Source organism: Lepisma saccharinum, chromosome 20, assembly GCF_977018435.1.
Source record: "Lepisma saccharinum chromosome 20, izLepSacc3.1, whole genome shotgun sequence".
NCBI lineage: Eukaryota > Metazoa > Arthropoda > Insecta > Zygentoma > Lepismatidae > Lepisma > Lepisma saccharinum.
The window spans coordinates 34,748,836-34,820,924 of record NC_139248.1 but is presented as its reverse complement, the minus strand read 5'-3'; the positions used below and the strand labels follow the sequence as shown (position 1 = coordinate 34,820,924).

At 38.8% G+C, this 72,089-nt stretch overlaps 3 protein-coding genes across 6 annotated transcripts in view; 1 reads left to right on the top strand and 2 right to left on the bottom strand.

Moving 5' to 3' along the window:
- LOC146003224 (BTB/POZ domain-containing protein 2-like) overlaps positions 1-17,544 on the bottom strand; it is a 22,177-nt gene extending 4,633 nt beyond the window's left edge. Inside the window, exons 1-5 of one of the 4 annotated variants that reach the window (XM_083141389.1) lie at positions 17,456-17,544; positions 9,284-9,410; positions 4,982-5,115; positions 3,533-3,737; positions 1-1,804 (exon numbers count right to left, since the gene is read on the bottom strand). The exon at positions 1-1,804 is cut by the window's left edge and continues 4,633 nt beyond it. In XM_083141389.1, coding sequence (XP_082997515.1) covers positions 1,082-1,804; positions 3,533-3,737; positions 4,982-5,115; positions 9,284-9,403 — 1,182 coding nt within the window. In that variant the 5' untranslated portion in view covers positions 9,404-9,410; positions 17,456-17,544 and the 3' untranslated portion in view covers positions 1-1,081. Of the gene's footprint in view, positions 1,805-3,532; positions 3,738-4,977; positions 5,116-9,283; positions 9,411-14,292; positions 14,315-17,218; positions 17,250-17,455 lie in introns of those variants that run through there. The other 3 variants (XM_083141390.1, XM_083141391.1, XM_083141392.1) reach the window with 3 other exon arrangements.
- A 9,361-nt stretch (positions 17,545-26,905) lies between these two features.
- LOC146003418 (uncharacterized) lies at positions 26,906-38,442 on the top strand. Its single transcript, XM_083141702.1, has 3 exons — positions 26,906-26,993; positions 29,184-30,238; positions 38,425-38,442. Exons 1-3 carry the CDS (start codon positions 26,906-26,908, stop codon positions 38,440-38,442), a joined length of 1,161 nt encoding a protein of 386 aa, XP_082997828.1.
- A 6,556-nt stretch (positions 38,443-44,998) lies between these two features.
- Positions 44,999-70,046, bottom strand: LOC146003223 (BTB/POZ domain-containing protein 6-B-like). The gene is made up of 5 exons (XM_083141388.1): positions 69,863-70,046; positions 65,186-65,324; positions 58,845-58,984; positions 54,178-54,382; positions 44,999-48,488 (listed from the first exon to the last, which is right to left on the bottom strand). Exons 2-5 carry the CDS (start codon positions 65,306-65,308, stop codon positions 47,610-47,612), a joined length of 1,347 nt encoding a protein of 448 aa, XP_082997514.1. The 5' UTR covers positions 65,309-65,324; positions 69,863-70,046; the 3' UTR covers positions 44,999-47,609.
- Between the last annotated feature and the right edge of the window lie 2,043 nt (positions 70,047-72,089).

Genomic DNA, 72,089 nt, shown 5'->3' with positions numbered 1-72,089 from the left:
GACTTTTACCCAGATGCACTGCCAGTGGAACATCCCCTCCTCCTCCATCCACATTTTATTTTTTGTGTGATGGGCATTGACCCACGTTTCATCCAGATAAACAATGGATCGTCCACTGGTCCGTAAGTATCTCATTATTCTCAAAAATGCATTTCTTTTATTGACAACATCTTACCTTTCCATCAGTCCGAATTTCCAAATAAAACCCACACATTTTGCTTTACACGTTCACACATTTCTACAAGGCTTGGTATATTTTTTTCCTTGTACATTTCATATACAGTATGCTGAATGTCTTCTGTATTAAAATTATCTACAATGCTCATATCGTGCCTTTAATATGGTCATTTCTTGCCAGGTGTTCGTTCTTAATGGGGATCCATTTTCTTCAGTTTCTTGCTTCTTTTTCAAAATACTGCAAACACTCCTTTTGTTCACCACTGTGGCTTTCACAGTCCTATCCATTATGAGGCTCACACACGGGGACAGTTCACCAGAACAATGACATTCAAATTCTTCTTTAAAGAACCTGTAAACATTGGTAACTATATAACAGGCATCTGAATGCAACAATTTTAATTTCCTCACACTCTTGAACTAAAACCCCACACAGCACAAATGCAATCAACACAAAACAAAATTATTTCCATTGTGACAAGCATTGATCTCTCCACTACCAGAAAATCCACATCTATGACAATGTGGCAACACAGGACTCAAATTCGCCACATGGAGGAAGCAGCGACCCCTGATAGGCAGAAAACAAAGTACTGCTGTTTCCAAAGCTTCTGCCAATGGATGAAATCACCCACGTGATACCCGAAAAAGCTGGGCTAACAGTAGAAAATCTACGGTTTGGTGCCAACTGTGCCAGGTTAAACCTTCTAGCCTACAGCGAAGGATAAAAGGATAAAAGCTGTAATGTTGCTTTCTTTAAACTTCATTAATATACATATAGCAATCTCTCTCATATTTACACTATATACAATAACATTCCAACAATTTCTGCAACTAAAATCGACTAAAAAATAATATTGTCACAGCCTTAATGAGTATTACGTGTATAAAATATAAATCATACTTAAATATTACACCAGCGCATCAAAATTACAAGCAGTGCTAGAGAAATAACACACAGTGCAAGTAGAAATTGGTAGGTCTGGTTATAAAGACTTGAATACGACAAAGATTCTACTCCGTTATACTGAGGTATGAAGCTACCAAAAAATGTTTCTGGCTCTGCAGGCTTGGGGTATAAACTGTTAACAAATGAATCCCAAAAGAGATTAACATTATCCTGCATGTGCTCGTGGAAGTCATACGAACTTAAGATTAGCAAGGCAGGCAATATTATGAACAACCCAACCTCCCAGGGAAACCTTTTAAGGGGTAGACCGTGGGTACCACGGGGTCTCCTTATCCCCCGTGTCTGTGCATTGCTACTCAAGCTATTGGGGATTGGCCTGCTACCAGGAACAAACATATTATCGACAATCGCTAAAGTTTCTTCCGAAGTTAACAATCCAGCTTGCGCAGGAATTGACAGGAACTCCTCTGGTGTCATGGTCAAGAAACGAATTTTGCTCAGAGCAGGGCCGAGAATTGTTCGTTGGTTCTCTGGAGTTACTGTAAGGCCTTGCTTCATGCATTCCCTCGCAGCCCAGAGCTGAAGCAAATTGTAAAGCTCCATTTCTGATTGGATGCAGAGTTCATCTTGATCCAAAAGTACGGCAAGTATATTGGAAGACGATAGGCCATTGAAACTGAAATTTAATACTGCTTCTCTGATGTTTGATGCAAAAACCTGAAAAGAAAAATAGATTTTTTTAAAAAAATTTACATTGTATAACTGAACATCAAAATGTAAACAATGTTTGAATTTTCTAATCCAGTTGTGCAAGTCAAATTTGTTGCTCACTGCAACCTGAACCGACTTATTGTTTTGACTATTTCTTTGTACTAAAACATATGCTTTTGTGTTTTCAATTCATTTCACATTTTAAGCTTGGTAATGCATATTTGTACATTTAAATTTGGGTCCATACCGACATCTTTGTAGGTGGTATAGTGAAAGATGCATCCCTAGGTAGGGTGGTTTAAAGCCTTCAGTCATCATACAGCATTGGTCGTAAGAGCATCAAGTGTGTGTTGTGGAAAGGTTATTTATAAACAAGACTAGACGACATTTTGACATCAGAAGGAATGGAAAGGTTCCAACATGTCAAAAAATATTCAAATGGGTTACACAATTCAGGACTACTGAATCCATTGTCAGCAAGAGGCCTCCTTGTCTCCGATGACAAAATGCCACCGAAAAACACATTATGTTACAGTAGCAGAGTCATTGTTTCTAAAGAACATTTCGACAGCAAACGATCGATGCTCTTCTGATCAATGCTGGATGATGACTTAAGGCTTTAAAACCAGAGATTTGTTTTTCACCATGCCACCTACAAAGATGTTGGTATGGTGATAAATTTCAATCATCTAATTGTATCTGTGATACCCTGTAGTACCTATAAAAGTACTTATTTGCTGCTTGCACTACTTTTGGCTCTCTCCATAGTACAATGTAGAAGGACATCTTTTGTTTATGTTAAATTGAAAACTGATATTTACCAGATCAAAAGGGAACTTTGTTAATCATACCCCTTCTTTACTAATACCTAGCACAACAAACTGCACTTTTTTAAGCATGCATACAAGGAGAGCCATATACCGTGCGTCCATTTCGATCTGCAGCCGAGAGATTGGGAGAAGCGTGGCGGGCGGCGCTGCCGACATTTGCGGCCTGTAATGCTCGCTTATTTTTACGGACATATCCAGACATTTATATAAATATTGCAAAACGAGCACTAACCTGGGTTATAATTCATCATCTGTAATTCATCCAAGTTCTGCAATTATATACACAAAAAAATACGCTTTAGAAGTGACGATAAGAGTCACAGATAATCAAACATTTTAATCATAGTTTTGACCAGCAACGTCCTGCTTAAGTTTATATCCTTGAAAGAGTTTTGTGTCGATGGGGATCGTTTGGAGGTTTCGAATGTGCAACACTGTATCAAGATTACACTGCCGACGAAACCATTAAAAGTCAATGGTTTTCGTGAGCTTCCTCGATGAACTCGATGAAATTGGGGCAGCGTTAGAAAGTTATCCAAACAAACCTCTACGCCGTGTTTCACAGGAGATGGGAGTGTCAAAATCATCAGCACATACAGCCACTAAGCTACTAAAATTAAAACCATACTCTTATAACACAGGTTAGTGCTCGTTTTGCAATATTTATATAAATGTCTGCATATGTCCATAAAAATAAGCGGGCATTTCAGGCTGCAAATGTCGGCATCTCCGCCAGTGCCGCCCGCCACGCTTCTCCTGATCTCTCGGCTGCAGATCGAAATGGACGCACGGTATTTTTACACATGATTCAAGTAGAAAGTGGCATGTGGATCAAGTGATGAGTTAATTGTTCACGACTGATGAACAATTTATGTGCACTGTATTCATGTAATGAAACACACACCTGAAAACATTTTTCCTTCAATGTTGAGCCTTCAAACTTTTCTGCAAATTCACATATATAGAATACGTTGTCTGGATTTAATATGGTTATTAGGAAATTTTCACAGTTCTCTTTCAGATGAGGAATCATGTACTTGTTTGCTGCTGCCAGCACTTCACATGCCTTCTCAACATTTGTCAGCTGTAAGTTGTCAGTATAAACATACCTGTAAATAATGATAGTAATAATAATTCTCTATTCAGGTCACATATATTTACAAGCAACATATTGATTATAACAGGCAACATTTCACAAACTTCTCTTTTGCACATGTAACCCACAACGTAAGTTTTTCTTTACAACTTCACTAAGTCTGATGATACAACTGTTATAAACTAACCAGCACTGTTTGTAATAATAACAGGTCATTCTGTTGTCATGGGCGGGACACACGGACTACATTTTTGACATGAAATAAACTATTCTACTGACAATTAAGCAACGTTTTTCTTACAGTTTCTCTTGAATTAATTATGAATCTAAATTTTGTTGATTACACATAACTACCCTTAGAATACTTTCCCAGATTTATAGCTTACATGTCAACAATTTTTTTGTCACTAGTGGGAAGACAGATAAATTAAACTGAATTGATGTTTTAAGTCCACTTGATGCACAGATAGACTAATCGGGACTGAATCTACAGTTTAAAGTGGGATCCGAACCACTGTGCAATACCTCTGTCAGGTATTGAACCTGGAATCCCTGATTACAAGGTGATTACGTTAACACTACGCCATTCGGGAGACCCCTTGGGACAGATAAAACACCTCCTCTTACCTTCATATGAACTTTATTTTAATTTCTGTGAATTTTCAAATGATGAAAAATAAGTTACTTGAGACAAAGAGAGAAAGTAATTGGTTTTTGGTGTCATGGATGGAACACAATTCAAAACAAAAGGAAATCAAAACTCAAAATAAACAAACAAAATATCTAAAATACATTTACTATTATGTACAATACTTGTATTTTTATCCAAAAGACAATTTAAATTGTCGACTCACAATATAGAATAAAATTGCAGGATTGCATTTAATTCTAAAAATTGAGATTCATGGTCACTGTCATGGAATGCTCCTAATGTATTTTCCAGTACAAGGCATATGTCAGTTTCTTGTGCCAAATCTCTTATCACATTGAAAACAAGAAACATTTGATGAGTTTTCAGAATTAGAGTCTGTCCACTTTTTGCATGGATAGGCTAATTGCGGCTGGTCCTACAGTTTAAAGTAAGATCCAAATCACCATGTGAATAATGAATCTGGGACCCCTTGATTACAAAGCAATGGTGATAAAACTACAACATTGCCAAGGCTTAGTTTTAACAATTTGAACAAAGAAAACATGTTTCCCAGTACAATAAAATATTTTTGACAGCAATAAGAATCATATATCAGTGTTACCTACTCCAAAAGGATCCTAAAGGCATCTGGGTCCACGTCTGTCACATTGACTGTCCCTTCCTCCCGCATCCCTCCATAAAACATGGCTTTAAATACAGGACTGGACATGGCCAAAATGAGCCGGTGGACCTGAAACACCTAAAAAAAAAATAATTATATATGGGATTCACAATAATGGCATTCACATTAAACTAAAACCACAAAATATTAAACCATAGCTGTAATTCCCATGCTTAACACTCGGCTCGACCTTGATTGATGCTAGGGTAGCAGTTTTCAAATTTTCTTCCCCTTTCGTAATATTGCAATGATATTTCAAAATCTGAAAAAAAAAAAAAAAAAAATACACATATACTTGAAATTCCTTATAGGGCATTGTTTCTCAACCTATGGGTGCGACCCACTGCTGGGTCCTAAGGGGGCATCTGATTGGCTGCAAAGTCGGGCTTATTTACTGTGTGTTAAAAGCCTATTACATTTAAATTACTAAAATATATTGATTTAACAATTTAAATTCAACCCATTTTGTAGGTAGTCTAAACTCTACATTTCTGTTATTCACACTCTACCATTGCTTTTTACCAGCATCTCTCTGATATTTAACTAAAGGGAATCAGACATCTCTCATTTTCGGTCGGTTACAACGAGTTCTTAAGTATCTGTATGTCAAGGCACTTATATGTGTCGCTTGATATTTCCAACTGCCTGTGTGTGTGTGTGTGTGAGAGAGAGAGAGAGGTTGCCGAGAGGTGTCAAGTGTCACCATTTCACATTGCCCTCAAGACTGCTTGGATTACAAAGCTAACCACCTAGGAACAAATGGATTGCCGCAGTTTTAAGAGCACTGGAAATTACTGATTTTTCCTCATTTACAGCTTTGATATTCTATGTCAGTGCAACAACAGTCACACGAAGCCACAAAAACACACTTTCATCGCATGCACACCAGTCACAGTCTTTCTTAATTAACCAATGGAGCGAGATTGAAAATTACTGGATTTGGATGAACTCAAGACAGATTCTCGTATTTTGAAAGTTCAAACATGTTTGTGTTGGTGTTTTAAGTTCACTTTATGCACAATAAGGCTAATTGGGACTGGACCTACAGTTTAAAGTGGGATCCAAACCACTATATGCCTCCTTGAACGCAGGACCCCTCGATTAGAAGGTGACATTCAAACATGTTGTCAGTAAAACTAAGAGACTAACTGTGTGATATCAGCTGTGATTCTGGCATTAAAACTAAATTTTTAGATTCAGAGTTGACAAAGTTTTGGATGAGTTATTAAAATTGGTCATGTCGTTCTCAACCTCATATTTGTGTGAAAAGGGATTTTCTTCTTTGATTCAAGTGAAACGCAAATACAGAAAAAAACTTGAAATGCACTGAGATTTACAACTTAAGTTAACCACCATTGAACCAAACATACTACATGCGGAAAAGACAGCCCCAACTGTCACATTAGATTAGTTTGGTGAGTAAAAAAAAAAAAGTTTTCAATTTCAGCATGTGTGTTTAGTTAGATGCTAGACTAGAGTAAATTAATATTCCAAATTACATATTTTACTTTTCTACAATGAAGTATGTGTAATTTGTTACTCAATGTTAGCAAATATACGATTATAAACTGGGTGCACACTCCTACTAGTAATTCTGCTTAAGGGTCCCATGAAGTGTAACATCCTTCAAGGTGGATCCTGGACTGAAAAAGGTTCAGAACCACTGTTCTAGAGCAATCACAAGAATCTTCATGTGGTTTGCTTTCAATGTTGTCTAGGTATTATCAATACTTTAATAGACTTACATAGTCATGTAACTATTGAGACTATCTAGGCAACAGCGGCAGCAAACCACATGAAGATTTATGTAGACACTTATAACAAGCTAGAAAAAAATTAGGCGCAAAGACTTTTTGATTTGCCCTCGTACTCCACAAGGAGTTCTAAGCAAATGTAATTTTTTCAAATTTTGTAATATCACAGTTTCTCAAAAGGAGAGGAAACATCAAAAACAGCTGCCAATGCAAAGTAGTTCTTCATTAAATTAGGCACACACAGAGGACATGTACATCATCTATATGACATCTCTCTCAACGCTGGAAGGAAACAGGCAACGTCGACGTGTTTCAAGGCAACAGATCCCGTTGCGGCAGCACTCGCCGAGACGATTCCACACAGGTAAAACAGCACCAGAGAAAAATCAGGCAAGGACAGACTGGCTCGGTAGCTCAGTGGTAGAGCAATGGCACGGTATGCCAGAGACCTGGGTTTGAGTCCTGGTCGAGCCTGCGTTTTTCGCTTAAACTTCTACAAAGTAATTTTTGTTCCTAAAGTTATCAATTACTTGGTTAGAAAACCAGATAAGCACGTAGCCAGAGGGGGAGAGATGAGAATTAGAAGGTACCTGTCACATGTGAAAATTTTATATTATTGACCATTAAGTCAATAACTGACTACACAAGATGAATATCTAACCTTGTTGAATTATGAATAAAAGATGAGGCGTCCATTTAATGTGCATAATGTGTTCCATTTCGAGAATATTTTGACATGGAACATGAAATATTGCACTTGCATTCACAGATCTTTACGCATCGGGTCCTATGATTGGTGGAACATTACAACATTTGTCTCCCCCTTCCTCCAAAGAAATGTTTTATCTTTGAGACATCTTAGTTCAAGTGATATTGGTTCGTTGAATTTACAGTGTGCTAAACAAGCAAAGGAGAATAAATTCTATTATGATAAAGTACAAGGTAACCAAAGAAGTTCTTGCCGTTCTACAGCAGTGATAAACAAAGAGCAATACAGTGGACGGTACATACCCTTAGGTTTCAAAGTAATCTCCATCAGCATCCAACACCTTTTGCCAATGTTCCTGCAGCTGCACAATACCCTGGTGATAAAACTCGGTGGGCTTGGATGCAAAGAAGTCCGTGAGTGCGTTCCGCAGGTCTCCCTCATTTGCGAAGGATCTCCCACGGAGGTGGTTGTTGAGGGAATGAAACAGGTGGTAATCTGTTGGTGCATGCTGGCTCCTTCTGCCGCGGTGCACCCTTTGCAACTGCTGAGAGTAGCGGTCAGCAGTGATGGTCTAACCAGGTGGAAGGAGCTCGTAATGCTCCACTTGCTGACAATTCCACCATACAGAGAGCATAACCTTTCGTGGGTGCAGAGGTGGTCTTGAGGTATGAGGAACAGGGTCACATGGCGACAACCAATGTCTGGTATGCTTGGGAGTGTCATAGAGGACCCACTTTTCGTCACCAGTGAGCAAGCGATCAAATATGGGTGTGTTCAGGTGCCGAGTGAGCAAGGACAAACAGGCTGTCACTCGTTGTTCCTTGTTGGCTGCCGACAATGTGTGGGGTACCCACTTGCTTAACTTGTATGACTTCCCTATCCCATACAGGTGCAGTCTGACTGTTTCAGCGGAAACATGGAACCTTTCTGCAAGTCCATCACACGTTAGACCACTGTCCTCCTCGATGGCTGCTTTCACGGACTCGTCATCCAACACATGTGGTCGTCCACTGTGAGGTTCATCCGAGAGGCTCACATCTCCCGAACGGAATTTCTGGAACCAATGCCTAGCAGTGCGTTCGTTCATGGCATTCTCCCCAAATGCCTGGCAAATGTGGCAGCTGACAGGCCCACTTTAAAGTCATACAACAAACACACACGAACAAGCTGCTTCGATACCTCCATTTCTCTTTGACACTGGATGAGCTATGACTGCTGTGCGTGCGCAACGTGCCTGTATTACTGACAGTCGATGGTCAGACTAACTCCCGATCGCTTGGCAGGCATGTGCGTCATCTCATTTCCTCTCTGTGAGCGCATGATTAATGGGACATCAAAAACGGCAAGAACTTTTTTGGTTACCTTGTATTAACATTTGAATTTTGATCAGAATCATGATGTAGATTGTCAGTTAGTAAGGATGCCAAACAATGCTGAGAGAGTGGGGTGCTGTACCCCATTAAGAACATTTTTGTAAAGCATCTCCCAGCTAGGAAAAGTTGCACAAACATCCCTCCACCTACTGCATTGTCTCCATGTTGATCACACATGCAGCCCCTTCTTATACCCAAAGTTGATCAGGCACCTCCACAGCTAGGAATACCCACTTCGAGCACTGATAACACAGAAAATAAGTACAGTGGTGGAGAAGAGGATTTTTTTTTTTTTGGTGGGCAATCACAGGTGTGGTTTCTTTTGGTACCATTCATTTTTAATTACCCTGTATTATCACAATTTAAAATTTTGTGATACAACAATCTCTAATACAGGCATTAACACTTACGCTTTTTGCACCTTTGTGTTGCACAACAAACTCACAGTCACTAAGGTAGCCAGTCTTGTGAAGACATTCTAATCGTTCCTTTGAAGACTGCTTACTCCAAGGTTCCACGGCTTCTTCCATGTTAATACTACAAATACAAATACAATGGATCCTATTAGAAATTACATAATGCAGCTTGCCAAGTCAGTGGAAACAATTTCCAAAATTTCTATGATTCAGATTACTTTTTGACAGACAGATCAGGTTATGGTATAAATCAAGAGGCAATATATAGTGCAATGCTGCTTTATAGGGTAGGGTGTAAGACAGGAATTTGAGTATGTTTTTCAATAAGTTCTTAACAAGAGCTATTTTCCCCCCACACTACAGATATATTCATATATATATTAACAAGTCAAACCAATGGCTAAAGACACCGGTCAAGGACATATTTGCCCCAAACAACTAAGCAAGTCCAAAATTAAATAAACAGAATACTTGTTGCTACTGTATTATGCAGAACTTACACAGATGTAAAAATTATATTGTGAATGTATAACTTTGCATCATTAGTGCCTGTGAAAATTTTTGCGTATCACTAGTAAATATGCAAAAAAATATAATATTATAATGATCAGGGACTTTACTTTTCATCAGCTGAACCCAGCAATCTTTTTGTTATTCAATAAATAACACATTCAATTTATTTTGAGATTAATTTCCTTATAGGGCAGCTTTTTTTAAATACAAATCTTCCTGAACTTAATTAGACATAAGCTAGATAATGAACACATAGTTGTTCTTTTCGTCTGTTCATGCAATAACACCCCAGTGGTCTAGTCGGTAGAGCATCTGCCTCCCCCCCCCCCCTAGCATGGGAGATCCAAGTTTGGGTGATCTAAGGTTGAAATTTTTCAAGACTTGTCCCTGCAAAAAGTGGCTCCGGGGCTTGCCCTGCCTCAAATCAATGGGTTGCCCCCTGGGTGGGTGTGTGGGTAAAAGTGGCCAGTCGGAGCTTATGCTGATCACATCATTGCCAAAATAGCAGAGATCAAGAATGAGTGGGGCCCTTGAAGGCATGGGTAACTTTACCTTTACCTATTTTATTATTATTATTTTAATCATATTAAACTATTTTTAAACTATTGATGAACATATTATTATTATTTCATAAGAGACATTTGATTCAGACCTCCCCTCAAATATAGTTCTATATATATGTGCCTGACACGGGTTAGATGTCACACAATAAAGTGGTTGGTCCCTTTGCACACACCCCACCGCCTTCCCAACAAACATAATAGGCAATGGCATGAATATTTTTGTTTTGATAATCCATTCAGCACCTTGTCACGTCATTAAGCATCTATCCTTGTTATACTACTGCATGTACTATCGAACTGGCATTCTTTATAATTATTATTTCTTTTTTGGTGTGTGTGTACTCTAATAAAACACGATTTCTGGGTGTTGGAAATTAACCTTGGCAGAGTAAACTTGACACTGCCTATCACATCTGTGGATCATACTGAAGTTGGCATTTGGTTATATTTCTGCAAGAATATGGCCTCTCTTTTTATTTATGTCATTGTTTCTAATAGTGGAGTTAAGGGATATGTATATTCTTCAAATCAATGATTACTAAGGCCAGCCGCACACCTGATCCGACACAATGATTCATTTCTGTTGCAAACCGACTCCGGGAACGTTTAACATGGGGTTCTTATGAGCCGCCACACACTGGACGAAACATTTGATTCAAGTCACGTTGCGACAAAACAGCGAAGGTAACAGGAATTTGGTCTCTAGGAGCACGATGCAACATGTGTGAATCCGTCTCAGAGCACCACCTGCATGTGACTCATCACTGTATTGTTTGACAGCACATATTATATGTAAGTTTGACAGTGTGGTCAAGGTTAGAAATAGAGCTTGATCCAGAACAGCTAATCGTTCTTGTGTAAGTGAACCCTCCGCTGTACGATTATTCATCGACTGAGCACAAAAATAAGGACAAAATTGATGTGCTATGAAATGAAGTGGCACAGGAGATGAATTACATTACGTGAAAAAAATAGGTTTATATTAGAAATTATCTTGTAATGTACAAAACATATCGTAAATTGTACAAGAAAAACAATCTTCAGGCCAGTTTCATATTTATTGCTTGATTAAGTATGTGGTTGCAGTATGCAAATTAAAGTTTTTCCTTTTTTGGTGGGGAGCAGCATATAAAGTGAGTCGGAATGAACTGAAACTCCATTTTGACAAAACTCGGTTCCTGCTGCGACATTGGACATCCATTTTATTTATTTAATGCACCATACAAAAGTCCATTCTTAGTTACATTAATTCTTGTAAAGAATAGATAAAAGGAATAAAAGAAAGTTATTTTCCTAAATTTGTCTCCTGTCGGTGGAAATGTAGACAAAATAATATATTATATTGCGGTGAGTGCTAATTGTTTAAGATGCATATGAGAACCTAATTTCCTGAAATGACAGATGTGATAGATCTTGTGTTTATACATTTACTTTGGATGCAATAATGATAATAATCAGTGCTTTTTTCAGGCGGTACGCAACAGCATGCCGTACTGGTAACCTTTATATGTGGGAATGAAACTAAAAGGATTTTATTTTAAAGAAAGAAGTATGTGTGTGTGTGATCATTTATACACAACAATATTTAGAGTAGTTCTTATGATAAACACAATAACAAATAATAACAACAAACCAACTTGTACCGAAAACTTTCTTTCCAGAAAAAACTGATAACAATAATTAATATTTGTTTTGTTTTGTCAGAAGCAAAGTGACTCGTCATGTCGCTTTGTGTCCCATCGTGTTGTGTTGCATCGTATCGTGACTCGTCATGTCAGATCCGGTGCGTGGCTGGCCTAATTCATTAAATTAAGCACACACAGGAGATGTACTATGTAGAATTTTTAAGAAAAAAAGAGGTAAAACAGTGCCAGTGAAACATCACAGAAAACAACATGCATTCGCATTAAAATAGATCTAAACTACATTCACGAACTTTCACAATGCTACAGAAAATGATTTGCGTAAATACTTTTTCCTGTAAAAAGTAAGAAATCTGTCACCCCTATGGTAAAGTGTTACCCTCATTTTAATGATTGCTCTTCCAATGTATTTTACTTCAACAAGATGGAAATTAAAAGTAGTGGCAGGTTTTAATAATCCATTTAAATAAAAACTTGAATCATTTTTACTTGGGCAAAATGAAACTTTGGGTAACAGTTCCGTATATCGGAAACACATTTCTTCATTTTTACAGAAGAAACTACTTACAGAAATGAGTTTCTGCAAGCTTTCCAACGTTCGTTGAGGTATTTTGTTTCATCGTGGAATATATTTGACCGGGAAATCATGTATTTTTCAAGAGAAATGTCACAGATGCACAATTGCCATTGCTTTTGCTACATGAACTTCATGTTGCGTACGTTTGATGACGTAAGCCTCTGTCAGTGTTTCCAACAACTTTTTTCACTATGCTTTCCCAACAGAACCAAACCTTATCGGAAATGGTTCATGGGGCTATCAGTCAGCTACCGTGCATAATGGTTCGTGGAGCTAGTACAATTTCCACCGGTGACGAACACGATAGTAGGTATTTTTCGGTGAAGAGGGTTGGAAACACTGCATAACCACAACGTGAGTCAAGATGTGGCCGCCATATTGTGTGTTAAGGAAGTGAAGAAAAGAATCAAAAAATCACAATGGTGGCTTGAACTATGTTCCGTAATACACCATTGGGATACCAGTTAGATATAGTGAAAACACATTTAACTCTTTTTTATTTCCGAATTATTTACATTTGTACTTACCTTATATGCACAGCGGAACATTTTTAAACTTGGGATTATGTTTTTTTCACTGAAAAAAGCGTAATTTTTCACATTACAAGTATTTATTGGTCGTTGCTAATTCACTTTTGTTACACACAATATGGCAGGCAAATCTTGACTCATGTTGTCTATCGTCAGCTGATATGCAGTGTTTCCAAACTTATGAACCTAAAAATGCCACACAAACTATTTACAAAAGGTTTTTAAGCGAAAATTAATCCACAAACCATTCACGGAAGGATAGGTTAGGCAATCAGAAAATTAAATTGAAAAAACAAAAACAAAAAAAAACAAAAAAAAAAAACGCTCACACGTCATCTTGTAAAACTACCGCATGGTTGCTACAGTAACACTTATTAACCGAAAAATTATGGTTTTTTGGGCTAACATTGATCCACAAACCATTCACGGAAGGTTAGGTTAGGCAAATATAGAAAATTAAATTGAAAAAAAAAACTGCTCACACGTCATCTGGTACAACCACCGCGTGGTTGCTACACTGACAGGGGGTTACATATTCGAATGCACGGAACATTTGATTCACGTAGTCGACGGTAATGGTTGCACGAGCTATCGTGGAACTGAGATACATTAGTGTCGAAAATGACATTATTTACCGGCCGAATAAGTGGATGGAAAAAACACTATTCCCAGGGTAACAGTTTACTATCTTGCGAACACCTATAATTTCTTCGTTTCGTCAATTTTTGACATTCGTGCTTACCTATCTCCTTCGCGGAACATTCCTTAAGGTGGATTGACGTTTTTTTTATCAAATTATTGCAATTCTTCACTATTTTCGTTTGAAATTTTCGAGTCGAAATTTCCCACCGATTCCGGGCTCGGTAAGACTCTAGTTTACGTCATTTTCTTAAGGAATACATGTCATATATCGTTGGAAAGGTTATTTTATAAGGAATTCAACAAAGTAAATCCCAAGGCGAGGAAAAATTTCCTGGAGGAGAAAATCGAGAAAAACCGATGTTGTCCGGATATGCGTGATTGAACGTACTGAGGACATTTTTCGATGATGAAGCACATATTTAGGGGTGAAATGAGTGCTAATGGAACCTAACCTAACAGGCGTAACCTAACCTCGTAGGCATACCTCGTTCCCGTGAATGGTTAGTGACAGAAAAGTGTAAAAACAAAAACTTACTTACCCTATGGATGCCGTAGCGCCAGCTGTCTGCTAGCACGGTTTTGTAAACGGGCAACAGTGTGCAAGAAAGACGTAAACGGGTAAGGAGTGGGCAAGAAGGACGTAAACTAGAGTCTAGCCCCGGGCTCCGCCCCTGGGGTGATTGACCTACCGCCCCCAACTGCTAACGTGGCCCTGCCTCCTCTCCGGCCTTTTCTATAGACTCCCTGTTAAAGGCATGTTAGAAATTGGCCGGAGTCACCTGCCCCCAACTGAGCCCCAAAATTTTAAATTTGAAGAAATCCGTTTCCTAGATACGGAAAACGTACCTTAATTTCACACTAAACACCTTCCCGACGTTAGACAATACTACAGGAACTTGTTATGGTAAGTAGTTTCTTCTGTAAAAATGAAGGAAACGAGTTTACAATACCGGACCACTCTACAATTTCTATGAAATTTTGCCTACTCACTAATTGTGAACTCCTAATCACGAATCTGCATGTAATAATTGGCGGTCAAGTATGGAAATCGAGTAAAAAATGAAATAAACTATGTTTTCTTAACGTAACGTAACCCTACCATAAGAACAATAGCTCCACGGAAGACGCCATTTTCCCAACATGAAGAAATCATCAGGCAAGACTAGGTATAGTTCTCTTAGCTAAAATATTAACTCTTCTTTGTATTTGTGCTAATGGAACCTAACCTAACAGGCCTAACCTAACCTCGTAGGCATTCCTCGTCTGATGTCAGCAAGATTGTTGTGTGTAAAGGAAGACCATTAACGAATTGCGAAAGAAATATGGTTCCGAATTGCTGTGTATGGACAATCAACGTGGTAAATCGCAAGGTTATTTTAAAAGTTCTACACGTAAATGTACAATTTTAACAAGTGACCGCCAAATATGAACTACAGATACGTCACCAGGATGCTGAAATTAGTAAGTAGGCGAAATTTTATAGGAATTGGAGAGTGGTCCGGTATTGTAAACTCATGCCAAATGAAGAAATCTGTTCGCAGGATAGTAAACTAGTACCGAAATGTGTTTTCGGTAACACTTTACTATACCGGAGACGGATTTCTTCAAATTTACAGGAGAAAGTACTGGTACTACTTTACTATACCGGAGACACCTATCAATGATTTATTTCACAATTTTTTACATTGCTAACGTACTATTCTGCGTTGCAGAACATTTCTTTAGGTGAAATAATGGATTTCTAACGAAAATAATGTCTATTTCTTACATACGATAGCCCCACGAACCATCACGGGGATGAGGTATGCCTACTAGGTTAGGTTAGGCCTGTTAGGTTAGGTTCCATTAGCACTCCTTTCGTTCAATTTAGCATATACGGACAACATCGGAATTACAAATTCCACATCTTTCACACCCGGCAACAACTTCACGACGCATCCTCGACACGTCATGTTGTAGCAGCAGCAATAGCACGTATTGTGCTCTCGTGCAGAAAGCAAATTTCGGCAGTAGCAATAGCGCGTCGGAAATAGATTTTCGTAGAAAACAACATGCATTCGCATTAAAATGGATAAAAACTACATTACGCAAATCATTTTCTGTAGCGTTGTTGATGTTCGGGAATGTAGTTTTGATCCATTTTAATGTGAATGCATGTGGTTTTCTACGAAAATCTATTTCCGACGTGCTATACACTCTCATATTGTCCGTATATGCTAAATTGAACGAAAGGAGTGCTAATGGAACCTAACCTAACAGGCCTAACCTAACCTAGTAGGCATACCTCGTCCCCGTGATGGTTCGTGGGGCTATCGTGAATTTTTGGGTTAATGTCAATGGTTTTTGGGGCTACCCGTGGATGGTTTGTGGGAAATAAGAAACAACAGTAAGTACTTGTTAATGTAAGAAATAGACATTATTTTCGTTAGAAATTCATTATTTCACCTAAAGAAATGTTCTGCAATGCAGAATAGTACGTTAGCAATGTAAAAAATTGTGAAATAAATCATTGATACGTGTCTCCGGTATAGTAAAGTAGTACCGTGTTTTCACTATATCTAACTGTTACCCCAAACTTTGCTCAGGATTTCTTCAACTTTATTAATAAAAAAAATGCTTTTGACTTATCACTTGACTTACTTCCCCTTGCTCTACTTCATATTATTTAAAGGGAACTTTTGAAAGACGTCAAACACTAACAATCACCTCCTCCCCTTACACTAGAATCAAAAAATAATCGTTCCCATGTAATAACTGCCTAAAATTCGGGAGCGAATTTACAATATAGAGAAAGTCTCCAATTTTGTTAATTTTCGGTATACTAACTAATTTTGACCTCCTAATCACGAATCTGTTGAAAAAAACCGGGGGTCACGTCTGAAAATTTGAAAAAAAGCCGATTGAATTTTTTTTATATATAGGTGTATATGCGTAGTTTTACGAACAAAAATGTAATCTCCTGTCATTGTGTCCAACCACGCCGTTGTATTACAAGAAAATGATTTATGATGTTCAATTCTAGTAGGATCCCTATTTTTTCGATGAATTTAGGGGTGAAATGAGTGCTAATGGAACCTAACCTAACAGGCCTAAACTAACCTCGTGTGAATAGTTCGTGGGGCTATCCGTGGATGGTTTTTGGGGCTAACGTCAATGGTTTGTGGGGCTACCCGTGGATGGTTTTCGGGGCTAACGTCAATGGTTTGTGGGGCTACCCGTGGATGGTTTTTGGGGCTAACGTCAATGGTTTGTGGGGCTACCCGTGGATGGTTTTTGGCGCTAACGAACAATTTTTCATCAAAATGTACAATTTCCAGACGTGACCCCCGGTTTTTTACAACAGATTCGTGATTAGGAGGCCAAAATTAGTTAGTATACCGAAAATTAACGAAATTGGAGACTTTCTCTATATTGTAAATTCTTACCAAAATTCGGAGTATAACTTTTAACCTTAACTATACCTATTCAGACTATTCTGTTTTCGTTTACGTCAGGTAAGGTTCACGCACTTGTCCCACAGCAGGCAACCTCGCCTGAATGGACAATTCATTTCACAACCTCTGCACTAAAATAAGTAACGTATAGAGCACAGGTATAGAGGTTGTCAAAGGGTTAATATAATAATGCATTGCTTACAATTACATAAGAATTTAATGAGAGAATTAATGAAAATAAAGCAAATTGTCATAAATATTTACTTAGCTGTGCCTCAGCACCTCCGTGGCAAATGCTCCGTGCACAGGCTCCGTGGTTTCAGTGTAGCTTGTGCGAGACGTATAAATATTACCCGCTAAAACACTACCATGTTCATTCACTTCGTGGTTTGTGGGATGCATAACCTTGACCATAGCCTTGACATTAAGGAAACAGTATCCGGTTAAGTGCTCTTTATTTCAGTGTAACGTAACATGCAGAAACAATGAATTCTTGGTCGTCTTAATTTTTCTGGAACTGGTTGCCAACGAAAAATGTCACCGCACGCCACTGCACTCGCATAGTACCCATATGGTATATCTTCAAACAGATACAATAATAATAATAATAATAAATAAGCATAATAAAAGGAAAACTTGGGAATTTTAAGCTCGGAAAGGGAATTTATCGTCAGGTGAAAGGGAAATTTTAATGGACATTTCCACTTTGACATGAAAAACGTTTTAAATCCATTCATTTTACAGATAATGACACAAACATGAGATGTGCAAAATATCTCGGCGATATTTGTTTCGGTTCTCGAGAAACACGCCTTCAAACACCGCTGAAATTCACCTACTACGTCACGGATTTGAAAACGTCCTCTCCACAGACTGGAGGTCCTCTGACGTCATCACTTAGAAATGCGTGCAGGCGGGGCTTCTGCTCGTCCCGTCAACTTAGCATGAGCCGCTGAAGCGACAGAAAATTCACTTGTTACTGTGTAAAACAAGTATCTTACAACTTCCAATGCAAAAATCTGTGCTCCATTTCTTGGAGATGAATTATACCCTAGCAGTATAGACGGTGTTAAAGGCGGAGCTACTGCGGAGCATGCGCACTCGTCTGGTCCCCCTCGAACATCCGGTTACGCTTAAGGTGCTATGGACGTTAATATGAAAGAGCAAGGTGGAGATTCTTTTACAAGGAAATAGGGTGTCAACTGTGTAGGATATGGTTGCACAGTTCGATCGGGAACAAATTTATTGAATCAAGTATCACTTCGTAGGTTTCCGAAGGACGTAGAGAGACGAAACCTGTTGATACAAGCAGAACGAAGAAAGGATTGGTACCCGGAAAGTATTTGTACGACTTGCATTTTGTTAAGCAAGTTGATCGTTTATCTGCGTATTGTGTTGTGGTGAAAAGCACGCCTCTTAGTGAGGTTTCAAACCGAAGCGACACGCGACAGCAGTGGTTCGTACCGAAGTGACAAGCGACACAGGCCCATTTAGTCTATAAATAAGCATTTACCGCTCATGGGCAATCAAGTCTCAGGCGGCACAATACACGCCATTGGGAATCTGAGCGACACGTGCAGCTTGTTCTGTCGCTTCGGTTCGAAAAATTTCATTGATCACTGAGGATTCACTTTCAAGTGGCACGGAGATTACAACCCGAAGCATATGCCCGAAGCGACAAGCAACAACCCCTTTACCTTGCATACGAGTACAACAGACCGAGGAGACACGATGCATGGTGCTGACAAAACAACAGTGGCGAAGCTCCTATGAGGCTTTTGAGGCTTAGCCTACCCAAAAAATGTTGAAATTAAAATGTTCTTATACCCTGTAACAATCAAAGTTCGTTAAAACGAATTAAACTACAGGGTGGTCCATATGTCTTGTTACCCCCATAATTTTGCATAACTTGATAATAATACAACTTTATAATAATACAATATAATATAATGAAGTGCAAGGTAGCCATTCATTCCACATGTCGTGTGACACCAACAATTTTACATAATTTTATATTATGATAATAACAATATAACAATTTGTAAGACGTATGGATTCAGCGTCAACCAGGATGTTGTTCATGCATCCAAAAGGTCAGTATGACCACCATTATTTTCATGGCACAAAATGACATGGCGCCATGACCTGTGTGAGATTTTACGAAGCAAATTTTTCGTGATTGTTGTCTGAGGCTGCCCTAATAGCGTCCTTTAATTGTTCTGTTGTTTGGTATCGTTGTTGTGATAACTTTTCCTTAATAATGCCCCAGAGGACATTGTCACAAGACGAGAGATCAGGGCTTCTGGGAGGCCAATCCAGAGGCGCCAGATGATGTACCGATCCGAGTCCTATCCACCTATTGGGAAACACTTCACTTAAATATTCCCGGACAGCGATGGCATAGTGAGGCGGTGCTCCATCCTGTTGAAACCAGGAACATCCCAGGAGATTCATTCTTTGGAGCTGTGGAACAAAAAATGCCCGTAACATGGCGAGATAGGAGTGTTGATTGACTACGCCATCGAAGAAACAGGGACCTATCAAGTGTTTAGCAGACATAGCGACCCAGAGCATCACATGTGGGGGTTTGTTTTCCAGCTCTTTGTAATAATGCGAATTTTCCTTGGACCAGAAATACACATTCCTTGCACGTGCACTTAGATATATTGCGCATTCATCAGAGAAGAAAAGGTCAGCCCGCTGCGGGAGTGTCGGAAATACCTCCAACATTCTTCCACATGCTGCATGTCGTCTACGCATGTCATAATCACTGAGCTCGTTGACGCTTGCTGGTTTAAAGGATTTCAATCCAAGATCCTTCTTCATGTGTCATAACATTGTTGTTTTCGGGATTCCAAGCTCAGCAGACCGTTTGCGCAGTGACTTCTGTGGTGACCGAAGCACAGATGCCTCCACTCCTGCACATGTGTTCTGTCTTTTGGTTGGTGCACCAGGCCTCGGTTTGTCTTTGATACATCCCAACATAAACAGTTTCTTTTCCCAACGCAGTATTGTCACTTTTGGTGGTGCATTTTTTGGAATCGTCTTGTGAAATCTCGTCGCACATCCTCCATGGTCTTGCCGGTATGTGGACGTTCATGGGCCCAAACACTGATAACAAGGCGCTCTTCTACATTGTAGGAGCTTGTGTCAGCCATCTCTTCAAAAGAAACACTGAATTAGAGATAACAAGATATTGATTCGAGGGGGTAAGAAGACATATGGACCACCCTGTATGTAATCCGAACGTTTGGTTCCGCCGATCCTTCCATATATCTCGTCAGGCAGGCCAGAAAGAGAGAGCGCGTTCGGGCCGAACTCTGAGGCTTTTGACGAAAAGCCTTGCGTTTAAAAGGCAGCTACAGCGTGATCTCTGTGTACTGGTAGGGGAGGGTAAGGGGAGGGGACCGCCGATTCGCTGGGTAAAAGCGGCTAGCCTCAGCAGGACCAAACCTGTTGTGCTTCTTCTCGTGCAAAGTGCGTCCGTCGTTCACGCGCTGCATTGTTGAATGTTAATTTACTTCAAGTGCATCCGCGCGTGTGTTTGTGTGTGTGTCACATAGTGGATTTATGTTATAAAAATATAATACTGTGAAATTGTGTTGGAAACTCTAAGATGATTTGCAGTAAAATAAATGTAAGTGGACAAGACTTCGTGGCTCTCAGATCCTTAACCTACGAAATATTGGACACACTGACTGTGCAACTGGAAATACGTTTTGGAGATCTTGAAAAGATAAAATTTGTTGAATTGGTAGACCAAAATAGCTTTGGGGAATATAAACTACATTTTCCTGTGATGAAATTAATTAACCTTCTGTCCACATATCCATTTTTCAACAAAGAACGATTAAAAAATGATTTAAAGAATATCTGTGCTGATGAAGAAAAGCATTTACCTCCTGCAGACCTTCTAAAATTCATAGTTAGCAATGATCTTCAAACAATCTACAAAGAAGTAACACAACTTATCAAGTTGGTCTTGACATTCCCAGCTTCCTCCGAAAGAAGTATGAGCACCCTCAAGAGAGTAAAAAAAAAATATCTCCGTAATTCAATGAAAAATGAAAGATAAAGTTCTCTCAGTCTCAGTACAATAGCCATTGAAAAAAAAAAAAAACTGGTTAAAGAACTTTCTATCGATCAAGGCTTCAAGCAAAGAGGAATTGATACTTTTGCGACCAACAAGAATCGACGCATGAACCTGCTGTATAAAAAAAATATAAGCAGATTTTTCAGCCTACCCAGTATTTACGCCTTAGCTTCGCCACTGCAAAACAACAGTCCAGTCCAAGCGACACGTGCATTTTCTCGTGATGAATTGGTTCGAAACGAAGCTTTCAGACTGCAGCGATACGTGTTTCTTGGAAACCAACATTCAAAAATAAAAATAAAACACCTTCCGAATTAAAGCGACACGACAAATTGGAGGTGTCGCCTGTCGCTCGGACTGGACCGTTTTATCAATACCGTGCATTGTGTTGCCCCGGCCTGTTGTTTGCACAAGCGTGGCTGGTGAATGGTTTGCTTTAGATCCAATGCTTCTGTGCGAAATCCCGATATCGCTTGTCGCTTCAGTCTGAAAACTCCCTTGTTGTTTGAAGTATATTCGTGCAAGTGAAAGTGGCATGCCATATCATAGGTTTTCCCTAAATCCCTCAGGTGGAAAGGCGACGTTGAAAGCACATATATTTACTTTAGCATTTGTTATGTGTCATTACTTCTGCAGATTTGTTGGCAAAGATTCACTTAAGCTTTACTTTACTTTATAATATAATGATATCACTAGTTTTATACAATTATCTTTCCCTCGCTTTTCCATTTACAAAATAATTGAATATATCTAAACTTTTGCACGTTTTGAGTTCGTCGTGCGTGTACATGAGACACTTGTATGTAGTATGCTATACAACTGGCGGCCACAAAGACACGCCATATTTTAATAATCTGCTCTGCAGTTGATCATCCTACGGATTCTAGACGTCCACTCCTTCATAGTAGAACTTTAACAAATACCTTTCTTGACTATCGTCGCACAACTGATGAAAACAAACGCTCATTTCTTACTTCGTATGCCGGTGAATCTGCACTGGCAACAACGGGGACTGGCCTAAACCGGAAGTTCCGGGGGGACCGGGCAAGACCTCACCAATGTTTATGTTTACATTTTTAACACGGTCTATAGTAGTATTTACTATAATTCAGCCACTCGGTAGAGGGTTTTCCCATTAGGGTGACAAAGCAAACCTTGTAACAGTCAATGGCTGAACACGTGAACAGCCTTGTTCATTGCGAATACATAGGTTAGTTCTGACTGGCAAGAACTTAATGTTATAGGAATGCCTTTTCTGGAATTACAGTTATTTTCGTCATAATATTATCTTCCCAAATTTTAAGATAATACTTTTAGAAAACACTGGTTTACACACCAATTTCTGCAATATAAGAGGTGATACGGTATAAAAAGGTACGGTGAGTTTTTTAATTTCCTGCAGTAAATGACAGTTTTCTTCAGTTAATGTATATATTGCAAATTTTTGTATTTAGCCTACTTTTACGTCTCTTTTCCGTTCACTTTGTTTAACCGCAACGATGAGAACGCAGAAGCATCCCCCTAGCTGTCCCCAAAGTCTCGAGCAAACATCCTCCCATGTAACAATTTCCAGTTCAATGAAATGTCACTCACAAGAAAACAGTCATGCCCAGGTCGAGAGTCAAACCTGGAACATGCGACTTCCTCAGATAAATCATGAATTTTGTGAATAATAATTACAACGCCAGTTCATTCCTGGTAATTTTGAATCTGCAGTTTGGTTTGCATATAAGCAGAATAATATTTAGTTTTCGAGAGCTGTACCGTCGAAACAAGGAGTCAAATAATAATAATAAATATTAAGAAAGTTTTTTTGTATTTATAATGATAAGTCTCTGCATACGTTGTTAATTCTATATTTTTCTAGACTTGAGACGAGAACGAGAATTGCCCTCCCAAACCTAGACGGATGTTTATAAATTGAGACGAGACTGTCAATGAGACATTTACAAATAAATACGAGACAGACATTTACAACTCTCAACGACAACGAGACCAAGGCTGCCATGTCTCGTCTCGATAGGATCCTTAGTGGTGAAGTTGTGAACCAACCAATTAATGCGTTCGGGGTAACGAGATGAGGCGGCTTTTTTCGCAGTATAAAATTCAAAATATATCGTACCATTTCAGTATGGGATATTGTTATACACATGGGCGTATATATAGTTCACATGGGGGGAGGAATGGATCAACTTTTGGTATGATTAGGGTTGCTTTATTTCGTAAGTGAAAATCCAGGACACTGCTGGCCGGAAGCTTGTTGGGGAGCATGGGGGGAGGGGATGTTGGACCCGACAAAGTTGTGTGTTTGTAGTCACGAAGTATTGATACTTTTCTGTTCATCTTGTGTCACTACGTTTTTAAGAACCAAATTTCTTTAATATGATTCGAGGGGGAAAAAATAACTGATTTGATAGTCTCAATGCAGTTTCATATCGCAGAAATTCCGAAACTATCAGGAAATTGCAGATATTGGTCTGCAGTCCCATCTGGTGTGTGGAATTACGAAATGTCCTTCCCATCCGTATCCCGTCCTATACGTCTCTAATTTAAGAGAATGAAATAAGTACGAAGGAATTTTTTATGAACAAGCGGATAGAACAAGGAAACTGGTAATTTTAGTGAACCAAAAAAAGAGGGGGGTTGGACCCGTTGAATCCCCCTTAAATACGCCCATGGTTATACACATTATTTCCTTGTACTAATTATACATAAACTAAGTATAGATATGTACTGTGCAACTAATGTAATCTTCTCAGTGTATTTTCTCTTATCTGCACAAAAATATTTGATCATAATTTGCGCAACAGAAATGGAACCCAAACTGAAATTGCTTTATGGGAAAGAAAGTTAAATAGGCTTTACAAATAAAGTGAAGAATGTGAAAATTCCTATTTTGCACTACATAGGTTACGGTAAATATCGATAAATATAAGTTTAAAAAATATTTTTGAGCAATAAGCAATATTTTTTGCATGGCCTGAGAACACACACGCAGCTGAACCCTTTCATTTATCTTGCACGTGAGCAGCACGGATATTTCATAGAAGAATGATCATTACAAAGCATAGCTTTCCTTTCTCCTATCGCTCCTTCTTCCATTATTTAAATCGGTACAGATTTGTAAAACTGCTGCACGTGTTCGCTCACCGTGGGCTACCCATCCGGAACTGGACGCTTGAAGCAGACGACAAACGAGCTCTCCATAAGGAGTGACGTAGTAACATGGCGGCGGCGTGTTTTCAGCGCAACGCTAGCCTCGCAACTTTGGAAGTCTCGTTTCTGCCTTAAACTGGACGCAGAGAAACACGAGAACTTGCAGGGGTCATTTTTCCAGGGTGTAGTTTTTAAATATGTTGTAAAAAAAATTGAGTGGAAATGTCCATTCACTGACCCAAAGCAGAAAGAGTCGGGCCTGCCCGTTCGCACTTCATTTCTGCAACCCTGGTTCTGACGTCAGACGAGTAATGCTTACGAGATTAGGTTAAGCCTGTTAGATTAGATTCCATTAGCATAAATACAATTAAAAATATTATTTAAGCTGAGAGAACTAAACCTAGCTAGCCTAGCCTAGCAATGTAGGCATGTATCCTAAAATTAAAAACCCTTCCCTCGTGGCGTTAGTACACAAGGGTGCTAAAGTGTTGTGTGATAAGTGAGACCTGAAAGAGTCTTGCACCAACAGTCTAACTTATCGCACAACACTTGAGCAATCATATCTTCTGACGTCGCGGGATAGAGCTTTTTAATAATAGGTTGATTGATTGATTGATTGATTTAGTTTATTTTACTTCGCGTTTTGTGCTTCTTGGCTAATTTGCGAAGATGGGGATGAGTGATGAAATTGGAATGGACATTCACAAACAACCAAGCTCGACCGGAATTCGAACCCGGGACCCTTGGCGTCGCAGCGCGATGTGCTAACCACTCGGCCACAGGGTCGGTCTTTTTATTAATAGGCTAAATGCCTACGTTGTTAGGTTAGGCTAGCTATGCTTAGTTCTCTTAGCCTAAATAATCATTGTTTATTGTATTTATGCAAATGGAACCTAACCTAACTTCGTACTCATTCCTTGTCTGGCGTCAGAACACAAGGTAGCAAAACTGTTGTGGGACAAGGAAGACCTACCAGGGCCAGACGGAGAAGTGTCAAAAGTCTGTGCATTCTAGTGGATTTCGTAGATATCGCCCTTTCTTATTCAATCTGCAACTTATTTCTCCACAGAAATCCATTATCTGAAGTAATATTTGATAGGTGAGTTGATAAGACCATAACTTGACCAATAGCACACCAAAAAAGAAAAAAAAAGTTCTAAAACTTCGCGCTCACGTGGAGTTATGGTAACCTTTTCTTTATCTCACATATTAGACTTCTTATTTTAGGTTCATTGAAAATCTTGGGAGAGCATTGACTCACTGTACCCCCCTCAAGAATTATATTGAATTTCTTTTTAATTTACAGTTTTCGATGTTTTACGTAGTATAAAATTGGTTCCAGCACATGGAAAACACAAATAACGGATATTTTTGATCCCAAATATGGCCCACGTATGTTAAAACTTGCAATTTCGGAGTACTTTCACCGGTTTTTGTTACTAAAATATGTTTGTATGCACATTAAAATAGCGAGAGAACACGTCGAAAATAAGTATCAGTACTAAACCTAGCAATCCTAACCTACCTAACTACATAAAATTATAGCTGCTGTTCTAGATAGTCGTTTTCAACGCTCACCCACGCATACAATAACACAGAGCAGGAGTACAGGTACTGGCTGCGTTCAACACACTAAACCCTGCAATTAGGAGGGTGCCAAATGTCTACCCATAGGTGCTAACTTTTTATATACAGTCAATGGACACAGACTCCAAGATATTCTCAGGGCATGCTGGGATAAGGAAAGGTTACACCAGTTTAATTTATGTTTTTTATTATAAACACAATATATTAATGTCTGTTAACACACTTACACACGTGTCTTTTACCTGTGACTCTTACCTGCATTTACCTGCACTACTTCTGTTCTCGTAGAGAAAAGGGGGGACAGGGAACATCCAATTTATTCCTCGCAGTGAGGCGCCAGGGGGAGTATAGGGACCTAATTTTATTTAGGGCTTTGGTCGCTGATGACGTCACGGGCTATGTTCAGACGAATTGTCATTCTTATTAAGCTTGTTGCCATGCAGTGTACGCATGCGCAGTGTGAGTCCGAGTAGAGTCGAGAGGCGACGTACGTGTGTTGTACGCCTCGTCATATTCGTGTACATTTGTGTGGAAACCTTCATTATATTTCGTGTTATTTACGTGCTTCATGTTATTAAAGTATAAGTTAATCTATATATATGTTTCATTTGCACCAGAGTGAACTGACATACGCGAAACCACACACCCAGGAACTAGGAAGCTATTGATGGTCCTCCGGGCCGGATAAATGGTTGATTCGATTCGTTACGGCCCGGTCATCCATTGTGTTCCCGCTGAGAAAGTGCGCCTTATTAACGGCTTTGTGTTTGAGCTACGAGACAGTGTTTTTGTGCTTACCAGCAATTCTGTGCATCGTATCCTTGCCGGGTGTGACTGTGATCTTCGTGTATGTACTTTACGTGTTTTGAGACTGAAATATGGAGCAAATACTTTCAAACAAACGTCTCCTCGAACGTGACGTCACACGTTTAGAGAAGAAATTGGCGGCAGATGATCTCACCGCAGGTAATGTTTTAGTGTACATAGACCAGTAGCGAAGCGTAGTTTTACGAAGGAGGCAAGCAATGTTTCAGTACAACAAAACATGTAGTACAACGACATGCCGAGGGGAAAGATTCAAGGTTTATAGCCTCATTTACCCAGTCGCTGGATTTGTCAAAATATCGTAATAAAGTGACTGTACTAAAAATAAACCATATGATCCGCAAACGTCACATTTACTTTTTTAAAAAAATCCAGGTAACGTTATTCATATGATATTAAACGTTTTGCATATGCGAACTTTCCGCATACGACTAAAGGGAGACGGAATTTCTTACTTACTTATTAGTACCTTTATTTGTTCATTATTATTTAATATGGTCAAACGGTGACCAAACCGATTTAGATTAAAAAAAAATGGGAATCATTTGTTTATTTTACGCTGCAAGATGTAATTTAGTATTTTTGGGCACCCTAAAACCGCATTGGAGTAACTTAAACACTAAATAAAAAGTTAAACACAAACAATAAAAAATTCATTTCAAAGCAAAGAAACACATGCATAGACGATGTACTCACCACAATAAATTTCAAACTCTTGGTGTTGGTCGACCCCCTTCCACGATTTTCATTTTAACACTTATCTCTCTCGAGCTAAACGAAGCAATTTTCAATTGCTCAATAATACACCCGCACTTCACATCAACCGTTCCTAAATACGCGTTCATTCCGATAAATTCACAGCACAAAACACGAAGCAACAAACACTCACACTATCCCACGCGCTTTCCACAACTGCAAATACAAGCATCCACACAAGATCAAATTGAAAATCTCTGAAACAACAGAAAGTGATACCAACCTATTTCCTTAATTTTATCCGTCACAAAGGAAAGATATATCAGTTTGGAGATAAAAATTACGCGGAGGAATCAGAATCATTTCAGCAGAACGAGTATGTACAATAATATTTAAGTAATAAAGTGTCATTCAATGGCGTGCCCGGTGCGAAGGGGGGGGGGTGGATGGTAGACATAACCCCCTTTTGGCCCAGTATATCTAAGAAAAAACGTCAAAGGAAGGAAAAGATGACAAAATGTGGACCGTAAAAAGACCCTGGGAACACCACTTGCGTCATAATAATAGAACTTAAAACATATTCGGGCCTCCCCGATGGCGCAGTGGTAGTGTCGTCGCCTTGTAATCAAGGGGTTCTGGGTTCGATACCCGGTGGAGGCACAAGTGTTTCAGATCCCATTTTAAACTGTAGGTCCAGTCCCGATTAGCCTTACTGTGCATAAAGTGGACTTAAAACAACAAATCAATCATTAAAACATATTCTTGTGCTCATAAAATGCAGAATGTATACGATTTACTTCTATGCCATGTACAAATATCAGTAGATAGTTCTTTCTCAGATAGCTTTATTTTCACCCCAAGTTTTATTCAAAAGCAGTCAATTTATTGATTGTAAAATTTGTGAAAGAGCTCACTTGAATTACTGCGTAAATAATTTGGCAGTTGCAAACACTGGTAGTGGTCATCACTTCTGGCGTAATTTGAGCTGGACCGACCAGGAAGCAGGGTGCGGGACCAAGGTCCGTCCAATCTTCCCTCCCTCCCTGAGAAAACTCTTCACGGGGGTGCAGAAATTCCACTGCCCCAACTCCCAATGTCAACTTTTTTTACGCGTTTTATATTTCGCGAAATCTAAAATAATTTGTAATATAATATGATATATATGGAATTTAGAACAGTGATAATAACTTCTTTTAGTTATTTTATGACTAACAATTATTATTATATTTGCGATCTTGTTTACGTGTTCATGAAGACAAATATTCGTTACTAGTTTTTTGCTGGCAACGTACCCATAGATGAATCCTTCTGCTTTCGGTTGAACTCGGCTATTTTCGGGAATCACGCAAGCTCGGAAAGCACAGCTTTTTGTAGAAGCTTTGTGGACGGGTTCCACCAAAATTTCACGCTTCGCCATGTGACTCCTTCGGAGGCCTTATTTTCCCGCAGAACGGCTGCAAGCATTGAGGCTGGTGCTTACTACAGAGCTGCTGGGGGAGTTTGCGGCCGCATTTTTTCGCGAAATCGAGTGCGATGGAAACTAAATACGGTTAGAACATTAAGTACATTAAATGATATTCGAATTATGCAAGCAGTGCTTGCATTGCTTGTACTATATCTTCGCCTCTGACATAGACAAAGCATTACAACTGACAGAAGTCACTCAAAAACTGATCCGTGAAATCTCTGAAAAGTGCACCGACGAACAGTTTGAGCAATATGATGAGGAAATTGGTTCAGTGCAAGACAGGCTCGACGAAGCATTGGCCAAGTTATACATCGCGAAAAAACAGCAAACTACCGTGACCGTGACCGAGACAAAGACAGTGAGTGATGTGCGTCTACCAAGATTGGATTTGCCTACTTTTACAGGAAATCTGCAGCAGTGGCTTTCTTTTAGAGACTTGTTCGTGGCGTCCGTACACAACAACGCGTCACTTTCGCCCGCGCAAAAACTTCAGTATTTGAAATCGAGCGTCCGTGGTGAACCCGCGTTATTGTTACAGTCTATAGCGATAACCGATTCGAATTACAAAGAAGCTTGGGACATTCTGACTAACAGATATGAACAGAAACACGCGCTAGTGAACGACACAATTAAGCGGCTTGTGTCCCAACCCTCATTACAAACTGAGTCTGATGTCGGCTTACGCAAGCTTGTTGACGTGACGACAGAATGTGTTCGAGTTTTACGTGTGTTGGACATTCCAGTGCAGCATTGGGACGCTATCCTAGTGTTTCATACCGTGGAGAAATTGGACAGTACTTCGAGGCAACAATGGGAGCTGAGCGTGTCGTCCGAGCAACTTCCTACTTTCGAACAGCTGAGCGTCTTCCTGGACAATAGAGCGAGAGCGCTCGCAGCATCTGCATCTTCCAAGGACCCGAAACCAGGATTCCAAAGGAAACCCCCCACCCCCCACAGTGAACCCAGTGCTAGAAGAAGTGCTAATTCATTTCACGTGTCGTCCTCTTGCCCTATGTGTCGAGAATCGCATTTTTTGAGTAAATGTGAAGAATATATGAGCCTATCTGTGCCAGAGAGGGAAGCGTTTGTGAAATCGAAGGGCTTGTGTTTCAACTGCCTTGATAATTCCCATTTTGTGGATAAGTGTAAATCAGGCTCGTGTAGGTCTTGTGGTAAGTCTCACCACACGTCTATCCATCGTGAAACTTCGCAAAGAGCTAAGGTAAGTGGAAACGTGGCAACACCGCAAGTGGTGTCGCACATAACAGCTGATACGCAGTTTCTGGAATAGTACTTCCCTTGTCTGGAAGAATATGTCTTGTGGTCTTAATTGTTATGGTCGGGGTAGGGGGACAATGTTCCGGCGGGGCCTCAATTCTCCTATATCTTTGATAAGCGGATTTGAATGGACTTGGATTTTCCTCCAAAGCTTTGCTTGAGCTGAGTGAATGGCTTCCATGAGTGGTGACCACTCCAAATCTTCGTGCATGTTGTATTCGGGTTGTTCTTGAGTGGTGTCCTATCGCTCTATTTTGCACCACTTGGAATTTGCAATGATGGATGTGGGCCATCTGCTTCAACACTGATCCTACGTACAGTAATAAGGGCCGGATCATCCAATATATATATAGCCCCAATCCCACCACTCACTCACTGACTCACTGACATAAATGTTCTCCATGAAGGAAGCCCCGGAGGCGAAAAACGCCCGATTACGACCCCCCATGAAATCGTCCCAAAAGGCCGAGAAAATTCAAAAATCTCTCAATCGGCCCTTCCTTAAGGGAGAAAATGCCCTTTTCTCACGTCCTTAGCAACCGTTGCCACGGGCATTTCTTTTGCACACATTGTTTCCTTCAATTCTTAATTGTCGAGATACATTATATTTCTCACAGATCAATAAGAGATGAATCAACTCCTGGTTAGAAAAGGTATTTCAAACAAGGGTGACCTCTACTGCATAAGGAGTTTCAGCCCACATACAATTACGCATAGGTATATTAGTAAACTCAGTGCGAAAATATTTACATCGTCCTTGTTTTAATTAAATGTTTAGAGGTATAATAGCAAACAATTATTTAAAGAGTTTGCGGTGCTTGTTGTTCACCATGGAAACGGACGTTGCTAAGGAACTTAAATAAAGTTTATTATCACCCCGAAAAATACTGTAAGTGAATTATGCGAGACTTTTCGTATTTCAAAATTCAAGCGTCAGAATTAATTACAGAGGCAAGGTAGGAATTTGAGGGAAATAAAGGAAAACAATAATTTTCCAATTACATTTAAAAATGTGAAAATGACAAAAGCCGTAAATATTGCATTTCCAATTTAGTGTCGCTTTTGTATTCGTTTATGCAAGACATCCAGCTAATAATCTTGATACGGTTATTACTTACTCAGTTTATTATTAAGAAAATAGACAATAATACTTTGAATATTTGTGCCATATTAGAGCCCATACACACATAAAGTTATTTTCTAAACTTTTCAAATTAGCGAACTTATACGCTTGTTCCCTTTCATCCAATTCCAATACAACATGCAGACATTTTACCCAATCTATAATATGATTACGCACATAACGTGGCCCAAGGTCACGGATGCGAGCGTACAAGACGTGGCCAAAGGCCACGTCGAAAGTATGCGAGTCCAATATATATAAAGCCCCAATCCCACCACTCACTCACTGACTCACTGACATAAATGTTCTCCATGAAGGAAGCCCCGGAGGCGAAAAATGCCCGATTACGACCCCCCATGAAATCGTCCCGAAAGGCCGAGAAAATTAAGAAATCGCTCACTTTGCCCTTCCTTAAAGGTGAAAATGCCCTTTTTTCAGGTCCCTAGCAACCGTTGCCACGGGCATTTCTTTTGCACACATTGTTTCCTTCAATTCTTCATTGTCTATCTGCATTATATTTCTCACAGATCAATAGCACACAGATGAATCAACTCCTGGCTTTGAAAAGGTGCCTGAAACAAGGGTGACATCTACATAATAAGGAGTTTCAGCCCAGATACAATTACGTATATATTGGTAAACTCAATGCGTAAATATCTGCATCGTGCTTGTTTCAACTAAATGTTTAGGGGGTATAATGACATGAAATTCCTTAGAGCTTGCCGTGCTTGTTGTTCATCATGGAAACGGACGTTGCTAGGGAACTTAAAGAAAGTTTATTTTCACCCCGAATGCTACTGTAAGGGAATTATGCTAGAGTTTTCGATTGATCGATTGATTGATTGATTTGGTGTTTTAAGTCCACTTTGTGCACAGTAGGCTATTAGAGTTTTCGAATTTTAAAATGTGAGCATCAGAATTCATTGCAGAGGAGAGATAGAAATTTGCGAAGAATGAAGGAAAACATTTCTTTATTTCAATTATGTTTAAAAATGTAAAACTCACTACAGAAGTAAAATGTTACTTTCGTTTACATAAAACATCTAACTAACTATCCTGAAACTGTTATTACTTACCCAGCTTATTATTAACAAAGAAACCAATAATATTTTGATTATTTGTACATATTACAACGCATACACACATAAATTTACGTTCAAAACTTTCCAAATAAGCGAACCACGTCGGCGAGCGCACGAGACGTGGCCACAGGCCACGTCGAAAGTGCGCGAGTCCAATATATATATATAGCCCCAATCCCACCACTCACTCACTGACATAAATGTTCTCCATGAAGGAAGCCCCGGAGGCAAAAAACGCCCGATTACGACCCCCCATGAAATCGTCCCAAAAGGCCGAGAAAATTCAAAAATCGCTCAATCGGCCCTTCCTTAAGGGTGAAAATGCCCTTTTTTCACGTCCCTAGCAACCGTTGCCACGGGCATTTCTTTTGCACACATTGTTTCCTTCAATTCTTCATTGTGTATCTGCATTATATTTCTCACAGATCAATAGCACACAGATGAATGAACTCATGGTTTTGAAAAGGTGCCTCAAACAAGGGTGACATCTACATAATAAGGAGTTTCAGCCCAGATACAATTACGTATATATTGTTATACTCAATGCGTAAATATCTGCATCGTGCTTGTTTTAACTAAATGTTTAGGGGGTATAATGACATGCAATTCCTTAGAGCTTGCCGTGCCTGTTGTTGTCCATGGAAACGGACGTTGCTAGAAAACTTAAAGAATGTTTATTTTCACCCCGAAAACTACTGTAAGGGAATTATGCTAGACTCTTCGAATTTCAAAATGCGAGCATAATAATTTATTACAGAGGCAAGGTAGGTAAAAGAGGGGAATGACGGAAAACGGTTATCCAATTACGTTCAAAAATGTGAAAATGACAAAATAAGTAAATATAAGATTTTCAATTTAGTGTCGCAATTTAATTCGTAAATGCAAAACATCCAACTAATTATCTTGAAACGGTTATTACTTACTCAGTTCATTATGAAGAAAATAGACAATAATAGTTTGAATATTTGTACCTTATTAGAGCCCATACACACATAAAGTTACTTTCTAAACTTTCAAAGTTATATGTTCCCCATCATCCAATACAACATGCAGACATTTTCAAAGTCATTAAGATCATTGAGGAACCCCATCTATAACGTGATTGCATTCACAACGTGGCCGAAGGTCAAGGATGCGAGCGTACAAGACGTGGCCAAAGGCCACGTCGAAAGTACGCGAGTCCAATATATATATAGCCCCAATCCCACCACTGACTGACTGACTCACTGACATAAATGTTCTCCATGAAGGAAGCCCCGGAGGCGAAAAATGCCCGATTACGACCCCCCTTAAAATCGTCCCAAAAGACCGAGAAAATTTAAAAAATCACTCAAATGGCTCTTCCTTAAGGGTGAAAATGCCCTTTTTTTAACGTTCTTACCAACCGTTGCCACGGGCATTTCTTTTGCACACATTGTTTCCTTAAATTCTTAATTGTCTAAAGTGTAAATCACTAACCCTGAGACCTTCTGTAAACAAACGGTCTCACCGATTCGATGTATCACTCCGCGTCAGCTGATTCATGACCGCAACGACAGAACGTTACATAAATATTGAGTAGAATCTGTTTCTCACCCCCTTTTCAAAGGCTGTCCTTGCTGGTGTTTTGAAAACAAGCTCGGAGAACACGGAGACCTTCCCGCACGCATAGAACTCGGCATGTTATTTTTCTAAGGATAAGTCAGGCAATATTACTAAGTTGCACTACTTCCTTGCTGTTCACATGATTATTTTTATCAAATAACCAATGTTATAAAATATCATTATGTACACAAATCTCTAAGCTCATTGAAAGTTACAATGCATATTACTACAAAATGTTCACACTTATCTTGCCTTGCCATGTCACCAAGTTATTTTACGAAGTGCACTATATTTGGCGGAACAAAAATCGTTAATAGGATGCTTGTCAAAGTTTCCAACTGCAATAAATTTACCAACTTTCTTTGTCTTGTCTTGATCATCATCATGGATATATTTATTGGACTTACAGCAATGCATATGGCTGTTTATGCCCATTATATATTTTATTTACATAAGATACAATTTACATAACATCTTCAAACAAATTTCAAATACACTCCTATCTATATCATCCTTAGAAATATACATTACCATGTTATATCATTTTGTCTAAAAAAAAATGCAAGTAAAATATATTCAATTCACATGCAAGAAAGAAGCCAAATTTATGGGAAATGATTACTGGTGCAAGGAGTTAACCATAAAGGTGAAGCAATAAGTAAAAAAAGAAAGAGCATTGGGTTTAAAGTGAGACGTCATTTGCGGCAGCGTATCCCATACTACAAATTGGCCATTGTTTTACCTTACGTAATGAATCCTGTAACAACGCTGGATTTTCGTCGATTATTTTACTTCTATGAGTTTGCAATGCTTTCTGCATGCAGGTGGTTTTGTTTACAGAAGGTCTCAGGGTTTGTGATTTGAACTTTAGATACATTATATTTCTCACAGATTAATAGCAAACAGATGAATAAACTAATGGTTTTGAAAAGGTGCCTGAAACGAGGGTGACATCTACATAATAAGGAGTATCAGCCCAGATATAATTACGTATATACAGGGTGTCATTTTAATGGCGCCCACGGACCACAGATTCGTATAGAGGACATCAAAACAAACAACTTTTCTCAGTAACATTTTTCTCGTTGGTGCGTGGATTCGACGCTACAGCCGTTCAATAAAGACCGTTTTGCCGCCTGGATGCTGGCAACCCAACACAACATTTCATCGTATCTGTGACGTCATTTCCTGCGGCGAAACAGCACACGTCAGGGTTGCAAGTAACACGCAAATTTTGTAAAAATGACAAACTACCAACCACATTATTAGCTGTAAAACGAAGCGAGAAACTCGTCCAGTAGACAGAACATCATAGCCTACCAGCCAGAAGATCAGCAGTCATCTCCGGGGAAGGGAGAAGTGAAACAACGATATGAGAATGGCAAAAAAACGTATTCAAAATGAAGTGTCAATATCGGATTTTGTCTCAGCCTACATGCCAAATATCAAAAACAATAAATTTTATTGGACTTACAGCTTACATGTGGCTGTTTACGCCCAGCTATGTCAAATATTTGCAAATCTCGTTGCAAATTTGATATCTACAGGTTTGTGTCCAGATGCCTTGTGGTGCTTTTGTGCTGATAACGGAAGTATCCGAGATTCACGTTGTTACATTACTCCTAAAACACGTACAACCACAGTAGCAATGTAATTATGAATCAGTAGCAAATATACTGTCCTGTTCACAGTTGCAAACTAATACATGTGTATCCGGTGCATAGATAAACACAGTCGTGCTTGTTTTAACTAAATGTTTAGGGGGTATAATGACATGCAATTCCTTAGAGCTTGCGTGCCTGTTGTTGTCCATGGAAACGGATGTTGCTAGGGAACTTAAAGAAAGTTTATTTTCACCCCGGAAACTACTGTAAGGGAATTATGCTAGACTTTTCGAATTTCAAAATACGAGCATCAGAATTTATTACAGAGGCAAGGTAGGGATTTGAGGGGAATGACGGAAAACAGTTATTATCCAATTACATTCAAAAATGTGAAAATAACAAAATACGTAAATATTGCATTTTCAATTTAGTCGCTATTCAATTCGTTGATGCAAAACATCCATCTTCTTATCTTGAAACGGTTATTATTTACTCAGTTCATTATGAAGAAAATAGACAAAAATAGTTTGAATATTTGTACCTTATTAGATCCCATACACACATAAAGTTACTTTCTAACTTTTCAAACTTATACATATGTTCCCCATCATCCAATACAACATGCAGACATTTTCAAAGTCATTAAGATCTATCAAGGCTGTTTCCAAAAGGTACAAAGTACATACTTGAAGTACAGTCTTGACGGAAGTGACGTCACCTAGTGCAGTTCGAAGCGCCAAGCAAACGAGTGTACAGCTGGCAGCTGACGAGAAGAGCGCTGGCAGAAGAGGTGTGACGTACTGCCAGGCGACTGCACTCTTTTGCGTGGGGGAGGTGCTCGTCCGCCAGAACTCTTGTCGTCAGCTTGACAATGACCCGCCAAGAAGAAAACAAGACTTCCTTCTCCCCGACCACCCCAACCACCCCTAAATTCTGCAAATGAACCTGACCCTCCCTTTCCCTCTGTGCCCCGTCACCCTTCATTCAGCGATCTTCTCGTCGGCTGCCGGCTGTACAAGACCAGAGGACGCAGCACACGAGCGGTGCACACTTGCGATCTGTGCTTGCTTTTCATTTGTTAAAAAAATGGACGTCTGAAGTCAATCAGCTGGTAGTTGTAGTTCTTCCATTGTGTGGAAATGTAAGTAAACAAGTTTTTAAAATACTATGTAATTTTATTTATTGGTTTTATTCATATATGCGTGGTTTCTTTCTTCTATAGTGGGAAGGTGTTTAAAAGTGAGAAAACAATTTCTTTTCCCGCGATCGTAAACCATGTTGCGGAATGCGTGAAAATTAATTTGAAAGAGCAAATTTCTTTCATATTTCTATAATTAATAACGTGCTGTGTTATATAAACTGCACGCCGAGTCATGTGTGTGTTGTTCACGGAAAACAAGAGTGTCACATACAGTCGATGTTTGATAATTTTAGTTTCGAAGCAACTTTTGTTGCATTCCTCACTTGTGTTGGCGCTGCAGTCGAAGTGCAGTTCGAAAGCTTTCCGCTTCCAGGCTTCAAAACCGCACTGCGAGTATGCTCTCGAAGTATGCTCGCTTCAAGTATGGTCTTGCAGCTTTCGGACACAGCCCAAGAACCCCATCTATAACATGATTGCGCCCACAACGTGGCCGAATGTCATGCATGCGAGCGTACAAGACGTGGCCTTCGAAAGTACGCGAGTCATCCTATATACATGGATTCTGTCTTCTAGTTGGAGAACGGGCGAACTGAGTATTGGATATAAGTAGAGACATTGAATTTTCGCGATGCGCGAAATCGCGAAATGTGAAAAAAAAATGCAATTTTGAACATTCTGCACGTAACTACACCCCCAAGGATGAAATATGCATGAGTTTTATTCGCGAAGTAACGCGAAATGTGTGATTTTCCACGAAATGAACGCTTTTTCGCAAAATAACAGTAAAATATCATCAAATTAAGTAGAAAACACGCAAAAACCGGCAATCGAGGTTGTGCGCGCAGACTGTCGATTTGTCGATTTGTAACGAAACATTTGCCTAAAGTTTCCTACCACTTGCAGCTGAAGAACGTTTTATCTTCGATCACATCAGAAAGACGCTGCAAATTTTGATTTCCCATGCACATAATGTCAGTTCGAAAACTTCGCTCCCTGTCAAGCTGCATTCCTTTCTTCCCTCGAATGTCTACTCAACTTCCAGTTTCATTGAACTTGCTACCTGTAGCAGCGATAAGATTAGTCTGTTCCCTCACATCAAGATAAGAATGTCTGTCTCGCTCGGAGAATGAATCACACACACCCGATAGTCCAAAACGTAAACAAACCTTGGAACTTCTAGTTCCACGCAGGTCTCCCTTATCGCACAACGCAAGGACAACTTTGCGTTCTGACGTCACCGGAGAATACTTTTACTGTTAGGCTAAATGCCTAAGTTGTTAGGTTTAGTTCTCTTATCATAATAGCATAAATAATATATTTACAGTGTATTTATGCTAAAAGAAGCAATCCTAACAACGTAGGCATTTCTCGTCAGACGTCAGAACGCAAGGTTGTCCACACGTTGTGCGAAAAGGAAGACCCGTCCCACGCCATTTTATTATATATATATAGGTCAGCAGCTGAGCCGACTGCACCTGCAAACTGGCGTCGCTGGGTGGGTTCACTTTCCCCCTGAAAACGAAGTAGAGTTTTACCTTTTCTATTGGAAGTATATGGGAACAACTTATGAATCACAAATATTTCTTCCACTCACAGGTGAATGTGGAAGAGTGAGTTTAAATATATATATGCACAGCGAGACTTAGAACTGTGGTTAAGTGAAATTCTTCTTTTTTTTCAGTGCAATTACCATTGGCGGCGATTCGGGGGGGGGGGGGTCCCCACTTTCTTTGCCCCTGCACTTTGGCCTCTAAATACTAAGCGTTGTCTAGCAAGAAAAGTAAACTATCCTTGCCCCACCCAATCGCCACTACTGACAATTACAGTTGAAATCTAAGTACTTGTGTATGTGTACAGTATATAAAAATGGAGTAGTTTATCAATTTATAGCTCTTTTGTATGTTGTTTCCTCTCACGATGAAAAAGTGTGTGCCAATTTTTTTCCACCGCTGATCTCAAATTTTATTTACCGCTCTCCTCAGTTTTTATTTACCATAAATTTGTCTCCCTACGTATAAGTATCCAATATCCAATGCGTTGTTTTGCTCGGTTGGGCTTCATCTCGGTATGTTGGCCGAAGGTGAGATGACGATCCAGTGTCGCTCCTAGGTAGGTGACGGATGTTGTGCTAGGAACTGCTTTCCCGAAGAGCTGGATGTTTATCTTTCTGGCGGAAGGACCGAGTCCAAATTCTATGGCCTGACTTTTCTCAGGATTGATGTTTATCCTCAATTTGCGTGCCCATACCTCGAAGGTTTGGAGGTATTTCTGAAAAGCTTGCATGCTTGGAAGGAGTCTTCTGCTCCATCCAAAAATGGCAGTATCATCCGTATGTAGCGATGAGTTTTGTGTGGGTTGGGGGATATCAGTGGTGTAAATGGCATAAAGGAGTGGAGATAAAACTGAGCCTAGGGGGACTCCTGCTCTTACTGGTTTTCTTTCAGATCGTCGTCCATTGAAGGTAACTGTGAAGGATCTTCCGAGTAGGTAGTTGGCTAGGATTTTGCAATATCTGATCGGGAGCTTCATATTACGTATAAAGTTTGTATAGAAGACCAGCATGCCAGACACTGTCAAAGGCTTTATGGACATCCATAAATATTCCCAGGCCACGTTGGGCTCTAAATCCAAACTGGTGATTGGGGATGATGTGATGTTCTTCACAAAAGTCAGTGAGTCTTTTCCGCAAGACACGTTCGAATAATTTGGCTAGAAGTGACAGGAGGCTAATTGGCCTATAGTTTGTCGGTATTTCTGGATATTTTCTGGGTTTGGGAATTGCAATGATATTTGCTAGTTTCCAATCCTTTGGGAAATACCCAATCCTCAGTATTATAAGGGGGGTGTGTGTTGAAGTTGTTGTTTATTTATAGTTTGCTTTAAAGTTTGACTTTACTTTGAATATATACTATATCAAAAACAACAAAAACAAAAGAGAGGCACGCTTTACGCGGCCACACGCAGACCCTATTCCACGTGTGGTGTTCCGTATAATAACAGGTATCCCTTGAGATACCTGTTAAGCAACAGACGAACTTTAGCCTAAATTTAATAATCAGTAATCAGGGGAGCCCTTTGTAGGCTTGTGAATCACTTCAATGATAAAAGGTCAGACACTTTTGAACAACATATTTATTCATAAAAAACACCGCTTGTGGCATAGCTACCACCAAACATGAGCATTTCACTGTACATAACACAGAAAAAAGATATACAAAAGATTCTGTACTTACATACCAGCCGTTTTCACACTATACTATTCATACCTGGGGCCGTACACACACTATTTCACCCTTCATAGCCACATCCCGGCACATGGGCAATTTTGGGGTACACAACACTAAAAAATGGTAATTCAATCCTCCCTTGGTGTAACAAAGGCTTTGGGGGAGTGATGGATGAGTTTTCCTGGCTTTTCTTGCATGGATGGCTGAGAACAACTTGGATATTAGCTGATATTCTAGGGATGCTGTTATGGCGTCAGTTCTGCCGACCATGTGGTCTGGATCTCCACTTTGGATGAGGGACACAAAAACTCGCTATATTGCTGAACTTTTCACTGGGATCATTAAGTGCTGTTTTGGACACAATATCCCACTTGGTCACACACACTTAGGCCCGTGTTTACTATAAATGGATCTTAGATCCCTGTTTCCCTTATGCATCCTTTGTTGCTGGCACAGGCAGTGTTGGAGCTCTGGATCGTTGCCATCGTCTTCGGGTCCATCGGTTAGCATCGGTGTCTCCCGTAATACTTCAGGTTCATTGCTGCAGGAAGTCACTTTATACCAAGCCTTCGTTACAATGTGCGTGAATTTGATGACAGCTAGTTCAATGTCCCTTGGCGAATGCAAATGTATTCTGGAGTCAATCTCTGCATGAGTTTCCTGTCGGTATTGATTCCACTTGGTGGTAGAATTCTGCAGTGTCTGGAATCGTTGGCAGTAGATACCTTGTGCCAACAATGCTATTATTGGAAGGTGATCCGAAGTAATTTCATGGACTGCATAGGGGGCAGTACTAGTGTCCACTCCTTTCAGAAGAACATCTAAGACATCTGGGAGACCTCATTTACATGGATAGAATGTGGGTCTTTTGGTGCTATAATATGGAAATCTTTATCTTGGATCATATTATATAATATATTCCCAGCTGCACAGCAGGATAGAGACTAAATTGGGCCTGATGCTGCAGCTCAAATTAGGCCTGATCCACTTACATACTGTGATATATATATATATCATATATTATATATATAGTTTTCCTATTTTAATGTTTTTCTTGTCTTTTATGTTTTTTTATTATTATTATTGTGATTATGATAATGTACCATGAAATGATTATGAGAGGTGCACTAGTGCTGCTTACTTATATTGCTGTTTTTCGAGCCTTAGCAAGCACAAATTCTTTGATCTTGTCAGTGAAGTCAAGGCTGCGCAGCAGCTCATGCTCAATGCTCATAAGCGCCAGCATGCTTAGCCTTTACTGCCCCATTGAAGACCGCAGCTCTCCTTGGACTATTCCCAACTTTGAGAAGCTCCGTTCGCCGGAGGCTTTTGGACACCATCATGCACAGATAGATGCGCAATGCAATCAAGACGTTTGGAAATTTCTGAGAAAGATTCAACAATGACAGAAGCCTGCACATGGTAAGCTTTGCTGATTCGTTCAGTCACCAGTTTCTGAGTGCACATAAATGTAACAAACTGTACCAGGTCACCCGCCAGTGTGTCTTCCAAGTCATCATACCAGGAAACGAGATTCTTTGCTTTGTCCTCGATCTGCTCAATGCTCAATGACGTTAGCTCCGAGAGAAATCCGAATGTTTTAAAAACATCGTCATATGCCTCCATCCGCTTTTCCAGTTCAGCTAACAGACTGTCGATCATGACCAGCAGATACGTTTGAGATTTGAACGTTTCCCCTTGGCTGAGATCTGCTTCGTTTCGAGCTCCTTCATCAGGCATTCACTTTCGCTTACGGCCTTGATGCTGCTCATCTAAGCATTCGCCGTGTTGAACTTTTTTGGTCGCCATCTGCTCATACCCGTCAAATCTATCCGGTGCAAACTGAACCGTGTCGACCAGTGATGCCATCAAGCCAATTTCCATATTCATTCTGACTGTAGGGTATTGCAGGCTAATGCTCGTACTGTTGAGATGGCCAAGGATATCGTTCCAGGCAGTCGCCATAACTGCTGTCTCAAGTTCCTTCATCCTGCGTGAAAATCCCACTCTGGTTTCTCGTATCTGCCTTCTGCTTTTTATCTGCTGAAAGCTCATCCAGGACTTCCTGAATGCTCTTCCACCAGGGCCGCCGTTAGGGAACGTGAGGCCCTTGTATTATGTAATGTTAAAATATTGATAACATCCATTTCTTGTAAAATTATTCTTATCACCAAACCTGGTTATTAGAATTGTGCAATTATTACCTATTGTTAAGCATGAGTATCACCCATCAAAACTACTACTCAAGACGTTCGAAAATTTGATGTAAACATAGAAGTTAGAGTTAATCACGATCAAACATTTTCTTAAGATTTGAACAGGCGCCACTTATTCAACCAGTGTTGCTTGCAGTTGTATCAAAACACAATGCCCGTTCTTTTTCTTCTATGCCCAATTTTTTTACTGCTTGGTAAAAGCTTGATCTCCTGTAAATGTTGCAATTTCAGGTATACCTACGAGGATGATTCAAATGAAAACTTTAAAAGTGCAATAAAATTCCGAAAAGTTGTACAATTGATATGTAAGTTGGCAGGAGTTATCCTTGTGGTTGAAAGAATGACCAACAGGTGGCAACATGATGCTGCAACACTGAAGAAGGAAGCAGCGATCTGTTGCCCGTTTTTTCAGTAGTGAACGTGTTAAACCAGTTGATATTCATCGCAGGATGAAAGTGCAGTAGGGTGATTCGTTTGTGTCCCTACAGCAAGTGTACGAGTGGTGTAGAAAGTTTAAAAGCAGCATAACTTCTGTGGCGGATGCCCCGCGAAAATTCTGCACCAAACCTTCAGCATTAAAGGTCATGTTCACTCTTTCCTGGGATGCAAATGGGATACTTTTTGAATAATTACATGGAAAAGGGAATAACAGTGACCAGTACTTCTATGCAGATCTGCTCCAAAATCACCTTCACCCTGCAACCAGGAGTAAAGGACGAGGACTTGGACTTCAGGTGTATTGTTACTGCATGACAATGCCAGACCACATACTGCCCGTTTAACAGTTTGCGACAATCCAGGATATGAAATTTCGATGTCACCCACCTACCTTATTCATCAGACCTTGTCCCATGACTTTCTTTGTTCGGACAGCTCAAAGAGGCGATGGGAGGCAAGCATTTCCGAAGAGGTGAGAACCGCGGTGCACGAGTGGCTAGTCACAACCAAAAGAATTCTTCTCACGAGATATTAATTCACTTCTGAAGTGCATTACACGTCATGGGGACTATGTTGAAAAATGATATATGCATAATTTTTCTCTTATTTCCTCATTTGCCTCATAATAAATAATTAAGGTTTTCATTTGAATCACCCTCATAATAATTGTTCTTTGCCGTGAAAAGTAACAATTATGACTAATCTATCAACCTTCCACATGCCAGATACACCTGGAAGCAGCTTGCTATCCCAGTGTAACACCAAAGTGTTGCAATGTGCAGGATTGAATTTTCCTTAATTTCTGCTTGTCTCTGTTCCCTGAATTCTTTCTGTTGACGTTGAACCGAACTACGATTAATAATTAAGTTTTCAGTTTTGCATTTGAAAGTTTCTGCTGCAGCCATTAGAATATGAACCACATTTCGGGTGGATATTTTGCATTACATCAAACTTCATGTATCCACAGATAGAAGAAACTACGGATTTTGTTGTATTCTCAGTGTGTTGTGCAAGAACCTGCTAAAATCTTAATGAATATATACTTGTTGTAACTTGAAATTTGTGTCTGAACTTAGAAAACTGCCTAACTCACCCTAAACTTACTCTCTAATTTGATTGGTTGATGATCACATCTATGTATAGGCCACAGGACTTTCTAGATGGTGTGGAAGGGTCTGTATCCTTCCAGAACCATTTTTTATTGTAAATAAAATTCTCTTTAAATTACTTTTTGTACTTCTTTCGAAGGGAAAGGAAAGCTGAAAAAGATGATAAAAACGGTTTAAAGAAATAATCTAGGGATGTGCCGAAGCCGATTACAGATGTATGGAAATCGGCCGAAATTGACACATCGGTATCGGAATCGGCAAAAATCCGATATTTAAACCGGTACAGATTATACTAGAGTTTTTACCTTCTAAGTTTTATATTCTAGTTTTGTAAGATTTATTGAAAATTTGGTTATGATTCGTCATTATTGTACAGTTTTTGTAATAAAATTATTGCAAACTCATTCAGAGGATCAACCTAACTATAAATCGGAAATAAAACAGTACATTGCTGAAGCAGGATCTGCTGTTGTATTGGAAATTCAAAAATGAATATTCAAACCTGAAGCAAGTCCTGAGAAAATACTTGGGCATACCTGCTGTATCAGTACAGTGATTGAGTGTTCAGTTTTGCTGAACAGATTTGAGATAAGAGCAGAAGTAGGTTACTTCCTGAAGTGCTTCCAAATCTCATGTTTCTGAAGTTGAATCTGGCAGAACAGGAATTCATTTTGCATTTCAAAGAACTGCTTGTGTACTAATATTTAATCTCTTGAGAATCCATGTTCTTCTTAAAGGTTCACATAACATTTTGTAGATGCAAATGTACATTCGCATCTCTTTAGAATATATATGTATATACATATGATATGCAATAGAAATGTACATAGCAAATTTATATTTGTCATGCTGAAAATAACATCCCATTTCTGTTTAATAATCTTATGTACCGGAATCGGTTAAATATCGGCATCGGTATCGGTTCCAAAAATTATCGGTGAGTACATCAGCATCGGTAAATTTTCAGCTTCGTCACATCCCTAAAATAATCGATTTCATTAATGTTTAAAATTTTAGGGAGTTTGGTGGGTCACTTTAATATTTATCTGACTGAGCTGAAATCACTACCTGCACAAACCACTACATATTTTAAAAAAATAAAAAATGCAAAAGCAGTTTCAGAAACATTGATTATTTTTTTAATGAAAACAATAAAAAATTTACAATGTGTGATGTCACAAATACATAGAATAGCACTAGAAAGTACATTGGTATATTAGTCATTTCAACTATTTCACTGCTGAAACATTAATAATACATTCTGTGAAATGGTATTTATCATTCTGAACCTGTAGATGCATAGCATGAGAGCTTTGAGTTTTTGTTATAAATCCACTCCATGCACAAATAGGCAATCAAACTGGACATACAGTTTAAAATGGGATTGAAACCATTATGTGCACCCGCCGGGTATCAAGCCTGGTACTCTCATAGCATATAAGTAGGGTTCGGAGGTTGATGACAAATATTATTTTTTCAGTTTCCTTTAAGTTAGAACCAGAAAACACTGCTTTTATTTTGCACTTTTCTGCCTTTTAGGTTATTTTTCTTTTTATATTGCAACTGCTAGCATAATCTAATTTTCCTGACACGGTTTCTCCAGTCAAGTTTGCCATTAATGGAATATAAGTAATGCAAAATGTTTGGTAATGGATTAAATAATTAATTTGTGGTACATTTTTTTTCCTCCAGCAAATTTAAAATACTATGTGGGAATCCTACTTCGAGGTACCCTTGCTGGGCACTACACTTGCTTTAATCTGTGTTTTTAGTCACAATATTAAAAAATACATAATCTGATGTACGAGAAACATTTTCAGATGCTGACTGATGACTGTGTTGTGCAAGGTCTACTCTGAAACGATGTGAATGACTTGCACAGAAAAAACCTTGAAGTAAAAAGAAAACTACCTTAGCACATCTTTGTTTCGGTAGTTTGACCTGGTTACGGAAACCTACGACGACTGAGGGTTTGTCGTGCTGACCACATGTCACCCTGTAACTGGTTGAATGATTACCCAGATCTGCTGAGGCATGTGGGTGTGAGGTAGGCAGTTAGAAGTAGAGTTTGGCCCTCAAGGGCCACTGCACCACAGGCTATTTTTTTGTTGTTGTCGATAGTTAAAACTACCACACAATGGGTTTCATCTGAGTATTAAACTACCGGCGACCACAATCAATTCGGCTGCATACTGTGAGACATTGTGCAGACTATGCAGAGCCATCCAGAACAAACTGAGAGGCATGCTGTCTTCAGGCACTGTCTTGCTTCATGACCATGCCCGACAACATGTTCCTGCGTCAAACCAAGATCTTCAACGATTCTACTGGGAAGGGTTTGTTCACCCTCCCTACATCCGAGTCCTGGCACCGAGTGGCTTCCACCTTTTCCCGGTGATGAAGAATTCCACACCAATGAGGAGCTTCGGGACACCGTGCAGACCTGGCTCAACAGACGGGCGGCACTTTTTTTTTGCAGAGGGTATTGAAAAGCTGGTGCATTGGTACGATATATGTCTGAATCTTCTTGGTGATTACTTGAAAAATAGTTGATATGTGTATATTTGTCAATAAACCCATTTTGCTACTCACTGTGGTTTTGATTTCATGCCCTATCGGAGGTTGAAAAAAAAAAATAGCCCTCGTAAGTCATCACCTTCCGAGCCCTACGTGTAAGCAATTATTTTTTCCTGTTGAAAATCTTAATGTAATGCAGACATGTAGAATCATTTTCTTAGGAACTGAATGGAATAATTTTACAATGTTTTCGATCAATGTCTGTCTTCTAGATAAAAAAATCTGGAGTGGTGCGAATTGTAACATCTTACTAACCATGCCACTACAAAAATCCTAGGAACATGAAAAGTAGCATATACCAGCAGATTTTCTTCTCCTTGCTACCTCATGGAAGAAAAAATGAAAGAATTACAAACTACGAACCAATTCAGGGTGTCCACCCATACAACAAATCCAAAATCCTTGACTTTTTCAAACTTCTCTTGACCTTCTTAAATATTTTTCTTAACCTTATTTATTCGACCTCTACTTAGGTGAAGTTGGAAATTAGCAATTAATAAAATAAATATTTATTTAATGAAAAACCCCTATCAAAAAGGCCAGTTAAGATGAAAACTGAAGCTGTACTCAACAAGAGAATTAGATTTGCTTTATCTAATAATTCACCCTGGACGGCATTTGGCAGACTAGCAAGGCTCTCGCATATGGAATCACAGTTAGTATAATCTATGTGGGGCTCGTGTTCTCCCTATATATTCGGGATTGTCCCTGCATCCATCTTATCTTACCAACATTTATCCTAATCTTCTTGATTAGCCAAAGGGGCAGGAACATGAAGTAAAATAAACTAAATCAATCAGTCATTTGATTGCAAAACTTCTTGACCATAAGTATAATTTCTTGACTTTTTATTCACTTCTTGATCTACTTCTCGATTTCTTGACTGGTAGAGAGAGACCCAGAGACAGTTAAGATGATGCCGACGTACAAATGTGGTTCCTTACTGGACACCACTTAAAAGTTTAAAATCTCAGTAAGGTCAGTTTCAATTAATTTTGTGTGAGAAAATGTTTACAAAACATGTGGATATTGTTTGAGCTGCACACACAATCAAAGCTAAGAATTACATTAAACTGAACTCAATAATTACAAAATTGTAAAAATATTCCTTTAGCGCAGTCTTTTGTCGCAGGAATATATATTAAGCAGTGAGAGGGTTATCTAAACATAGTGAGCATTCAGTCCAACTTGTAACAGGAAAATAACACAGATCTTCACAGATCATTTGAAAATACAATGCCATCAATGAAGCCAATGAATGGATTGCATACAAATGTTCCAGGGCTACCTTCATGAATATAATCACCGAAATTAAATTTGACATTTTTACTGAGTGCCAAATCAGACATAAACCTCATTGGGTATTCGCCTTGCAAATCAATTACAATACTATACCGTAAATCTCTCTGGAATAACAATGGTTCACTAAAGTTTACAGTAACCATTGTATTATATTCAACTTCTTCATGGAACCATGTTTTAGATAATACAGAGTTAGAATGCAGGACTGACACTTTCATATCCTCCTCATAAGTAAATGGAGGAGATTTAAAGGCAAATATTTCCTGACCGGGCAATTTCGTTGACACACGAATGCCTCGGACAACCACTAACTGATTTACTTTTACGGAAGTCATGAGTCTATTTCGACCACTAATATTATGGCAGTTCTTAATAGTGTGTCTTGTGCAGTATGAAAAACGTGTAGGTACATTCATTCTTTCTTTTGCAACCTCGCATGCACTGCTTGGTAGAGAATATTGTCTCGAAGCTTTCATGTTGTTCACTATGGCTTCACATTCATCTTTGGTAAAAAGTCCTGAGAATTCTACCTCCATGAATTCTTCCGCACTGAGGGCGAGAAATCTTACCTTTCCCAGCACCTCCCCAAGAACTGCCCTTTGGTTTTCAACTGTAGGAAGCAGGTCATTACGTTTGCACTCTGCAACTGACCACTCAACCACAGCTCTGAAGACAATTATCTCGGAATCCAAATTCATTGCATTCTGTTTCAGTATGCTTAGTACAGTTCTTTGAGAAATTTGGTGGAAACTTATGTCCCTGAGTATTTCATTAGCATGAGTGCAGATCACCTACAAAAACACCAAATAAGTAAAATCAGTTTTTGACAACTATATAACATTTTAACATGAGCAAACTCACAAGGAATTAAAAAATAAATTCCACAACACATACTTAACAGCTCAACCAGGAAGAGGAAACCTTCTGGTGCTGTCATCGAATTTTCAACCCTAAGAGAGCCAGGGAGCATGGACAATGCAATCAGCTGTTTACCATGTAATCCTGCCCCTGCATTGCCAAAATAATGCAGTGTCAAGTTTTTCTATAGACATGAACCTTCATTCTTGGGGAAAACTCTACGTAGTGAAAGTAGGGACATAATATTTAACATTGTTGAAGTTTTTGTCAAAGAAGCAAGGAATCACTGAGGGAAGCTGATAGAACTTCAGCCCCTCCCAAATATTTGAGCACATCTAAATTTTCAAATCAAAACAGGAGGAATTCTGGAAAAACAGAGATGAATACAAAACCCTTTAAAATTACAATCATTTCTGTCTTCGAACAACTTTTAAAATGAAGGTTAAAAATGTCAATTATGAAATATTTTTTTTGTATAACCCTCCCGAATGAAGCTATGCAATATCTACTTTTACAATTCCAGCCCCCTTCGGAAAAAAAAAACTGACTGCTAGGAAGGAAAGGCAGCAATACACATAGGCAACATAGGGGTTCTTGGGCAAAAGTGAAGGGAAAGTGAGGGAGGAAACAAATGCCTATCCCCTTTACTTTGGGAGTCTGCCAGAGGTTCTTGGTTGAGTATAAAAAGAAGAACAAAAGTTATCCCTGACAACTTAATGGCAATGGTGATCGAACAATAATCGTCGTAAAGTATCTAACATCTTAGAAAACTATCTTGGAAAAACATGAGGGGGCATCAAAAAGTTTTGCCTGTTGAGGTATAATTTGTTTCATAATGGAAAGATTGAAACAATGAACATACATACAGGGTCCGTTCTGAAAGTATCCAAACTGTCCGCAGCGCAGTGCGAGAATCGGTCGAGGGTTCGGGTAAGCTGCACCAGGTGGCAGTGGGGACCTTAACCTTCAAAACAAGGCCTCGCTCAGTTGCCTGCAAGCAGTGGTTGACGTGCACTCGCTCGTGTTGTTTACACGGAAAAAACGTCGCGTCCAGAATTTGCAGTTGGTGGATTTGGTGAAAATGGAGCGCACTTTGGAACAGCGCTATGCTGTGAAATTTTGTGTTAAATTGAAAAAAAACTTTACGGAGACTTTAACCATGTTATGGGAGGCTTACGACCCCGAAAGCAAGAGACAAAGTTCAGAATGGCACACCCCTGCGTCCCCTCGTCAAAAGAAGGCCCCGGATGTCAAAATCAAAGGTGAAGGTATTTTTCGACGCGAAGGGGGTCATGCACAAAGAGTTTGTACCTGCTGGGACCACCGTGAATGCAGCTTACCACAAAACAGTGATTCAGCGTGGGTGCTTCAACACGATAACGTGCGGGCTCACACAGTGCTGTTGGTTGGTGAGTTTTTGGCCAACGTACGCGTGGCAATGCTGCCTCATCCCCCTTACAGCCTGGACTTGGCACCTGCCAACTTCTTTTTGTTTCCCAAGGTCAAAAGGGTGCTCAAGGGGAAGCGTTTTGCGTCAATTGAAGAGGTTCAAGCTGCCACGACCGCAGCATTAAAGAGGGTGTCAGTCAAGGACTTCCAGGACTGCTGTGAACAGTGGAAAAGTAGCTATACTCGCTGTATTGAGGCTGAAGGTGCCTACATTGAAGAATATTGACAGCAGTTGTAATTGTCATCAATAAATTGTTTGCAAATAAATAAGTTTGGATTCTTTCAGAACGGACCCTGTACAGTGTGCCTGTAGTGTCCTCTACTCAGAGTTACCATTACACATGGTTCCCATCACGTTCGATGCATTTGAGCAAGCGTTTTACCAGGCCTCAAAAAAAGTTTGGAAAAATTCCACAAAACACTCCCTGCCCCACCGTTCAGAGCTGTTTTAACCTCCTGTAGGTCCTCGAATATCATGCCACGAAGCACAGACTTTATGGTATCCAAAACTCTCAAACATTGCCTGTGCTGACCCATAGGACATGTGCACTGCATCAGAAATTTCCTGCATGGTGAGGTATCTATCCGCCTGCGGTGGTTGCTATCGGTTACTGACGTTGATGGCCTGCCACTCCTTGGCTTGTCCACACTTTTGGGTTCTTCAACTTTGAACTTAACTACTTAAGTCTGTGCTTTATGGCATAAGATTCCAGGACCTGCAGGAGGTTAAAACATCTCTGAACGGTGGAGCAGGGAGTGTTTTGTGGAATTTTTCCAAACTTTTTTTGAGACCTCGTAAAACGCTCGCTCAAATGTATCGAACATGATGGGAACTATGTGTAATGGTAACTCTGAGTAGAGGACACTACAGGCAAACTAGATGTATATTCATTGTTGCAATCTTTCCATTATTAAACAAATTATACCTTAACAGGCAAAACTTTTTGATGCTCCCAGGTAGTAGTAAATTTAAAAATAATATTAAAAGTATGTCATGTAATTTGTTTGCAACCCATAATGGTCATGTGCAACACCAGATGCATTTAGAAATAACAAATTTAAGGATGAAGTGAAAAATGGCCTTGGGTGGCAATACTAAGCATCACTTTAGAGATACATAGCATGGCTTATAAAGCTAGATTGTACAGTAAGAAATATAAAGGGAAGCTAAGGGTAACTTTTCACTTCCATCTTTAAAATTGTTATTTCTAAATGCATCTGGTGTTGCGCACGACCATTATTAGTTGCAAATCACCCTGCAATAATTCCTCATCTCTTTCTTTTTCCTGAACATGACAGTCTGGAGGTAAAAAAAAACAAAAAAAAAAAAAACTGCCAGATTCTGCAACTTTCTGCACAGCATAATCTGCCAATCAAAAGTATAGAGAACTATAGATAATGATCCAAAACACAGAAAAAAATGGTGAATTTTTAAGCAATCAAAGTAAGGGTAGTAAGGGTAGTACAACTTTCGAAACCTGGCACTTTAAAAGTATATATCCAATATTAACCCAGCAAGTTGCACACTCTCTACCGGGATGCATACTGGGTAAATATTTCCCACATGGAAAATTACTTCTAAAGTCGGAACTATAACTGTTTTGAAGCAGTGGTGTATTCTTCCACGTTACCAGGTTGGTAACCACTGGTAAACCAACTTTCTTCATGTACATAGACATTTCCAAAAAATTTGAAGTTGTCGAAGTTGTTGCTCAGCCCCCCTGGCACTGCCATCAGCCCCCTTGACATTAGGTTATCAGGTAAAACTATTTTTTGTATAATTTGTTTGCAGTGAAAAGTGAAAATGCAGACAGCAGCTATTACATTCATTCATCTTATTTATAAGCCGAAGTCTAGGTAGAAGATTCTCTAGAATTTAGAAAGTTCTTTTTTAAGGGAACTTCTTTATCTGTACCTTTGCTGCCCCTACCACATCTGCGTCAAAGGTAAACAGCTCCCAATTTTTGGGAACGAAGGGGTTTTATTGCTTCGGGTTGGGGTGGAATGTACTGTAGGCACTATGATTGAATATAGTGTATTTTTTCTTGTATGATATAAATATATGTATCATGAAAGTAGTATAAAGTGTGTAGTAAGGGATGATGTCAGTAGAAGTCAATTAACACTTCAAGGGATGTTTTAGAAGATATAGAAAAAACTAGAATTTGCATGATATTTCTAAATTTTATGTTTTACATTAACTTCGTGAGCCCCCCCCCCCCCCCCACACACATATGTAATTTGCCTTCAATTAACACTGCTGAACTTTTGAAAATGAACTTGGTCTCCTACAAGCCCCCCTGGAGAACAATTCTAGTTACGGGCCTGGACAAAATGTTGCTTCATCACTGACCATAAGTTTATCATGAATATCATCATGCTCTTCCATAAGCTCTTGAAATCGTGTACAAAACTTAAAGTGAATGACTTTGTTCTCAGGTTTTAGTGATTGCAGCAACTGCAAGCGGTGTGGCTTCTGCCTCAGCCGTTTCCATAAGACCCTCCATACAGTTTCTCCTGGAACATCCAATTCCTTTCTTGCTATCCACATTGACTTTTTGGGGCTATGCACGAAACTGGCCCATACATGCTAAACTGTTTCTTCAGGCACTAGAGGATGACCTGTTGATTTTCCCTTACAGAGGCTGTGAACTGTTTTGCCATCACCCTATGGAGTTTGCACTTGGTGGATCTTTCATGAACTTCATTCTAAATCATCGTTGAACTGTTGTCACTGAGCGACTTGCATGCAATTCCAGGACAGTGTATGGTTTCTTGCTGTTTGTTGCCATCTTAACTACTGCTGCGCTCTTGCAGCAGGAGGTGGAAACATACAACACATGCAACAGGAAACAAAACTTTGTGATATACGAGGGGGGCTGGAAAGTTCATGAAATCACCCAGAAGAAATACAGCTGGAACAACCTTTTTAATACATTATTCAACGTATTACCCCCGAAGCTCAACACACATTTCACAACAATGTTTCAACATTTGTAACCCTTTTGTTTTTTGAGGTTTGGAAAGAGGTGATAGTCGGACGGGGCCAGATCAGGGGAATAGGGGGGTGGGGTACACAGGTAAAGCCCAGATCTGCCAGCAATTGCATGATTTGATGGGCCTTGTGCGAGGGTGCATTGTCCTGGAGAAATTGCACACCACGGCTCACTTTTCCCCGACGTTTTTCCTTCAGAGTCACCTTCAATTGAATCAAATATTGGGAATAAAAAGCAGCATTGATGGTTTCACCCTGTTTAAGATATTTTATGAGGATGACACCGTCCTTATCCCACAAGACCGATGCCAGAACCTTCCGTGCAGACCTTTTGACTTCGGAACTTTTTCGGTCAAGGAGACCGACTGTGGTACCACTCCATGGATTGCTGTTTAGTCTGTGGGTCATAATGGTGAATCCATGTTTCATCTTCAGCGCAAAAAATCATCAGGGTGTTGAAACTTGCACACGGTCTCCCGTGACATCTGCACCCATGTTCTCTTCTGGTCAGCATTCAGACATTTTGGGATCCATTTCGCACTGAGCTTCCACATGTCCTGATAATCTGATATTTTGACACCCACACAATCACGTGATATCCCCAGATACACAGGAATGGTTTTGGTGGATATGCGCCTATCCTCCATATTATCATGTTGTGCACTTCGTCAATGTTTTCTTGCAGGCCTGCCAGAGCGGGGTTCATCTTCAGTCTCACCATATCCAGTCTTAAAACGCCTCACCCATTTGGCTACTGTTGTATATCCTGGGGCATGTTCCCCCAAAGTCTCATGCAAAGTTTTATGGATATCCATGGGGGATTTGTCTTGCAACACGAAAAACTTGATGACACTGCGAAGCTCATTCTTCTCAAATTTCCTTAGGTCCTCAGCCATCAATTCTTACTGAATGCGAAACAAAGAAAATAACAATGACAAAAGGATCATATTCAGGATAAGAGGTTTACAATATATGCTCTTTCTAATGGCTGCAACGATTTGTTTCAATTTTTATTTCTTCTGGATTATTTCATGAACTTTCCAGCCCCCCCCCCCTCGTATTTGTCCTCTTAACATCACATTGAAACAAATTACATCTAATACTATAGTTACAAATAATATTTGAAACTACTTCAATCATTTGTAGACACCCTGTATAATACCATAACCATGACTCACCTCCATGGATCTAGAGGCAAGGACAGGCTCTCCAACAGCTTCTGCAAATTCATGAATGTAACAGGCATTGCTAGGTTGAAGATTACTTAGTAAGAATTCCAAGCACTTGTTCTCTAGGTTAGGTATCAGATATTTCTTCGAGATGTAAATTACATCACATGCTTCTTCCACAGATTTCAACTTTAAAACATCCGAATATATATACCTAAAAAAAAGTATTCTTTGTAAGTAGTAAATTTCAAATGACAATACAATTATCAGAGGTCAGACACACAGGTACACAATAAAAAGGTGCAACATATGATAATAAGCACTTTAGAAAAACACCTTACCTTTTTTTAATGCTTTCTTTCAGTTTGCACAAAAACCCTACATATAAACAGATATTTGTTCTTTTTTCAACTCATATGAGTTAGCATGTAATAAATGTTAAGTAGCAGTTCCGAATTCTTCCACACACTCTTGTTTACTTTACACTGCTGTTTTAAAAATGAAAGAAAAATTACATTACTTGCAGATCATGACTGCACTTGCATACAAAATGATATCTCAAATTTTCAAATTTCAAACTCCTGTTTTCGGCAAGAATATTTTCATAATCAGAAAAAACTCACTCTATATCACATGTACAATTGGACATTACTTTAAGGTAACAGTATCTGATACATCGTTTCTCTCTCAAAAAGAGTAGCTGTTGAGTGTTTCCGCAAGGATGACAAGAGAAGTCTTATCTCCTTGTTAAGAAGACAATACACCCAATGTACAGACGTAAAATATAATTTTAGTAGTAGTTGTTGACTCTATGCAAGAAATTTATACGTATGATGCACATATGCTTTTGCATAAGGAATATGCATAAATATCCGGGCCCTAATAAATATCATAATGAGCTGAACAGCAAGAAACATAAGTAATGTGCAATTATTTATTAGAGATGAATCACTGTGAATTTTTGTTAATATGAAATTGTTAACACAATTTGAAGAATGACACTACCAAATACTTTTATTGGTTTAAGAAGAACTTGTATCCATAGTTATCAAATGACTTAAAACTGAAAGTTTTAATGATAATGTGCCTAGAAACAGCATGTAAATATCCCACTGGAAGAGTGATCAGCTTTTTACACCCAAACCTCCTTCCACCCACAAGAAAACTTGCCAATTGAAAGTACGATTTCGTGGATTATATCCATCAATTAAAATTAATAAGTGGATCATTCCATGCCAAATCAACCGGGCCTGAAACTTGACATCTCAGAAAATGATAATTGTTGGTACAGTGGTAGTACCAGTAAAGTTGACGAAAACTGCCAAATTTCAGATTTTTTCCGCTCTTAGTTTTTGAGTTATTGACTTTCAAAAAAGAAAAAATTCCAAAATTTGATGACATTCTGAAATTTTTAAACAGCTGTAGATCAAAAACTATTTGACCTAGAGAGTTCGAATTGGCATCATTCTCTTCTGCTTTTAATGAGCTTTAATTTGAAATGCAACATCAGTGTGGTACTTGAATTTTGTAATTTCTAAAAAACTTGAAAAGAAGTTTTTTTGAAAATCTCAAAAACAACATTTTTAATTTTCTTGTAAAAAAAATATGATTTGAAGTCATCAGTTGACTATTTGTGTGCAACATTTTGTAATGGGATGGAAATGGATTCCTATGGAAATTCAATTTCTGTATTGTAATGTGTGCGAAATTTGCTAAATTTGTTGACTTCCATGTTATAACCACAACTATATTAGTCTATTTTATAATTTTTGGACTACAAATAACATTAAAATACCTAAATTTATCACTTTTAATATCAGGTCAGCAAATTTAAAAAATATACGAGGGCAAGTCATTAAATAACAGGAATCTTATTCTAAACTTCATGGCGATTTATGCATAATGAAAATTTGTGTTTCGGCACTCAAAAAGGTTCCTTCGCAACACCCCATAAAGTTGTCATGACAATCAAGTAGTATGGGCCTGCGCAGCAGCTCATATAGCATGTCCGCTCCACTGTTGACTTGCACCGTAGAATAGCAACGAAGTGTTATTCGTTTTTTGCAGTCAGAGGGAGTGAAACTTTCTGAAATCTACAGTACAATGAAGGTTCGGTATGGAAACAATTGTTTAATTCAGGGGAGAGTGTCTGAGTGGGTGGAAAGATTTAAAGACTGAAGACGAAATGTCAATGATGAACACCGAACTGGGAGGCCAGTTTGCGTTGCAACGGAAGCAGTGAAACAGCAGATCGACCAGTGAATCAGTTAATTTTGTACACTATCCCCTGACTTAAACAATAATCTTTGTACTGAACCTTCATTCTGCTGTAGATTTCAGCACAGGCGTTCGCAGACCCTCTATTAGGGGGGAAGGATGCCTTGATGAAAGTTCATCTCACTGTTTTATTGTATTGATGGGTATGGGAAGGGTATAGTGTGTGTCCGGAACCACTGAAAATCACTGTATTAGAATAATACAAAGTTTCATGGCACCAATGTTCTTTGTCCCCCTCCTTTATTTTCCTAATTTACATATGAACATAGACAACATAGACATGGTTTCATACAGCAGATTCAAAGCAACTGCACATAATTTGTTATAATTTCCAACAGTGATGGCCAATAGGGAGGCGGTTGCTCCCTCACATTTTGACCCTAATCTAGAGCCTCTTAATGCTGAGCCTTGTCTACACAGAAAAAGTAAACAGTTCCTTGCTCCCTCCCCACTTTTTTCACCCAATTGTTGATACCGATTTCTAATGTATGGGCAATTTATCTTACAAACACATAGGTAACAAAACTAACGAATAAACTGTATGAGAGTGTTAATAGCAAGAAATTTGCTAGAAGACGAAGTTGGATAGTTCAATTACATAGGAAATAATCCACCTTCCGTAGTTGCTGGGAACATTTGTCGGCTTCAAAATACTTAATTATGTAAAGAACATAATATCGTTTAATGATGGTGGTAAGATTCCTCTGCACTAAATTCCTAAGCAAGAGTATTAGAGGGGACAACTGCTCCCTCTTGCACTTTCATGCGCACGCCTATGTGTTTCAGAAGGTTTCACTCCCCCTGACTGCAAAAAATGAATAACACTTCGTTGCTATTGTACGGTGCAAGACATGTATGTATGTACAGAGCATTCCCTGACATTCGCTACGAGACTTGGCAACAAGCGGCCCGGCGTCAGCGATTGTCTTTCCCGGTGAACGGGTCTGCGACAGTCGCACGCTACAGTCTGTTTTTTCGTTCTCCCTGCCTTCGCTTTCTTTCCCTTTCTGTTGATGTTGCAGACTGACGCCAGTGTAAACCTCCCTCGGAAGTTGTGTTGTGTCCGTGTGTTGAAGATTGTGGCTTAATATGGATTCGGAAAGAGGAATTGTGGAGAAGTGAGACGACGTTTTGCAACGAAATTTCCTGGTGTTCCCGTTCCACATAGGACCACTATATTAAACCTCGTAAAAAAGTTTAGAGTAACAGGGTCAGTTCTGAATAAAAGTGGAAAGAAAAACCCACGTGTACTTACTCAGGAAAAACTCTATGAGAAAGGACTTAAAGTTAGAACAGTCTCCTCGGAAATCTATCCGCTGCCTCTCACAAGAAATGGGTGTTTTAAAAACTACAGCATTTAGAACCACTAAAATTCTTAAATTTAAGCCCTACAGAGTGACAATAGTGCATGAATTACAGCCTAGAGATAATGCGAGTCTAGTGAATTTTTGTAACTGGGTTTTATAAAGTGTTGCCAATGGCGTTGCAGATCCTAAATTTATTATTTTCACAGATGAAGCATGGTTTCACTTACATGGCCATGTTATAACGCAAAACAATAGATGGTGGAGTACAGAAAATTCTCATCTCATTCATGAAACTCCTTTACATGATGAGAAGGTTGGCATATGGTGCGCTATAACTGCACATAGGATTATAGGCCCTATATTTTTTTACAATACAATCAATGGTGACAGATACAGAACACAAATACTCACCCCATTTTTTTGAACAGTTAACCGATATTGAGAGTCAGAGTGCTTATTTCCAGCAGGATTCAGCAACTGTCCATACAGCAGATGAAACATTGAATTTGATAAAGGAAATTTTCGAGAACAGGGTTATTAGTAGAGGATTATGGCCCTCTAGGTCCCCTGATTTGTCAGACCCTGCGATTTTTATTTATGGGGAAATCTAAAAAATAAAGTATACAAAGACAATCCGCACACTATCTGTGAATTAAAAGACAGTATTGTACGAGAAATAGGGAGAATTACAGTAGACGAACTTGACCGTATAAATGCCAATTTCCTTCGGAGATGCCAGAAATGTGTTGCAGCAGAGGGACATCATTTTCAACACTTTCTGTAGTCAAGGTTAGTACACAATATGAAAACTGTAATTTTAATAGCCGACTCTAGTGACTGTCGCAGACTCTGTTCATCGGGAAAGACAAGCGCTGACGCCGGGCAGCTTACCACCGAGTCTCGTAGTGAATGTCAGGGAATGCTCTGTAGATTCCACATACCAGTGCTGCAACAGAAATGTTTGCCCATGTGTACACAAGAACCTTGCATTTTATAAGAAAATAGGTTTGTTAACTTTTGAAACTCCTTAATAACTAACTCTCATGCCCTGCAAGTTACTTCATTGCAAAATTATAATAGCAAGTTACTTACCCCAACATAGCAGCAAAAGCACTTGGTTTTACGTCAGTTACAATGATGCAATCCTTCTCTGCAAGAGGCCCAAATAGCATGGCCTCAAATACTGGACTTGCTGAAGCAAGGATAACTTTATGTGTAGAGAACACCTGAAACTGAAAGTAAATGAAAATTAGAAGGTACCTGCCACAAGGGGTATTATATGCCCCTTCTTCACACTACCACCCTTTTACTCTAAACCTGGGATTCCCAACCTTTTTATGTTCGCGGTACCCTTGGGAAAGAGATTAAAATCTTGGGACACCCTTGTTAGAATTTATTTTTTTAAATTTTTAATCTCAAATCGAAATGGAATATGTTATCAGGAGCAAGTTAAATTTATTGTCAAACAAATACCTAATCCAGTACCAATGTTATTCATTTATTGAAAGATAACAGGGCTCCCACAACTGGAAATCTCGGGGAATTTGAAAAAAAGTAAAATTCTCAGGGAAAATCAGCTAATCCATCAATGAGTCACATCTGAAGGGCCAGAATATGCTCCTACCTGTTGATTTTCTACACACAAACTGCTTTGAAGATGTAACATAAGTTTATTTTCCATTACAGATTAATTTATATTGTGTCCATTTGTAAAATTTCGGTTTCTCAAAAGTCTGAAAATATTTGTTCTATATGTGGTATGTTTGGAATGTTATTTTGTGCACTGCAATAGAGTTGGAAAAGGCGATAACTCAGACAAATATCTGTAACCGTAGTCCATAATTATATGTGCACAGGGATTCTTCATTTAGTTTGATTTCAGAAAGTGAACTGATATGAAGCATTTCCCAATACTGATAAACGACTGATATAAAATTTACTGATTCCAATAACTGAGCCAATGCAAAATTGCAAATGATTCTTGCAGAACATTCATTCACCTCCTCAATTAATGTATGTAACCAAGTGATTCAATATGACTTACTTTAATAATGAACTGCTTATTTAGACATTTACTTCACAAAACCATGACATACATATTGTATTTTTTTAATCATAAAGGTAATAAAAAAATGGCTAAAATTATAAGTAAAATTACTAATACATGGATATGCCCATACCAATAGAGTAACAATTAGTTTGCTAATGAAGATGGCAACCTTCTCATTCTCTCTCTCTCTCCCGCCGAGAATAAGTCATCTTAACTCTGCTTCGAATCTTTCTGACGCAGCCCCCTCACACATTGCCATTTTGCTGCAACGGCTGGACACTCTGATGTGCCGTACCTGCAATGTTGTATTAAGTGTTCGGCACATCCTTCTCGCATGTGCTAATTTTAATTTCCTCAGACAGTTTTTTAACCTTTCCAACGATTTATCATCCATCCATGTTGGGAGATCATGAGTGTTTTACGAAATGTTTTACACTGTTTCTGAGGAAGTCCCTTTACAACTTGTATTTTTAACCTTTCTCAAAGGTCTCTTTACACCCCTTTTTTAATTTTATAGTAAGGATTTCTAGATAAGGGGATTTTCCCCGTATACTTAGAAGGGTGCACAAAGGCCGAAGCACCAAATATAATAATAATAATAATCAATCGGCTAGTCCTAGGGTCTCCCCGATGGTGCAGTGGTAGCATCGTCACCTTGTAATCAAGGAGTCCCAGGTTTGATATCTGGTGGAGGCATATAGTGGTTCAGATCCAACTTTAAACTGTAGGTCCAGTCCCGATTAGCCATACTGTGCATAAAGTGGACTTAAAACACCAACTCAATCAATCAAATCTATAATAATAATAATAAGGTGGTGATGTTATGGCTATGAGGCAAAATGGAGGCTATTGTAAAAAAATAAACAATACTGCACTGTGTATTGAGTACTCTGGAAGAAAATTGAAGACTCTGGAAAACTCTGAAAATACATTTGAAGTTCACGTGGGAACCCTGTATAAGGAACAAATGTAAAAAAGAATACAGGTTACTAAAATGGAAATCATTATTATTAATCCAAGACTTGGTGATTGATAATTAGAGCACAAATGTTTGATATCAGGCCTTATAGTTGACAATGAAACACGCATATCATCCTCAAGGTTATGCAGTCTATTTCTTGCTTTGGATTTTATTGTCGCCATAGCACAGGCACAAATATGAAGTTGAAAAAGGCAAAAGTATGCCCACTGTTTTCTTCACTAGGCTAGGATACTCCTCTGCCAGTCCAACCTAAAAAAAAAAAATAATAAATAAACAGCCACTGATACTCACTCTTGGTGAACTTCCTAGTAATATTTTTTTTGTTTATCCCTAAACAATCTCGTGGGACCCCTAGACCGATCTGTGGCATCCCGGTTGGAAATCACTGCTCTAAACTGCCACAGCATTGTCAGTAGAGGTTTCTTTTTCATTAAGTGATAAAAAAAAAAATAGAGCGGTTATGTAATTTTACGATACTATGCATGCTAGGGAGAAGATGAAATCCATTTCTGATGTACAAGGTCTGTCTCTGAAGTAATGGGAATGATGTGATATCAGTTTAAGTGGTGAAACTCTCTGGCAGTGTGGAAGAAGAGGGACATGCTGAGTATACCCAGTTGGGTCATTCCATGTCACCCACAATCCCCGATTTTGATGAATTTGGTATAATTAACTTTCGATGCCGATTTCAAAGTCTCCGTATACGCTACATGCGGCTGCACTTTGAATGACCTGTATTAGGTTCTACACTTTATAAAGAAAAAATAGCGACACCTCAATTCTCACAGTAACTTACACAGAAAACCATAGTTTCGGCCCGCTAGAAAATAAATAAAAGGAAAGGATGAGTAGGCTAGTTTCGTTGCATTATCTGTGACACCTGTGGTCACGAACGGTGCTAGTCAAATGTTTGTGTATCAGTAATATTCCTGCCAGATGGTGCTTTCAGGGCCTCATCAGTTATCGTCGTGAGAATTCTGCATTGCAGTTGTGATGTGTAGGCCAAGGTAAACAGCAGTTAGTGACTGTTCTGTGCTTTATCATTGTTTGTACAGTGTCAAGTGGCAGTATTGTTGTTGTGTAGCATTGTTTATGTGTGATTTCGTTGCTGTGTGTGAACTCTAAACAATTAAAATAGGTTAAGAAATGTGACTTGTCGCCATGTAAGCAAGGCGAAATTCTTACTTTGCACAGCAAAGGTAAATCTCTCAGTGAGATCGGTGGAATACTCAAAATCCACCATTCAACAGCAGGAAGAGTAATTCACAAGCAGAACCAGCATAACAAATCATCACTTCGGCAACAGTATGGTAGAAAAAGGAAAACATCACCCAGAGTAGATCGGAAAATGAAAACAGCAGCACTGAAGAATCGAGGAATGAGTTCCCGCCAACTTGCTTCTGTAATTAGGAATGACCTTGGAATTGCAGTCAGTCATACAACTGTTTTGTCTCGACTGCGCGAAGTGGGTATTGGGAAGAAGAAACTGCTTAAGAAGAAGCTGACATATGCACACAGGGCAGCAAGACATGAGTTTGCGAGGCGATATTCAAGTTGGACTGAAGGTGAGTGGAAGCATGTCATTTTCTCCGATGAAAAGAGATTTAGAATAGTGGGAAACGATGGTCGTGTGAAGTTGTGGATGCGAAAGAGCGAGGAACTTGAAAAGGATTGTGTTTCAGAGATGCAAAAATTCAGTGGCGGAGTGATGGTGTGGGGTTGCTTTACCGCTCAAGGTGTCGGACGAATGGAGATATGTGAAGGGTCTAGAGACTACTTTTCTGGAGAAAATATGGACTACTTTGTCTTCCAGGATGATAATGCTTCATGTCACAGAGCGAAAATAGTCAATATGTGGTTCAAGGACAGGAGTATTTCGAGACTCGGGTGGCCTTCTAACTCGCCTGATATGAATCCCATTGAAAATTTGTGGGCCATTATGAGCAGAAGACTGCATAACAAGACATTCTCGAATAGAAGGGAACTCATGGAACAGATAATCCAGTTTGGTTCCATGAAATCGAGGTTACACTTTGCCATAACCTTGTAACCAGCATGCCTCGATGATTGGCTGCACTGCAGAAGGCATAGGCGTATAGGGAGTGTGGGGGTAACGCCCCACACTTTCTTGATCTGGTCGTGAGTGGGGGTGATGTGATCAGCATCATGCCCCTGACCGCCTTTACCCCCCAGGGTTTCCCCCAGGTACCCATGTCATTCGACGCTGGGTGGGCGCCGGAGCCGCTTCCAACGTTAGAAAAGTTTCCGGTTTTGAACCGGCCGGGAATCAAACCCGGGATCTTGAGCATGGTAGTCAGACGCGTTACCGACTGAGCCACCGCAGCCACAGAAGGCCCATGGTGGTCATACAAAATACTAGTTTGCTGTGTTGTACTCGATGTTCGTACACAATATGTCTTACCCTTAAGATATTCTATTTTTTTGTTTTGTGCTATTCTCATTGTTTCATTGACTTTTTACGTATTACTCCACAAAGGATTTTTATAGAAACACACACACAGCTAGTTATATATGCATATAAATTCATTATAGTCATGTCAATAAGTTGAAACTGTGGCGTATGTAGTTAAGGTTAGACTGCTCATTGCGAATATGCATTGTAATATTATCAGGAATTCATTGATTGATTGTTTTGTTGTTTTAAGTCCACTTTATGCACAGTAAGGCTAATCGGGACTGGACCTACAGTTTAAAGGAGACGATGCTGCCACTGCACCATCGGGGAGGCCTGATCAGGAATTCATGTACAAAATCATTTTGGTTAATGAATCATGTGAAAACCATATCCAAGCAAGTGTCGGTACTTTTTCTTTAGTGTGTAAATGATCGTATCTTTCCTCGGGTTTGCCGTAGAATCTTCAAGTTTTTTTTTTAGTTTTTTTGTTCAGAATAGTGTAAGGTTTCAATTGAGTGTATCAATAATCAAGGATTTTTTTTGCATAGTTTTATGTATTTTCTTTAGAAAAACAAATGGTTAACTTCAGCAACAGCAAACTTAATGCATTGCCCCCCTTCAATTTCCCCCGAATTTTATATATAGGTAGCGCAGTGTGTGCACTAATGCCTGATGAAAAAGTTAGGATGGGTGGTTCAGAGATAGGGTGATAAAAAAATTATTTACATGAAATGACATTAAAAATTAATCTCATTAAAAATGCTTATGTACCTTAGCACAAAGCCTAAAGTACAATATGTTTCAAGGTATAACATTAAAAATGTCTATTCACTATGTGTGAAGGTAAGCACAGGCGTAACCTTGCGGGGGCAAAAATATACTATTTACCCAAAACACATCATCATTTAATTTATTTGTTTATTGATTTGCTTTATTGTGTTTCACTTTTGTGCCACTATTGGCTAATTTGCAAAGATGGAGATGAGTGATGAAATTGATGAATGGACTCTCACAAACATCCATGCCCAGGCTGGGATTCAAACCCAGGATTATCATTTAATTTTTTATAGTGAGAAGACGACCAAGCAAATGATTACTATATTGTTTGTAATATTTTAGTCTATGTTAAAATGAGAAAAAATACTACGGAATTGGTAGTGATAATAGAAGAAAATGTGGTATGTAAATTATAGCTCAAACATCTCAAAAGCCAAGAAATTAACTTGTTTCAAAGACGAAGAAAAGTAAACAAGCACTAGTGTTTCTATTTATCAATTAATTAACATTTATGTATTAATTAAATTTTGCTGAATGGAAATGCTGCTCATGTATGGGATCAAAATATAAGGAATTCTAAAAACATACTGTACACAAGTACCTCAGCACAATAACGTGAAATCATGTCCAGAAACGAAAGTCAAATTTTGTTTCAAATTCACTTTACGCCAAGATAGAATAATAAGGATGGGACTTACATTTTGAACTTGAAGCCAAACCAGTGTGTTGTGTGCCTCCACCAGGTATCAAACCAGGGACTCCTTGATTACAAAGCAACAGCATTAAGCCATCAGGAAGGCTCGCATGGATATTTGGAAGAATTTCAAGATCAAATTTACTGAGATAATGTTTGGATTCTTTTTTGATTTTTTATTTATTTTTTTGCTTTTGACAAAGTGCACAAAGAATAGGGCATCCCATTTCTGAAAATCATATGTATTTATATTGAAAAGCAATCTTAAAAAACGTACTTCGTGATTTACACTTTTATTTGTTCCGTGTGCCGATGCATATACACATGTGTCTTTATCAAAAGAAGTACAAACAAAAAAAAAAGTTTAAAAAAAAGTTTCAACCACAAAATTGCAGTTTTCCATTGGCGTTTAATGGCAAATGGCTGTGGTCACACAGGCAATCGCAAAGATCTATGTTGCAGCTATGTTCCATATGGCATACTCACAAAAATACAGACTGAATTAGAAACTAACCTCTTGCTCCAGATTGTGGTTAACCTTAAATATACAATCACTCCATAAGGAACTTTTTAGCAAATGTCCAATTCTTTCGGAAACACATGTCTTTATCATTTGCCAGTCAGCTTCTGGAGGCATACTGATGGAGTGATGCCTAAAATATAAAATAAAAAAAATAACACAAGTACATCTTTTAAATAACAAATATCTTAATGTGCTTAGTATAAAATAACTTAATGTACATACATGAACAAACAGATTGAGAAATATTAAATATTAGCCAGCTCAGTGGCCAAGCACATTAAATGGTTGACTTTTGATTTTTCCACTGAAGTTCGCAGGTTGAAATCCCAGCTTGGGCATTGTCACTCATCCTCATCATTCCAGTTAGCAATGCTGAGGATGAGTGAAGAAAAGTGACATAAAATAACAAAATAGAAATAGATTGAAAAATATTTAAAAAGTAAACTTTAATTCAAAGGTTTCCAAATGTATGATTAAAATCTTTACCCTGATTATTTTGAACAATCTACTGTACAAGAATTAGAGAAAATATCTTTCAGTAAAACCAATTATAATTATAACAATTTCCAATAAGTAAGGGAAACTTTAATGTTGAAGTGAAATGAAGTGTAATGTAGATATCTGACCCCAAAGTATGGAGCATATAAGTAAAAACCTATCATTTTGGAATGTTTTCAATGCTTGTTATTAGTAAAAATCCATTTGTATGCACACTGAAATAGCGAAAGAACACATAGAAAATAACTGTCACTCCAAAACCAAACACTCCTAACCTAATGACGTAAACTTATAGCTGCTATTCTGGAGTGTCATGTTGGGTGCTATATTCGCTTGCGTGAAGTCTTCCGGCTGTTCTGCTTCACGGTGAGATAACACGCTAAGGTAACAGACGTACTTTACTTCACAACAACACATTTCTGCAAGCTAAGAATAACTGAAAATGGTCATAAAAAACAAAATCTTCATAAGCCATGCATAAACCCTCTATAACCCCACTTTCTCGAGGACTTCCATGGACGTTCACAGGATTTTTTCCAGGAAGGGGCAAGCAAGGTATTCTTTTTTCCGGGGGGGGGGGGGGGCAAAGGAGGCATATTTTCCGCCCCTAATAATGATGCCCCCTCAAAAAACACTATTTCAGTCTGAAATCATCATGTTTCTTGAACGCATTTATTATAATTAACAAATTACTGTGACTGAAATCAAATTTTGTGTGAAATATATAATTTTTAGGTGGACATTCATTTTCCGGATATATACTCAATTTTCAGGACGTCCATGGGTATAGATGGTCAAGGATACCAGCAGAATATAATTTACTAAATTCAATGTTTAATCAGTGACAGCTAATGTCTAGCATACAGTTGAGGCATTATAAGAGTGTGTTCCTGTAAATAACAAAATAAATCAAGTGTGTTCCTGTAAATAACAAAATAAATCAATCTGGAAATCATTATTGCTTTTAATTGCATAAGGTTTAAATGTTTGTGAATGCTTATAATTTCACCATCAAAAAAACATTAGTATCTGTAGCCTATATGCTTCACAGAAAAATGAAGTCAAACTTTGCTATATTTTTAAAGTCTCATATACGCTACACATTTCCGTTATTACTTTTCATGCATGAGGCTACGTTGTCATACTCAACTTTTTTTTTCATTTGTTAGCAGACACCGCAAAGCACTTTATAATCCTATGAAATCAGTTCATTATGAATATTTTAATCCAATCACATGCCTAGAACCTTACATTTTATGTGTGAATGTCACACACACCACACTGGAATAGCCCAGTTGCATTGTACATTCAACTAAAGTGTATTATTTTTTAGTTTTATTATACTTCTGGTCTCTCCTTCAAAATATCAAACATTCCCACCACTTTGTGTTCTATTCCATTCATTGTTTCAGCAGAGCCTCCACTGGAGTTAAGTCTCTCATGCTCAGTTCATTCACAGGTCTACTGACCTGCCCTGATAACTTGGCAAACATATCAATTTTCTCTCCCTGTGATGTTGAAAGGGAAAACGAAGAAAAACTAATCTATATGTAAAAATCGTCGTAAAATTGGAGATATTGCATAAATCATGAAAGTGCAGGTTTCTTACATCTGCCAGGGAAAAAAAATATTAGGCTACCTATCCATTCACTTGGCTCTTAGTGACATGATGGAAATTCTGTGCAATCAGTTTTCCGAGAGATTCAGAACAATTTATTGCATGTGTATTCTTGAAGTTTGTCAAGAAGAATTAAAGCACGAGAGCAAAAGAATCAAAACAGAATACTAACGTGTATTGTTATATGATCATATGCTCAAATATAACATCCCTTAAGAGCTAACAATCTAAAACCACAGAATTCACTTCACCCTTCCTACAAATATCATCCTGTATGAATACAATATCTCTCCAATTGTCTTGTTGAACACCTAGTATGAATACATTTTTGATACATACAGCACACACAGAGAATTATTAATTTCCAAATATCTGAATATAGATTATATCAAATAATTCACTACTCACGGTAAAACTTCAATAGCGTCCCAACACCTCTCACTCGTTTATTTCGTGATTTTTAACATTCGTACTTACCTATTCTGCATTGCGAAAGATTCTTCAAGGTGCTATTTTGCTTCTTTCACGAAAAAAGTTCAATTTTTGACATAAAGAGTAATTATTAAACCATTGACGTTAGCCCCACAAACCATTGACATTAGCCCCAAAAACCATTAACGTTAGCCCCAAAAATTCATGATAGCCCCACGAACCATCACGGGAACGAGGTATGCCTATGAGGTTAGATTAGGTTCAATTAGCACTCATTTCGTTCAATTTAGCATATACAGACATAGTTTTTTCTCGATGAAAGAAAATATCAACAAGAACTTCAAAATGCTACAGAAACTCATTTCGGTTAAGTAGTTTCTTGTGTAAAAATGAAGACATCCATTAAGACGCTATCAAAGGGTATCAGTTCATTAAATCGGAGACTTTAAAATCAGATATTTTCTGTTTCGTATGGTTCGTACTTACCAATTGTGTATTGCGGAACATATTTGAAGGTGCCATTAAGGTTTTCACACGATTAGAAACATTTTTTACACTAAAATAAGCCATTTCTCGAAGTGTTACGGAACACACGTCATGGTGCGAGTCCCACAAACCATTCACGGATAGCCCCAAAAACCATTTTGGATCGTATAACCAACCACGAATAGCCCCAAAAACAATTCCTGGATAGGCCACGGACCATTTACAGAAGGTTAGGTTAGGCAAACATAGTTAAAAAATGGCGTGGTTAAGTTTTCGCTTAGATTGAAGCAACGGGAATTGATTTCCGGCTGAAATAGATTGAAAGTTCAAAGAAAATACCTCGAAGAACTTTGACAATGCTACAGAAACTGATTTCTGTAATTAGATTCTCCAGTAAATTTCTTATCTCTGGAAAATGGAATTCTTCAAATTTACAGGAGAAATTACTTACGAAATGTAGTTTCTTTATAGTTGTGGAAGTTCGGAGAAGTGTTTTCTCGCATCGTTCATTGAATTTTGCCGGTAAATCATCCATTTTTCGATGTAAATGTGTGATTGATGCACGAAAGCTCTTGCATCCATTTACTTCCAGGTGGATGTAGCCTGTGTGTGATGACGTAATCCCGGTCAGTGTTTCCAAACACTGTTTTTGTAACTGAAGAAGGCACGTTTCCGCAAATGGTTTGTGGGGCTATGTGTCAATGGTTTGTGGGGCTATGCGAGAATGGTGTGTGGGGCTATGCATATTTTTTCTAAACCTATTTTTAACTATTGTAACCTAAACGTGACCCTACCTAACCTAAGCTTACCGGAAATGGTTCGTGGGGCTATGCGTCAATGATATGTGGGGCTACGTAGGTATTTTTGGGTGCAGTGGGGTGGAAACACTGCATGCCGAGTAAGGTTGTGAAACTGTGACCGCCATTTTGCGTGTTACCGAAGGCAAAAAGAAACTAAGAAAACTTACTCGATATGTCACAAATAGAGCTTATTTCCGTGAATTAAGCGAAATGCCACCTTCAGCAATGTTTCTCAATGCAGAATACGTAAGTACGAATATTGAAATTAAATAAACTAGCAAATTTCAGCAGTTTTCCGGAGATAAGAAATTTACCAATTCTCCTGTAAATTTGAAGAAAAGTGTCTCCGATATAACGAACTGTTACCTATCGAAGTTTTACCTTACTCACAAAATTAAAGATCATACCAGCCCACAAACTTCTCAAAGTGTGAACATACAATGTAGACGAGTATTAATTTAACTAATGACAACAACGTTTAGAGCAGATGCAGAACTGAAAATGCGGCAACTAGCTTTCGAGTGTGCTGTTGTTTACAAATGGAAACCAGCAACAAAAACCAGTCGGCTATTGCTCATTTATGAGTATTTCATCTATATGTAATGTTACTGTAAATAATAATACGATTTACTGTTAAAGAAGACAAACACATATCTGTTGCACTGACGGTTAAAATACATGTTAATACGCAACACATTTAATTTTCTTGGCTAAATTAAATTTGCCCGCGCATTCATATCAGCTGTTCTACCATCATTGTTTTGAACCAAAAGGAACTGCTTCCCACCCACCACATAATATAACACATTCACAGTGCATCAGAATATTTCTTACCAGTTGACTCCAATATTATCTAAATTATCTTCAGAGACTGCCTGAAACTGCTTTCTCAGTAAAAAAACACTAAGTTTATTTCAACATTTACTCCTACTTTGTTTCTCCTTCTTGGATTTCCTCAACGCCCTCCGTTCCGCCTACGAACAGTGTTACCATATATAGGTTTTTCTTCATTACATAAATTCCCTCTGTTTTAACCCTTAATTCCCTATCCGACAAGTCATCACTAGGGCTCGGATAATTATGCATTTTGCATATGCAAATGCATATTTAAGGATTTTTAACTACACTGGTCGACAATTTGCTAAGGAACAAACACGTTTTGACCAATAACTTTTGACTACGTGATCAGGGTGCAACAATTGAACAATATATAAATACAGCAGTGGCGTACGCAAGGGGGGTTACGGGGTTTAAACCCCCCCTTGAGCTTGTGAAATGTTATGAAAAATGCTGTGGAAAAAATAATTAAATGGCCAACTTACCACAGTCAAAGATCTAGGACAATACTATTACTATTACTACTACTACTACTACTAATAATAAAAATAATAATAATAATTTGAATTATTATTTCCATGCAGCACGGAGAAAAGCACAGCATTCCAAACAGACGCGTCTTTCAGAGAGAAAGCCTTGAAAATTAACAAGTATTCTTGAAAACAAAATATGAGGGCAACTATGATTTAAAAGAGAGAAAACTTGTTTTGTATCTCAGTTGCAACAATGTTCAATACACTGGCATATGCAGGATTTTTTTTTTCGGGATGGGCTGGAATAGTAAATGTGGATAGCACATGCCTTCGTTTTGGAGGGCAGGATGCATAATAAAATATTTCGTATTTTTCGAGCTTTTCAGTCTATTAAAATTGTATTCAAAGACAAAAATGGTAATCGGGACTCACTTTAAAAGAGGTTTCGCATTTACACATTTTGATTTTTTAAAGTTCTTAACGGATTTTTATTTGAAAATTCTGATTTTCTCAAAATTTCGGTAGGGGCTGTAACCCCATCAGCCACCCCTCTACGTACGCCAGTGTTCAATGAACATGTATTTTTTTGTGTGAACAATGAGAATTAACTAAAGAAAGTTCTTGGTTCGTTGTAAGCTGCTGATGTATAGACAAAGGCTAGGCGGACAAGAACAGTCACCAGTCCGCCTTCCCATTGTTTACCGCAGCATGTTTGAATGTCTCTCTTTTAAAATGTCTCACCTTGTTGACTAGACATTTATTCAAATGACAATAAGCTTCACTATTGTAAAGTGTTTTGTTGGTAAGAACAGAGAGACAATCCAGATGTGAATTATCAGGGACATTTATGAGGGGAAGAAGCCGGAAAAATTCCAACCAATTCCGGGAATCGAACCCGGATCTCCCGCGTGGTTGTCAGACGCTCTACCAACCAACCAGACCACCGCAGCTCCTTGGATAAGTTCCATACTTTGATTATTTTAATATATTTTCTTGTTTTTATGGATTTTCTTCACACTTAAAATGTCTCACCTCGTTGACTATACAATTATTTCGTAACAAAGAAACAAAAAAATGCTCCCAGAATTTGATAAAAATCGAATGACTAGAAAGTGATATTGTTCTATTGCTTTCGTAAATACTATATTTATGTAGATCTCTAGTACATAATAGTAGTAGTGGTATTAGTAGTAATTCAGCTAATTAATTAATTATAAGTATTATTAATTAATTGTGATGATTATTATTTAATTAAAGTATAATAAAACAATGGTAATGTGAATTTGGAGAAAGTTTTAGAAATAACCCCCCCTTGATAAAATCCTGCGTACGCTACTGAAATACAGATATCAGTTAAGGTTTATTGAGAAAAGATGACGGGGATTCCCTATCAACCAAAGAAACAGGACGTCATAAAGCAAAACCAGCATAAGCGAAACAAAGTGAGGAAAGCATAAATCACAAGTTGGCATGTGTAGAGCGAGTCCAGAGGAAATCCGTATGGTGTGTGGCCACCGCGGACTGCACATCTGTTCGGCATGCTGTCGATGAGAGCATTCGTGAGCGCGAGGGGTATATTGTCCCATTCTTCCTGAAGTGCAGTTTTCAGCTCCTGGAGGGTCCAGGGTGGGGGATTCCTTTGTGCAACCCGCCTTCCGAGACCATCCTACGCATGTTCGATGGAATTGAGATCCGGTGAATATGTAGGCCAGTTCATGCGGGTGATGTTTTCTCTTTCGAGTGTCTCTGTC

Coding starts and splice junctions, on each gene's coding strand:
- LOC146003418 (XM_083141702.1), top strand. CDS start 26,906: ATGGAGCAAATACTTTCAAACAAACGTCTCCTCGAACGTGACGTCACA. Junction 26,994..29,183: donor GGCAGATGATCTCACCGCAG/GTAATGTTTTAG, acceptor CCTCTGACATAG/ACAAAGCATTACAACTGACA.
- LOC146003223 (XM_083141388.1), bottom strand. CDS start 65,308: ATGCCTCCAGAAGCTGACTGGCAAATGATAAAGACATGTGTTTCCGAA. Junction 58,985..65,185: donor ACCACAATCTGGAGCAAGAG/GTTAGTTTCTAA, acceptor ATTTACTTTCAG/TTTCAGGTGTTCTCTACACA. Junction 54,383..58,844: donor GCTTTTGCTGCTATGTTGGG/GTAAGTAACTTG, acceptor ACTTTTTTTTAG/GTATATATATTCGGATGTTT.